The following is a 64,462-nucleotide window of genomic DNA, read 5'->3' on the forward strand; positions in this document are numbered from 1 at the left end:
TTCCTATGGCGGAGATGAGTGGCCAATACCAAGTCACGCGGACAGGCGACAAGTGGAGAATGTCATTAGGCCTACAATACATGTTTAGGTGTTTTGTAACCGATGTCTCTTTCCATTCATCAAATTACAGGTGAACAGTGAGGGGCGGCAGGTAGACCAGTGGTTAGAGCATTTGGCCAGTAACCGAAAGGTCAAATACCCGAGCCGACAAGGTGAAAAATCTGTCAATGTGCCCTTAAGCGAGGCACTTAACCCAAATTTGCTCCAGGTGCACTGTACTAGTACGACTGGCCCTGTAAAACAACACAATTCACCTCCACCGATCCAGTATGTGCCAAAGAAAAGAAATGCTTGAATTATTTTGTGAGTTTTTTTGAAGTGATTGTTTGACAGTCAGATAAAAACATCACTGCTGGTTGTGTTTATGCCACGTGTAATACATGTTAAAAACGACAAATCTTCACTAGGCCTATTTTTTAAACTTTTATTTAACTAGTCAAGTCGGTTAAGAACAAATACTTATTTTCAATGACAGCCTAGGAACTAGTGGGTTAACTGCCTGTTCAGGAGCAGAACGACAGATTTGTACCTTGTCAGCTCAGGGATTGGAACTTGCAACCTTTCGGCTGGTAGTCCAATGCTCTAACCACTGCCGCCCCATAGATATTGTATGAAATTAATAGGGATCCTGTATGTAATTCTATGATTACACCTAGCCAAGTTCCATACCGGTAAGAAATCAAACCTACTTTCACCCCTGGTTCAGCCACCTCAACCCAGGTCACAGGGGGCACGGTAAAGATGCTGATCCTGGGTTAGTTTTGCATCTTGGGTTAGGATTTCTTTCTGATTTACACCAGTGCTAACCGGGTCGGGTCTAGGGGTCGTTTGGGAATCAATTCAGTATTCGTCTCAGTCAGTCCAGGGCTAGGTAGAACGCTTGCTCTGGTTCTGACTGGCTCGTGCAACACAAGGCCAAAGAATACAGTCCCCACCTTTGACACACCTGAAAGAGGTTGAACCAACAAAATGGAGACGACACCTGACACATCGGCGCTGCGCTCGAGGCGGAATGGCTACATTACCAACCGGAGGAAGATCCTTTTACTAGCTAAAGGAGGGCGTGGACAGGTAGTGCACGTGTCGACAGAGGTATTTTTGGAACTATGAATCCTTTGGGATATAAGATGGAGCAGCTCCTCTCCTTGTTTTAACAGTGGAGGCGGTTTTTTATTTTTTTATGCAAGCCTCCCAGGCATTTGTCTTAGTAGTTTACAGTGCCTTGCAAAAGTATTCACACCCCTTGGATTTCTTCGCATTTTGTTGTATTATAAAGTGGGATTAAAATGTCAACAGTCTACCCCAGATACTCTCTATATCATGTTTCAGGTGAGACCCAGATGGAGACCAAGTCGAATGAACAACAGTTTATTAAGCCAACGGGCGGGCAAAAGACTGGTCAAGGGCAGGCAGGGTTCAGTAATCCAGGTAGATGGGGCAAAGGTACAGGACAGCAGGCAGGCTCGGGGTCAGGGTACGCAGACGTCAGTAATCCAGATGGGTGGGGCAAAGGTACAGGACGGCAGGCAGGCTCGGGTTCAGGGTATGCAGACATCAGTAATCCAGATGGGTGGGGCAAAGGTACAGGACGGCAGGCAGGCTCAGGTTCAGGGCAGGCAGAAAAGGTCAAAACCGGGAAAACTAGAAAACAGGAACAATAGACAATCGCAAACACAGGTGAAACAGATCAGGGTGTGACACTCTAATTTTGTGTTTTTAACGGATCCCCATTAGTTCCTGCCAATGCAGCAGCTTCTCTTCCTGGGGTCCCTCAAAAATAATGGCAGTTATATGCAATTCAAAATATTACTTTGATATGACAAAATATTGACATTACATTTCATAACACTTTTCAAAACACATTCAGTGTGTGCCCTCAGGCCACTACTCTCACTGTTCTAGTCATCCTTCCAAACTGAGCTGCAGGACAGGAATCAAACGGATCAGAGACGTCACCATGAGACCATTGGAAAATAAGAACATAAACATACACAATCAAAATATTCTAAAACATGCTCCTTGTATGAGACAAGGTACTAAAGTAATGCTGCAACAAACAGAAAAACGGCAAAGAAATATCCTTTTTGGCCTAAATGCAAAGCCTCATGTTTGGTGAAAACACCGTACATCACTTAGTAACTGCTTTCTTATTTTCAAACATGATGGTGGCTGCATCATGGTATGGGTATGCTTGACATCGGCAAACACTGGGGAGTTTTTCAGGATAAAAATAAATAGGAAGGAGCTAAGCACAGGCAAACTCCTAGAGAAAGACCTGCTTCAGTCTGCTTTACACCAGACACTGGCAGAGGAATTCACCTTTCAGCAGGACAATCACCTACAACACAATCTATTGCAAAACTTGAACATAGCTGTCGAGGAATGATCCCCTACATTTTGACAGCGCTTGAAGAATTATGAAAAGACCAATGGGCTAATATTGCACAATCCAGGTTGTCTAAAGCTCTTAGAGACGTACCCAAGAAGACTCACAGCTGTAATCACTGCCAAAGATGTTTATAACACAATGATTCTCAGGGAGATGAATACTTACGCAACGACTAATTAAATGACTAATTAAATTTTACATTTAATTTCTATTCATTTTCCATTCGAAGAAAAAATCCACTTTGACATTCGAGTATTTCGTGTAGATGGTTGACAAAGTCAATTTACACAGTAGAATGGGAGGTAATCCAAAGGGGTATGATTAATTGGGTTGATGGTAATGGAACATTTTTTAGTATAGCCAAACATCTTCGACAAGGTCAGCCCGTGGACTACCATGTGATTTCTGCTTGTGAAGCAAGCTACAGTACTCCACCACTAACAAAGGGCAAAAGGATCATTAGACACACGCAATAGGAGACACAGCCAGTAAACACAAAAGCAGCACTATGCGCTGAGCAAAATTAAGAATTTAGCCTACAGTAGCAAGCACTTTTGTTATGGTTACAGGTCATTTCTTTGTGTTAGCAAACAAAACCTGGTAGTGCTAATAGCGATCGCCTGACAAATGTGTTGTCGCGCTTCACATTTGTGTATACGGAAAACAAACACTTATTTTCACCTGAGAATCTGAGGTCACCACACCTGACTCCAAACCCCAAAAACCTGAGGTTCTTGTTAAGCGTCAATGGCCTGTCTATAATGCTTCTTCCCATTGGTCTTTGTGTTGTTCTGGTCTAAGTGGGTGGAGAAGTGAAACCTGTTGGCTGAAACCAGCCAGTATCAAGACTGTAGCCAGAAGGCTTAATGCTGGAGATCTAAATGGGTCTGACAGTTATGGGCCTATGTCTGCTTGCACCCTATTCACTTAACAGTACACTACTTTTTACCAGGGCCATAGGGCATGTCAAAAGTAGCGCACTGTATAGGGAACAGGGTGTCACTTGGGACGCAACCTAGGTTAGCTTGTCTCCTGGCCGAAAGCCGATGCTGTTATCTGACAGGCCTGCCATGTTGACTGGGCAATAATGGGGCTGGGTGGGGTGGGACAGAGAGGAGAGAGAGGGGCAGATAGGGTTAGCATGGTCATGGGGGAGAGACTTCTGTCAGGGGCCGGCAAGGTGAAACCTGGTGCGGAATGTGGTAGGGATGAGGTTGTGTGTGTGCATGTGTGTGTGTGTGTGTGTATATGTGTGTGCGTGCATGTGTGTGAGAGAGATAAAATGTGTGTGTGTGTGTGTGTGTGTGTGTGTGTGTGTGAGTGAATGGTTCAAGTCTGAAAGGGGATCCAGCAGTCTGGCCTCTCAGGACCAGATTGTGATGTCTTGGAAACCACCCTCAGGCTTCTGGGTAATGGGAGACAAACTGACCGTAAACATAACAACAGGAGGAATCATGGTTGGTTAACTCGGGCTCACTTTCTAACCTGTAATTCGAGGGTGCCATGAAAGTATGACTTTTGACCTTCTCAATAGAACCACAACAAAATGGATGTGGGCCCTCTACTGGCTCTACTGGTGTAGGATTCTGTTGCGTTGTTGAAATTATATTTACTCAGAGTGTTCACACTTCAGTAACATTTGAATACGAAAGTTCTCCCCCCCCCCCCTCTCCGTCCTCCCTTCTTGAATATCCTCACTTATCTTTACACTTTCATTTCAACCTGCTGTATACACTTATTTAACATATTCCACTAATGGGAGCAACACACACAAACACTATCCGAGTGGAATCCACTTGGCATCGCCGCGCGCTGAATACCCATCAACGTGGAGGAGCTGGAGACTTGAAAGGGGGGCGCAAACAAACGGGATAAACACATTCCTGTGAAGAAGCCGGGTATAGAGAGGTGGGGGGGTGGGGGGGGGGGGTGTTCAAGGAGCATTGTTGCCATTATGCAGGAGGGTTCCGAGTCTCTTCCCAGCGCCTCAGATCTTGCAGGCAGCAACCACTTGACCTTTCCAGCAACTAAAGGAATATGACAGGCGTGAAGCCGCCAAGAAAAAAAGGGAGAAAGCGAGAGCAAGAAACAAAAGCCACACAAAGTGCAGCCCGCCACCATAACAGTTAGTTTGCAATCAACGTCAGTCATCTCTCCCGTGGGGACAGTTTGATTTCCACTTTTCAAATTAGGTGTTTATTTCGGGCCTGATAATTGGGAGGCTAAACTGAGACAAGAAGGAAAAAAGTTGAGAAGGGAACAAAACTGAGGGAAAACAAAAGGGGGGGGGGGGGGAGGAATCAAGGAAAGAATTGAATAATGTACTGGTGATGAAGAGGGAGTAGAGCTTGGGGAGGTGGAGGGGGGGGGGCTGAGGTGAGGGGGCGGAAGGGGGGGTGAGTTTCTTTAATGTTTCTGGCAGCGGACCAGCTGAGGTCTCAAGGTTATCCTGGCTTTGCAAACTCCCACGGGAAAGGTGGAACGAGAGGGGGGGGGGGGGGTGCAGGCCTGGACGGAGGGGTTTGAGGGAGGAAGGGAGGGAGTCGGGGGGGGGGCTTCACATTTCTCCAGGAGGGAGGTTAATGCTCTGGGGGAGTAATCCTGAGGCCCATGCCTGATAAGGATGGTCTTGGCCCAGGTAAAAGAGGACGGGTACTAGAGAGAGAGAGAGACAGGACCCCCGTCCAGGGCCTCCCACCAGGCTTCATTTAGAGGTCTGGTCTCTGGCCTACGATAGACAGGGATGGAAAGGGAACAATGGAGTTAGGTTAGGAAAGTGCCCTGTAGAAAACTGTGTGCTGATGGGCCCTCGCTGGGCCTCAGAACTGAGTTTGATTTCAATAGGCATGCATTAGGACAACTTCTTCATAACAGCGTATAACAGCGTATAGCAGGAAGGTATTCAAACACATTCAAAGTAGTGATCAAAGAGAGATTATCTTGCACGATTTCATTGATCGATCTCATTACAAAATACAGGTCCTTCTTGCACTTTCCCCCACCCCCCACCATCATATAGCGCTGATATGAGGCAATCACTGGGGCTGAATGGAGCTCAATGAGAGATCCTCATCGATACTACAGTGTGTTTGTTTACAAAAACAGGCCCTATTAGCGATAACGATTGGCACAGAATTATGCCTGTCAGTTGAAAGAGGGGCCAGTGTGGCTCACCTCTATCTACCGTCAGCAAAGGGGGCTCCTTGAAGAGGAAATTGAGAGTGTTTATGCACCTGTGGTCCAATGCGCCCAGCTAGCTCGCGCTCCGCTCCCCATAAACAAGCAACACCTCTGCTGCGATACTCGGGTAAACAGTTTCTCACATTGGGTGTCTTTAGGTGAAGCTGGAGATGATTGAAGGGATTTACGGCAGACGAGAGGGGTAAGCATCGTCAAAGGATGAAAGAGAAACTTGTTACCTACATAGTACCCCCAGCACACTGTTACCTACATAGTGGACTACTTTTGACTCCGTCTTGATGTTTATGTGGAGAAAACCTAGTTATCCTACATGGCACCTTGAAAGCTTGAGCCATCTTTCAGGATCCATCTTTTCCATTGGTACCAACGGACCAAGTTGATCGCCTAAAGAAGAATGGATATCTTGATACCAATGGATCAATACCCTTGTAGTAACACCTACCGTATACCTTGATAGCAATGGATGGACTGTATATCTAATCCGACATCCATTTCACAGTTTGATGGTGATGATACACCAGATATCTTGTATCAGGAGAGATAACAGTCATCTTGATTACTTCACATTTGCATTTGGCTTCCTTACTAGTGGTACTCTAGTATTCCCAATCCTCCCCCTAGGCCCTATAAGCAGGCAGGCAGGCAGGCGAGCAGAGCGGAGCAAACCCACAGACCGGCCCAACTCACCAGAGCCTCTCTCCAAACAACCATATCACACACACACACACTGTTTTACTCACCCTGAACCCTGACCCTAGTCGCTGCAGCCTCCCCCTCACATGCAAATACAGGCCCTGCTCCGAGAGGCATCAGAGAGAGAGGGAAGGAGGGATGGAGAGAAGGAAGGATAGACCCCTGAAGGCAAAAAGGCGCTCCCCAGCCTCAGAAGCGAGAGAGTGCAGCAGTCAGGAGAGGCTCCAGTCCACACAGCCCAGCATGCGCATGGGGCTTTTAACGAAAACGCTTCTCTCTCTTAGCCAGCCAAACACACCGTGCTAGCGCCCATGTCTGCTGGGCTGACAGTGACCTGCACTGATCTTGGTGTCTGTGTGTCTGTGTGTGTGTGTGTGTGTGTGTGTGTGTGTGTGTGTGTGTGTGTGTGTGTGTGTGTGTGTGTGTGTGTGTGTGTGTGTGTGTGTGTGTGTGTGTGTGTGTGTGTGTGTGAGTGTGTGAGTGTGTGAGTGTGTGAGTGTGTGAGTGAGTGAGTGAGTGAGTGAGTGAGTGAGCGAGCGAATCACTGCTTACCATTTTCCTTGCTCCCAGGCTCCTTCAGGGCCTCAGCTCTTTCCTCTGCTGGTGTGTGTGTGTGTGTGTTCCTTTGCGCTACTGTGAGAGGGGAGGTGGGTGATGTCTGTATCTGGAGAGGCTCCAAACCCCCTTCTCTTCTCATCCCTCTGTCCTCTCCTCCCTGAATGTTCTCTGTGCTTGAAGGATCTCTCAGTTCTCCCCTCCTTTCAGTCCCTGCTTTGATCCCCCTCTCTCTCTCTCTCTCTCTCTCTCTCTCTCGCTTGCTCTCTCTCGCTCTCAGCCTCGTCTTCCTCGCTCACAGCAGCCAAGCACAGGTCCTACTCCACTCCCACTGATAACAAACAAACACGCACCCAGACTCACACACACGCACACGCACACGCACACGCACACGCACACGCACACACACACACACACACACAGACACAGACACAGACACAGCACTTTTCTCAAAGTTCTCGGAGCATTTTACATGATGATACCCCCCCCCCCCCCTTCCCTCGTTCCTATCACCAGGGCTTGTTAGAAGACGCCACCGCTGCTCACCAATGGCTTACGCATTAAAGCATGAGCTGTCTGTGATATCGGGACAGATTATTTGTGAGCGCAATATCTCCCACTTTCACGCGCACTTTAGCCCCACAATCAACCCCTCTGATTGCATTATTGCCGTGTGGAGGTCCATGGTTGAGAGGCCTCAATAAAGATACAATCGTGGGAGGGAGGGAGGGAGGGAGTAGTGTATGAGAAAAAAGGAAGCGAGAGAAAATGGGAGGGAGAACGGGAAATATAGAGGGGAGAGAGAAGGGGGAGACAGAGGTGTGGAGAGACAGGGAGGAGAGGCTGGATGGGAGATGGAAAGAGAAGAGGGGGAGACAGAGCGAGAGGGAGACAGAGGTGTGGAGAGATAGGGAGGAGAGGCTGGAGGGGAGATGGAAAGAGAAGAGGGGGAGACAGAGGGAGACAGAGGTGTGGAGAGACAGGGAGGAGAGACTGGAGGGGAGATGGAAAGAGAAGAGGGGGAGACAGAGCGAGAGGAGTTAGAGATATTGGGGGAATTCAAGGAGGGATTGGAGAGACTAAAGTGAAGGGGGAGAGAGGGGGGAAAGGTATGATGGAGGGAGAAGGGACGGGTCTAGTGTGGTGGCTGTTTGGGGGACCCACTATGTTAATAAAGTTGTAACAAACAACTTTGTATATTAGAAATAATGTCAAATCAATATAGCCCTTATTTTCCTTTAACTCAATGTTTATATACAAACTCAGTAAAAAAAAAGAAATGTCCTTTTTGATGGACTCTGTCTTTCAAAGATAATTCATAAAAATCCAAACTTCACAGATCTTCATTGTGGAGGGTTTAAACACTGTTTCCCATGCTTGTTCAATGAACCATTAACAATTAATGAACATGCACCTGTGGAATGGTCGTTAATAAGACACTAACAGCTTACAGATGGTAGGCAGGTAGCCTAGTGGTTAGAGTGTTGGGCCAGTAACCGAAAGGTTGGTGGATCGAATCCCTGAGCTGACAAGGTAAAAATCTGTAGTTCTGCCCCTGAACAAGGCAGTTAACAAACTGTTCCTAGGCCGTCATTTTAAATAAGAATTTGTTCTTAACTGACTTGCCTAGTTAAATAAAGGAAATTAAAAAATTAAGGCCACAGTTATGAAAACTTAGGACACTAAAGAGGCCTTTCTACTGACTGACACCAAAAGAAAGATGCCAAGGGTCCCTGCTCATCTGCGTGAACATGCCTTAGGCATGCTGCAAAGACGCATGAGGACTGCAGATGTTGGAAGGGAAAAAATTGCAATGTGAGACGCCTAAGACAGCGCTACAGGGAGACAGGACGGACAGCTGATCATCCTCGCAGTGGCACACAACGTGTAACAACACCTGCACAGGATCGATACATCCGAACATCACACCTGCGGGACAGGTACAGGATGGCAACAACAACTGCCCGAGTTACACCAGGAATGCACAATCCCTCCATCAGTGCTCAGACTGTCCACAATAGGCTGAGAGAGGCTGGACTGAGGGCTTGTAGGCCTGTCGTAAGGCAGGTTCTCACCAGCACAAACCCACTGTCGCTGGACCATACAGGACTGGCAAAAAGTGCTCTTCACTGACGAGTCATGGTTTTGTCTCACCATGGGTGATGGTCGGATTTGTGTTTATCGTCGAAGGAATGAGCGTTACACAGAGGCCTGTACTCTGGAGCGGGATCGATTTGGAGGTGGAGGGTCCGTCATGGTCTGGGACGGTGTGTCACAGCATCATTGGACTGAGCTTGTTGTCACTGCAGACAATCTCAACGCTGTGCGTTACAGGGAAGACATCCTCCTCCCTCATGTGGTACTCCTCCTGCAGGCTCATCCTGACATGACCCTCCAGCATGACAATGCCACTAGCCATACTGCTCGTTCTGTGCGTGATTTCCTGCAAGATAGGAATGTCAGTGTTCTGCCATGGCCAGCGAATAGCTCGGATCTCAATCCCATTGAGCACATCTGGGACCTGTTGGATCGGAGGGTGAGGGCTAGGGCCATTCCCCCCAGAAATGTCTGGGAACTTGCAGGTGCCTTGGTGGAAGAGTGGAGTAACATCGCAGGAACTGGCAAATCTGGTACAGTCAATGAAGAGGAGATGCACTGCAGTACTTAATGCAGCTGGTGGCCACACCAGATACGGACTGTTACTTTTGATTTTGACCCCCCTTTGTTCAGGGACACATTATTCCATTTCTGTTAGTCACATGTCTGTGGAACTTGTTCAGTTTCTGTCTCAGTTGTTGAATCTTGTTATGTTCATACAAATACTCACACATGTTAAGTTTGCTGAAAACAAACGCAGTTGACAGTGAGAGGACTTTTCTTTTTTTGCTGAGTTTAAATATACCATTGATAGCCAAAGACATCCCGTCAATGACTGTGTGTGAACAAAGCAAATAGCATCCATTTAAGGGCTGTGACTCAAACGGTTTTCCCAGAGCTATTTAGTGATAGTGAAGTTGACACATCGCAGCAGGTAACACTCGTGGGATTGGAGGCGGCCAGGTGTAGCCGATGAACTCTGAGAGCCCTGAACTCCCGTGAAAAAGGGAGGGACCGTGAGACCCTGGGCTACCTGAGCTCAATTCAGCATTCAAGACCTCTTGCAGCATGAGCGTGAGAATGTAATTCAGGCAGAGAGGGTTTCAGAACCAACACTTTATTGTGTTCTTAACATCAATACAGTTGTTTTGGAACTCTGTCAGTGCCATTGTACTGGGCGAAATGAATCAGGTGTACGTCCAAGACAAATGGAGAGATGTTACTGTTTTTGACAGTAGCTATAGCCTATGTAGACATGAAGAACTTATGGATATTATAGATAATCATTGTACTGTACTATTGGAGCTAGTAACATAAGCATTTTGCCTGCAAGTATGTGCATTGGCCTGCAAGTCTGTGTATGCCAGTGGTGTAGTGGTGCCAAGAGAACTGTGTACGCTCAAATTGTTTCAAAGAATGTCCAAACGCCCCGCCCGGCGAAACAGTGACATACTCTGAATTACCTAAAAAGATACTTTTTTTTCTCAGTCAGGCCAACCCAAGATGTACTGTGTAAGTACACTAATAGTAGGCCTACCATTGAAATAGATAAATGTAAAAAATGCACAAGTTTGCGATTTTTCCCAAATTCTTCAGATTTTAATTCTCAAAGTCACACCTTTTTTAACAGGAAAACAACCAAAGTGTACATTCTAAGTCCATAACAATGCATAAACCACATCCTGAGTATTTTTTTTTTTGTATTTACCTATTAGCGGTGTTTCTGTACCACATGAGTTGGTGTTTCCTAAAGAAATGGCTACTGGATTGATGCAAATAATCATGATATCATTCTGACAGGTAGGCTACTTTGTAGCTAGTGTGGTTGCGACCCATCATTCATGTTTTGAGCCCCACCTGTTTGTAAACAAATATATACAGTACCAGTCAAAAGTTTGGACACACCTACTCATTCAAGGGTTTTTCTTTTTTTAAACTATTTTCTACATTGTAGAATAATAGTGAAGACATCAAAACTATGAAATAACACACATGGAATCATGTAGTAAGCAAAAAAGTGTTAAACAAATCCAAATATATTTTATATTTGAGATTCTTCAAAGTATCCACCCTTTGCCTTGATGACAGCGTTGCACACTTTCGGCATTCTCTCAACCGGCTTCACCTGGAATGCTTTTCCAACAGTCTTGAAGGAGTTCCCACATATACTGAGCACTTGTTGGCTGCTTTTCCTCCACTTGAACTCATCCCAAACCATCTCAATTGGTTTGAGGTCGGATGATTGTGGAGGCCAGGTCATCTGATGCAGCACTCCATTACTGTCTTTCTTACAGAGCCTGGAGGTGTGTTTTGGGTCATTGTCCTGTTGAAAAACAAATGATAGTCCCACTAAGCACAAATCAGATGGGATGGTGTATCACTGCAGAATGCTGTGGTAGCCATGCTGGATAAGTGTGCTTTGAATTCTAAATAAATCACAGACTGTGTCATCAGTAAAGCACCCCCACACCATCACTCCTCCTCCTCCATGCTTCATGGTGGGAACCACACATGCGGAAATAATCCGTTCACCTACTATGCATCTCACGAAGACACGACGGTTGAATCCAAAAATCTCAAATTTGGACTCATCAGACCAAAGGACAGATTTCCATCGGTCTATTGTCCATTGCTCGTGTTTCTTGGCCCAAGCAAGTCTCTTCTTCTTAGGAAAATACGGAGCATAGGGGTTGGTAATGTTCTCTTGTTGCGCCGTGATTGGCTCAGTGTTCTGTCACTCAAGGGGACACTACTTCAACACAAAATCTACAGGGAGAGCACAAAAATTCAAGCCCCATAGGTGCTGACATAGAGTTACATTAGAAGTGCCCATCCAAGAAGACTCAAGGTCATTGGCCACAGATAAAATTATGTCAAATCACATTACATCTACCGTAGCTTTGACTGGACTGATTATGTTAACATCATACTTTCAAAATCTTAGCTAGCAAGCTAGACGAGCAGACATCTCCACAAATCACGTCAAAAATCTACCTGCAAATCCTTTTCAATCCTTGTCAAATGAAGAGAAATTATAAATAAAATGTATTGGTGCTCATTGGCCATTGGACAAAAACATTGCATAACAAGTTGGAAATTGCAAATTCAACAATGAGTGGTTTGGAAGGAATCAGTGGCTAACTGCAAGCGTTGTAAAGCAATCACTACCCTGCTATTCAGTGGAGTGGGTGAAGGGTCCAAGTCGGGGTTCAAGGGTCTCTTTTCCAAACATTCAACACCATGGGCCAGAAAAGTTTGAACACATTGGCCATGTGTCAGTCCAGCATGACTTCTGCCACATTCAAAACAACGGTAAACTCGGATCTGGGAAATCTCAGACTTCAGTGAGTTCAAGACGTTTTGAACGGTCTTATAACGGATATTTACATCTCTGTCCACGAAACCTCTGGTAAATGCATTTTAGAACAGCGTTGCACTTTTGCAAAATTGCATTTTGGAACATTCGCGCGAATGCCTACCAATGCGCTTAAAATGTGAAGAAATCGTCGTTTTCAACATTTAAACTGAACATTCTGATCTGTTCCATCAGCCTTTTTAATTGAAACGGCGTGAACCTCCACTACGCTACTTCGGTATGTATCAGTGGGGGTTGAGAAGTGAACATAAGCAAAGCCCACGGAAAATGAGTGGGTGTATGTCGTATACCTGCGTATACCCCCTCCTACACCACTGGTGTATGCGACTAATACTCTTTGTTTTGACATGTTTTTATTTTTAATCACTGATTTTACACCATAATATTTAGACCCTTACCAAAAAGGAATGCTTTGCAATTACGCACAAAACCGAATTGGACACACTGTTGCCATATATTCCATTTTCGAAAGTATCGAATTTAATGCGTATATTTTTTTTTAGGTGCTTGTGAAAGTTTACAGCTGGAGTGCTCCTAGGCAACGCTCTCTGCTGAGTCTATCGAATTCTTGATCTTGCGGGCAGCCGCGAGCAACATCCCGCAGCAGCGCCTTCCCCAGTCGCTTGCGCGCCACGTGTCGCGGGGTTCTGCAGCAGCTGGAGATCACGCCCGCACATCATACAACCAGGGGAACCCACTGAGGAGCGCGCACGCCCCGGGCTGACGGAGAGAGCAGAGCATACACAACCCCTGCCTTTCTGTCGTTAACGGCTCTATGCTATTACTATTGCATGGGGCACAGAACATAATTATTGTGTAAAAGTTGAAAATATTGAGTTTATGATTTTTAAACAATTATATAATAAAACATTATGGACTTTTAAACTTTTATTTACAAAACCTCCTGCGGGATTTAGTCGGCGTCGCGCACACTTTTCTTGACTTCCCATGACTGGATTTAAGTGTCGGCTATATTCACTTCAAATAGCCTAACTATGTTTATATAATCGTCAGTCTGTATTTTTTGTTGAATTACTAGTTTTTCAAGTGTAATAACTTGGGAATTACTAAATGTATGTGTTAAAACTATCTGTGTGGGGGAAATTATCCTAACAATTAAATTTACAGCTCTAGCTTGCGTCTGTCTCTCCGATAAGGATAAGGAAATGTAATTATGACCTGAAATTCAATGCGTAGCCTAACTTCTGCCCGACCAAAGGCGATGCAGGCAATGCATCGCTCTAATCGTGTGCTCTCACTCAGAAATATCTCTGCTCTGGCTCGCATTCCGATAAGCCCGATCGAGCTCTCAGTAGGCGTGGTTTTCCCAGGCTTTTAAAACAGCAGCTGCTATTTACCTTCCCTGTAATGTAAACCACCACCGCCACCCCTAGCCCGGCAGCCAAACCTCAACCACTGCGCTCATAAAACATCCTGGCACGTGCTCCACATTCACAATAGCGCTCGCATGCCGACAGATGTCAAAACGCCAAATTTGTACAGCGGTGGGGCGCATTAAAGAAATACTGCTCCAATCTTGACAGGTTAAAGTTGAGATGGTTCTTGATCTCACGCAGTGCAAAACTTGATCGAGGTTGTAGTTCTCAGCCTCACTGCAACACAGGGCAATCTAAGAGGAGACAGCCAGGTTCTTTCCCCAAGATCACATCTAATGATATAAACTGTAACAATACTAGGTTATTACATAATAGCCTAAAAGTAGGCCCGCACTGCTGTTAAGAACTATACATTTGGTTTCTTGAACCATTGCATAAATTACTTAAACTATGCTATTTCCTTAAACACTATTGTTGGAATAGGCTATCTTCTGTGAATGTACCACATTTACCGGCTTGTAGTCCACAGGTATGTGGAAGTATAATACAAGCAGCCTATGTGGAAAAGTGTATTGTTTGTATAGTTCTATTGGGTGCTATAGCCACTATTATCGTGTGTAGAGTGTTCCCCTCCTGTGCGTATCGCCTGAAAGTTGGGGATCAGCATGCCAAGTCAAGTCAGCCCTGCACTCTGTGCTGGTAGTCAGGGGCTCAAGTGTTAATATGTAAACGGAATGATTGAAGGCAGTCCCGGTTGTGCCCTAAACCCGGCTGCGCGCCATTGGCCACCCGCTCAAACGCCAAACAACCAATGGAAGAGCGCTGAACACGAGCCATCCTCCCCTCCGGCCGCGTGTCCCTCACGCTGATTGGTAGAAAGTTACTGTGGGAAAGAAAGTTTGGGAAGTTTCACACGAGCCGTTCGCGTGCAGTCCCAGATATAAATAAGACCAACACGAAGTGCCTTTACATTCTACTCAGACGCAGCGTCCGTTGGCAGACAGTGGTCTTTCGACTCCGTGACATAATTCAGCCCTCTCTTGGGGACAGTTGTCTCTCGCGCATAGGTGCACCACCACACAGAAAGGATTTTGTTCCTCCGGAATTTGGAATTTTATAAGAGGGTACTGCGAAGAAGTGCCGACTGCTTGTCAATAACCACCAACAGTGGACTGTAATACCGAGTTGCCGTGCATGTGTGGAAGGGATATTTCAGACGGACAGAAGATGCCTGCCGATTTAATGGAAAAAAACTCATCCTCTCCGGTTGCTGCTACCCCAGCCAGCATGAACACGACACCTGATAAACCCAAGACGGCTTCCGAGCACAGGAAGGTTAGTACTCGGTCAAAGCATTTTTACAAATGCCGAAATTCTCTCCCCGCCTCTCCAAAATTACACACGAGCTGGTATAGCGAAACATGACCCATTCATCCACCTTGAGCAAGTTCCATCATTCTAACAATTGATTTGATTTGTTTTCTCTAGTCATCCAAACCTATCATGGAGAAAAGGAGAAGAGCCAGAATCAACGAAAGCTTGGGACAGTTGAAAACACTTATCCTGGACGCGCTCAAAAAAGATGTAAGTGTTTTGTCTATTACCCTCATAACAAATTAATTATTACCATCTCAATACTATATGAACTCTATTGGAAACCTTAACGCCTAATACAATTTCCATCGGACAATCTTCAAGCCTAACAATATGACTCTTCTACATTACAGAGCTCTAGACACTCAAAACTTGAAAAGGCAGACATCCTGGAGATGACGGTCAAACATCTCCGGAACCTCCAGAGAGCGCAAATGACTGGTAAGTGACTGTAGCTGCTCGCTGAATACCCGGGGTGATTTCTTCCGGACGTCCTTCTGCGGATTAGATAATGATAAGAAGGCGGTAGTCGGGTTGCAGATCTTGGCCCACATCCTCACTCCCATATTGTCTCGGAATATAGCTATTGAATAGACTACTATATCTCAATTAACATCCCATTTAAGTTAGCCATCGGTGAGCCTTGGAATATAAATTTTTAGTTTGAGCAATGTTCGTGTTCGCAATTCAAATTTGTATCATTTTTCTCGATACTCTCAGTGGTTTATAATTGTCTCTCTTTCTCCCAAAGCTGCGTTGAACACTGATCCCACCGTGCTGGGGAAATACAGAGCTGGATTCAGCGAGTGCACGAATGAAGTCACCCGGTTCCTATCCACCTGCGAGGGGGTTAACACCGAGGTCAGGACGCGGCTTCTCGGTCACTTGGCCAGTTGCATGACGCAGATCAACGCGATGAACTACCCCACACAGCACCAGATTTCAGCCGGGCCTCCCCACCCCTCCTTCGGCCAGTCCATGGTACAGATGCCCAACTCATCTCCGCAAGGCAACGTGATGCCCCTGCCTTGTAAAGGTGGCTCTCCCCAGAGCATGTCACCAGAAGCCACTAAAGTATACGGCGGTTTCCAGCTCGTACCTGCCACAGACGGACAATTCGCCTTCCTCATCCCCAACGCAGCTTTTGCACCCAACGGTCCGGTTATCCCGGTGTATGCGAACCAGGTCAACACGCCTGTTCCAGCGGCAGTGTCCCCCGGTGCACCGACAGGCAACTCGGACTCAGTGTGGCGACCCTGGTAGATAATAAATAAATAAAAAATACATATTGAAAATACTTTTCTAATGACACTCAGTTCGATCGTTGTTCAATGTTACAAAACATTTGTTTTGATTTTGTTTTTGTACTTTCAATGCGTTAAGATGAAAAGATGCACTATATTTGTATAGCTTATGAGGGAGTGAAGTTCATATTGGAATGAGATTTGTATTGTTGAAGTCTTTTCACTGCATTTTATATTCGAGGTGTCTTTTGTACTGTGTGATGCCAAAGATATGTTGAATGCCCTTAACGTAATTCTTCGTTTTGGAAGACAAATAAATTTGTAAAGATATTGAAAAACATCTGCTATGATTTTGTCAACAGAAACCTGACCACCAAATAATGGCCTACATAATTCTTCACTTTTGTTTTGAGCTGTGTAGCGAAGATACACTTGAGAATAATGTGTTATACATTCTATAAGAGAAAATGGCTATCATATTCTACCAATATTTTTTGCGCAAAAGTCATATTTGATATTGAGTTGTGCATAATCGTTTATGTTCTGCTGCGCGCAAAACCCATGCACATTCAACCAATTGTAAACTAAACACAGCCACTTGTTGCTCCAGGAATGGATCACAATTGAGTCTTATGTTGCGTAAAAGTAGATCATTTTTCGCACCAACACTTGCATACAAGTGTCATAGACTATGAAGTGGGGTATTTCATTTTATACACAAACATTTTGCGTAAAATGCCATCGCACAAAGACCGTTGCTTCTGGCTTCTTTCAACAAGAAACGTGCCTGATTTGAACCAGAGTTGCCCAGGTGTATCCGAATCCAGGTGTTGCTCGGTGAGATGAGAGGTGAGGAGAGGAGGGGGAGAGAGGGAAACAACACTGAACATGTGTGAAATAATGTGGCCCTTTAGGCCTGAAGGGGATACCAGTTTGATAAAAATTATATTCCTAAAAATTACTTTCGACAATTATTCTCAAAGATCACATATATCCAAGATATTATTTAAGTTTTTGTCCTTGAATAATTGTATTTGTAGGCTAACTTTGAATTAGTTATATCAACATCTCTCCCGCTGTTCATGTCATAAGTGGCCAATGAACCTTGAATAAAAATGTATTATTTTAATTTGTGTAACACCAACGAATGTTATTTTATCCACATAATCAGATGAGACTATTGTTGACAATATGTCAAGTATATGTGAGTCGAACTTTTGAACAGGAAAGCCTGTTTTGAAGAGGGACGGCTCATTTTTACCTTTTGCAGCGGAGATAGCGAGTGTTCAAGGATTTCAGAAGTCATGTGCGCCACCTAGCAACACAGGAAGGAAGCGCAATCTGATTGCGGTAGTATTGATGAATGGTTACTACCAGATATCAGCCACGTTAGCCCCTGTCATATAAGTAAGTGTATGGTCCTCACGTCTCGTGTAAAATGTTGACCTTGGTTGAAATGCAAGATATCAATACATAGACTATACTTATAATAGGCCTATATTATTATATTCACAGGACAACGTATCATTTACGTTGATGCATGGCAGAGACCTGATGAAAAAGATACCGGAACCGTTCTATGGTAAGTGCCTTACTCAATGACGACACAGAATATAAAAAAAGACTGCACGGTAGATTACATTTCTTCATCTGGGATTTGATGTCACTCGGCTGTACATGAAATGGACAGTAACCTCTCACTCATGTGATCCCTAAACATTCTTACCTTTCCCCCAAATATGCAGATCGAAATATAGGCTACATTTGAAGTACTTCAGGTAGTGTTTTAAAAAGAACCTTCAGCAGAGGCATTGTAACTAGTGACCTGTCCAGGGAGTGCGCTAGTACATCAAGTTGCCTCACGCTACAGAATAAGAAGAAAGTCTATGGGCCGTAATGACTCGGCTTACTTTACAGGCAATGTATTGGAATGCACTCTATGTGTTGCTTTTACTTTGTCAGTGGCTCATACACTATATGACCAAAAGTATGTGGACACCTGCTCGTCGAACATCTCATTCCAAAATCAGGGGACATTAATATGGAGTTGGTCCCCCCCCCCCCCCCTTTGCTGCTATAACAGCCTCCACTCTTCTGGGAAGGCTTTCCACTAGATGTTGGAACATTTCTGCTGGGACCTGCTTCCATTCAGCCACGAGAGCATTAGTGAGATCGGGCACTGATGTTGGGCGAGTAGGCCCTGGATCGCAGTCTGCATCGCAATTCATCCCAAAGGTGTTCAACGAAGTTGAGGTCAGGGCCCTGTGCGGTGTGTAAGTCAAGTTCTTCCACACCCATCCTGACAAACCATTTCTGTATGGACCTCGCTTTGTGCTCGGGGGCATTGTCATGCTGAAACAGGAAAGGGCCTTCCCCACACTGTTGCCACAAAGTTGGAAGCACAGAATCGTCTAGAATGTCATTGTATGCTGTATCGTTAAGATTTCTATTCACTGGAACTAAGGGGTTTATCCCGAACCATGAAAAACATGCATTGGGGCAGGTAGTGTTCTGCTGGCATCATCCATCGGACTGCCAGATGGTGAAGCATCATTCATCACTCCAGAGAACGCGTTTCCACTGTTCCAGAGTCCAATGGCGGTGAGTTTTACACCACTCTAGTCGACGCTTGCATTACACATGGTGATCTTAAGCTTGTGTGCGGCTGCTCAGCCATGGAAACCCATTTCATGATCCCGACGAACAGTGCTTGTGCTGACATTGCTTCCAGAGGCAGTTTGGAACTCGGTAGTGGGTGTTGCAACCGAGGACAAACGATTTTTACTCGCTTCTCGCTTCAGCACTCGGCGGTCCCGTTCTGTGAGCTTGTGTCGCCTACCACTTCGCAGCTGAGCCGTTGTTGCTCCTAGACTTTTCCACTTCACAATAACAGCACTTACAGTTGACCAGGGCAGCCTTCGCAGGGCAGAAGTTTGAACGAACTGAATTGTTGGAAAGGTGTCATTCTATGACGGTGCCACGTTGAAAGTCACTGAGATCTCCGGTACCGGTCATTCTACTGCCAGTGTTTGTCTATGGAGCTTGCATGGCCGTGTGCTCGATTGTGTACACCTGTCAGCAACGGGTATGGCTGAAATAGCCAAATTCACTCATTTGAAGGGGTGTCCAAATACTTTTGTGTATATAGTGTGTCTCTGGGCAGAGAGTGCAGTGAGCAAACCCTGTACTGCCTCATTTGTTTAATGTCTTTGTTCTGAGGAACACCTTGATGCTAAGAAGTGACAGAGGGAAGACATGCTAAACACTGCTGCCACAGCGGCCATGCGGGGAGCGTTCTGCCCAGGTGTGTGCCGCCTCCAGCTATTCAAGTGTGGTCATTTCAAGGGGGGCACCGCAGGTGTTTGCAATTACCAATCTGCTAAGAGGCAGAAAGTGTGGCTAAGTGCCATCATTTTACATTTCCATCACACCTTTAACAGGGCCGGGGCTGCGCTATTAAAGCCATGTGTTTGTTGGACGTTGGAGACAGGACAGGCTACCACTCTGGGTAACACAGTCAGTCCCTGTGAGCCAGAGGTCCCCCCTAACCCCCCCCCCCCCCCCCCACACACACACACACACCTACCCGCCCACCATTACACACAACGTTCCCACAACGTCCCATGTCCACAGCCCATTTCCTGTCCTAGCCCAGGGCCACAGCTGGATGCGGGCTGTCTGGGAGGCACGTGGTGCAACCCGGACGACACCCAGCTGCCTCCCCCCTCCACCTCCCTTCCTCACATCTACCTCCCCCCAATCATCATCATCAGCCCCCCCCCCACTCCAGATAACAGCTTTACGAGGCTCTCCGATTACCAAGCGCAGTGGCTACGCAGCCGAACTGACCGCACACATGTCACAACATGACCGGGGGGGGGGGGGGGGGGGGGGTTAGCTGCCATGCGTGTCCATTAACATTTCCCACACTCCGCGCGCATGCAAAATAAAAAAAAACTCTGCTTCCTCCTTGGCTCCTAAGTGCTACCATATGGTGCGATCTCTCTCTCTCCCTCTCTCTCTCTCTCTCTCTCTCTCTCTCTCTCTCTCGCTCTCTCTCAGCCCGTCACTTGGGCTGTCTTTGATTGCAGCCCAGACAAGCACGAGCTTTATGATTTAAGCCTAGGGCTTGCTGTACCAAGCCCTGGACTCATTTTGAAGCCAAACCCCCCCCCCCCCCCCCCCCCCCCCCATCTCCCCTCCTCACCCTTCCCCTCGCGCCCCTCCTGCAGTTGCAAGAGAAGGCTGTTTTCTGGCAGGAAATGAATAGCTCCCAGATGAGCGCAGGAACCTGAGAGGTCGTGAGAACGAGGCGAACCCCCTTCTGCAGCCGGCCTGTTGCCAGCCGCCGGGGGAATGTGGGAGAGCGTCTCTCTGACACACGCGTCAACCCTCCCTCCCCGCTCTCCCTCCCTGCTGCCTCTCTCCCTGCCTCACTGGCTGCCTGGACTGGCCTGGAAACTGGCCTGACTGACAAGGCAGCAGCCCCGGAGTAGGGCAGAGCGGACAAGGGGAAGGAGGGAGGCAGGGTGAGGGTAGGGTGGAGGGGGTTGGCAGGAAGTGCTGGATCTCTGCTGCACCCAGTCCTAGTTTTCGCACGCACGCATGCACACACACACACACACACACACACACACACACACTTTGACACCCTTCGTGTCTCCAAAGTGGCATTTTGTGGTACAATGCCTCTCAGAATTGTTTTTTTGGTATACATTTCTTGTCATTGTTGTTCGGAACCCATCGTGATGTTGTCAAGTTCGCCTCCCCCCAGCCCGTATGTTGGTTGTGCCTGTTGATCTGCCCTGTACGAAGCTCGCACGCGCGAGTTTGCATGCGCCCGCTTCACAAACACGCATGACTTGAGAGATGCGGTCACCGGTCAAGTGTGTCTAGCTAGCTAGCCGAGTTGAAATATCAACAGGACTGCCACAGCAGCATAACATTTAATTAACACCGGATAGCACTTGATTTAGCCTAAAACATCATAATATTGGGCCTGGTTGGCTGATAGGCGCAGCAGAGAGAGGCAGAGAGACATCGGCGTTGCACATGTACAGTGTGTCAGGTCAACAGCATCACAGGGTAGTCTACACTCTAGTTAACTACCATATTAAAATATCCACGTGAGCCACTAGCCAGCTAGCCATGTATTCAGTCAAAATGATGAATATTATATTAGAGTTTTTTTGATATGCGCGCTGAAGATGAACCCCCCCCCCCCCCCCTCCTCGTGTGCAAAACATTTTAGTGTCTCCCCTCTTGACGGAGACAATCATTCTAAGTTTCTTGCAGTTCTACACGTGTTGGCATGGGGCGTAGAGAAAATGTTGCAGTTTTCTGCCATGACTTATAATAATAATATGATAATATGATGTCTGAGTGAGAGTGACTAACAAAATCCATTTTGGCCCCCTGGAGGTCAGCGCCCCTGGGCACGTGCCCTTATGGTAATTCGGGCCATTGATTATTACAAGTTTAGATAGCTGGCTAGACAAACTTACCAATGAAAAAAAAAAAACATTTGCTGACATGGGCTAATTGAGTGACTGTCAGTGGGGGACATAACAAGAGGAAAAACTGCTGAGGCACAGACAGACAAATGTCTAAATTTCACCTACTATTCTAACTCTCAACAGTAAATTGAGATCCTGACTGACATTTGGGTCTGGGGCCCCTTAGAGGCCGGGGGCCCTAAGAGACCGCTTATGTCGCTTATGGATGGGGCTGGCCCTATACACACACAGATACAAACACACATACATACATCCCGGATCCAGCTCACACAGACTAACACACAGACTAACACACTCAGCCCTAACCAAACACACTTCGACAGGTGCTCCTGTGTTTCTCTCTCTCTCTTTCTCTCTCTCTCTACTCCAGCTGAGTTGAACTGATACGTATCATTCCTCATTCTGTTGATACGATTGAGGATTGATTAGTTGACTGAATGTGTCACAAATCAACATTGCTGTCGAGCTTTGGGGGTATAGGATTTAGGGTTTTCATTTCAACTAAAACACAACACAAGGTTCATCATTATATTATTTTTTAAACATGTCAAAGTTGTATTATGTTGTTTCAGCTGACTGCTGACTGGCTTACATCTATCTAACTCCCAATGGCATCACCTCTCTCTCTCTCCCCCACTCTCTCCCTCACTCTCTAACTCACTCTCTGCACCACCAGGCTCCCACAGCAACCTATGTGGCTCAAGTAAACAGGAATCAGATTTCGACACAACACCAGTGTTGTCTGTCAGCGTACCCACTTCTCCCCTAGCGCCCAGGCAAATAGCGCATCCGGCGGCCACAACAATAGCCCACCAGAGGGCTTTCTCTGCCGGGCCATTCAAACGTCAGCCACCGCGTTTGAAGTCTGAGATGCCTATGCTAATCAGCTAGCGATGGACGACTAGCGAGACAAGCTAGCTGGAGTTTTCTCACCAAACCCTCTGTCACAAAAAAAGGACTCTGGTCTCCCATACTCTTAGCAAAAAAAGGTGTTCTCTTGTACAGATAATGCTCCTTCAGCTGTCCCCATAGAACCCATTGGAGAACCCTTTTTGTTTCCAGGTAGAACCCTTTTGGGTTTCATGTAGGACCTTTCCCACAGAGGGTTCTACATGGAACCAAAAAGGGTTCTACATGGAACTAAAAAGGGTTCTCCCTGGAACCAATGAGGGTTCTCCTATGGCAGGGTTCCCCAACTCGAATTTGGCCCTCGGGTGGTTTCATTTATTCTGAGCAAAAAAATCTATAAAATGTAAGCAAGGTTTGAAATGATCATGTTTTAGTCAAATATGATCAGTTTGGGTTTCTTGCGGTCAATTTGCAGTCTACAAGTTATTTGTAATCATGTTCTGGCCCTCGACCATCCGGTCAAGCAGAAATCGGCCCGTGGCTGAATCTAGCTGATGATCCCTGTCCTATAGGGGACAGCTGAAGAACACTTTTGGAACACATAAAGGTGGTCTGTGTCACCCGTCGCTGCTTGTCCCTTGTTTCCTTCTCTCCTTCTCTAACCCAGAAGCCTTTAGAAGTGGCATTTTCCCTCCTTTTCCCCCCCCCACCCGCAGTCGGTCAACAAGTTGTTGAGGACGTGGAGGGACGGCGAGAGAAGGTGACATTGTAACATGGCAAACATGCCATCCCTCAGTCCGAATGTCGGCACGTCATGTTGCCTTTCAGCGTGACTGGGATGACTGTCACTGACTCATTGTAGGACCTGTCCTACAGCACTTACATGGGGTTCTCATGCTGACTGACGGGGGAGGGATCCATCCAAGGCCGTAACAACAAACACAGAGGCTGAGAGACAACAACTTATTCTTAACGGACGTCTAATCAAACGCCAAAGGACAAAGTTGAAAATGTTACCTGACGCACGCGCATACACACGCACGTACGCACACGCGCGCATCGTTGAATTACGACCCTAAAGACTTGAGGTCTTAAGTAAGTGGGCCTGCATGTCGTTCTATTGTCTTGTGTTCTTATGCATCAGGGCCGGTGTTCACAAAGTGTCCCAGAGAAGGAGTGCTGATCTAGTTTCAGAACCCCGCTCTTATTCGTTTTGATCTCAAGGGCAAAGCTGCTCCTACTTGTTTTATGAATGCGGGCCAGGACCTAGATAATCGGACAAACAGTACAGCACAGTCCCCAGATCAGTCGGTCAGTGTGTCTGGTCATGTTTCCATGTGTAGGATTATATGACAGGACGTTATCATGCTATAGTTCCCCAGTATTCCCTCCTGGTTTCTCAGCACTGCAGCCTACTGTCCCTCTGTTTTGTCTGGCTCCATGTTGCGAGTCTTTGGTTGGCAGCAACGTATGAGCCTCTCCGAGAGATAAAACTCCCAGGGGCGTGTCCCAAATGGAGGACAGGTTGCATGTGGCTCGGACAGAGAAATCCCTTATCAACAGAGGCTAGAAACCCAAATCCACATCACTCTAGGCACTGTAGGACATATCCACCGAGTGAATGCCCATACAGTATGTCAGTAAACACTGTCCCAAATTCAGTCCCAAATTGAGCGTCTTTCGGGGGTGCTTACATTATACCTCAATCCCCCAAAATCACATAGAGACAATTTTCTCCCAAAGCAGAGGCGTCTTTAATTTTTATTTTTTGATTTTCTGTTGGTTCCCATGAATGTCGGTGAGTCACGATAGAGACACATTGTATCATGCCAGAGCTCCGAACTGCTCCGAGCCGCCTGCTCTGAAACAGAGAGACATGAAATGGAATTATCCCACCTTCCTCTCACGCCGCGCACGCTAACCAGTCTAAGCCCGGCACGGCTGCTGTGGACCGCGGGCTAATCCTCTTTCCCCTTGCAGCCAGTGGCAGGAGATGGTGCTGAGCCGGAGCAGAGCTGGCCACCAAGATAGGGCCGCGCTGTGACGAGCCGCTAAAACCACCGTGCATGCAATCTCCTCCCGTGTGTGTGAGTGTGAAGGAGACTGTGAGTGTGTTTGTGTCTGTGTCTGTTTGTGAGAGCGTTCGAGCGTGTGTGTGTGACAGAGGGAGAGAAAATGTGTGTGTCTGTGTCTGTCTGTGAGAGCGTTTGAGCGTGTGTGCGTGACAGAGGGAGAGAAAATGTGTGTGTCTGTGTCTGTCTGTGAGAGCTTTTGAGCGTGTGTGCGTGTGTGCGTGACAGAGGGAGAGAACATGTGTGTGTCTGTGTCTGTCTGTGAGAGCTTTTGAGCGTGTGTGTGTGACAGAGAGAAAATGTGTGCCTATGTCTGTTTGTGAGAGAGTCTGAGCGTGTGTGTGTGACAGAGACAGAGAAAATGTGTGTGTCTTTGTGTGTGTGTGTGTGTGTGTTCTTGTCCATGTGTGTGGGTGTGAGACCATTTGAATGCTCGTGTGTATGTTGTTGTGTGTGTGTGTGTTCCATTCCATCTCACAAAGAGTCTCTCCTACCTAACTTCACCTTTCTGTGAGCGTATTCTGTCCTACACCCACCGTTCGCTGTTATCTTAGCCTCCGTTTCATCTTAAATGTGACGAATGTGGACTAGGGGCGGTGGTTATTGTTGTTGGAACTACACAGCAAACTTGTAACAACCCAGTTGACTTGAATGTGATTAACCAAGGAGCTCAAAAGTAACCACCTAGACTGGGGGTGTGTAGTAGGCTTTCGATTGACTTAGTTGCGTGTGGTCTGATGCAGTCATGTGGTAACAGCAAAGGGCCGTGCTTAGGCCTGTTGCGGTGACCGTGTTGCCACCACACTGGCAGTCATGAGTCCGCAGTAAAAATCCAACGTGACCGTTGGATCACGGTAATCTCTTATGATCTCTGGACATGCATTGATAGTACCCAACTCAGTAAATGTTGATTCTTTCTACACTTTTTACTTAGTTCTCTTTGTACATACAGTATGAGAGTGCCCATATGATATACTTTCACCTTTCACCTTTCACCTTTTGCCATCAGGTCACTAACGGCCAGGTACTCTATTGTCCCCGATACTCCATTGTCCCCACTAACCACTCTGACATCAATGCAAATGCAATCTAAAAAATCACATCAAACACTTCTCATCAAAACAGTATCATGCTTTTAAAACTCGCCTCACGGCGATGGATCAATTTGAAGAAAGAAGTTCAGCGACAGGGTGAGACTGAGTGGGGAAACGTGGACGTTGTCGAAGAACCCCCCAGAAAACGTTTTATGGAAATAATGATTGTGCCGTTTTACATGACATAGCATACTGCATATTACACAAGGCAGAAAAAAATGGGGGGAAAAAATGGATTTAAGATGTCTTTGGTACATAATTGTTCTAGCCCGTACTCCCACATTTAAACAAATTCCAGTAATCACCTTTGAGTGTGGACTGGATTATTGTGCATATTGGATGGGCTGCTTACATTTTGCTATGCTCCAGACTTTCTATCCTTGAGTCTGGGAGAGAATGTTTAGGCCTAGCCGATGCTGTTGGTTCATTTTTTTGTGCATTTTTGTATTTGAATAACCTAGTAATTGTCTTTTTTTAAAAAACATTTTCATAATCAACATTATCTTTAGCTACACTTTACCTCTCCACCGTGCGTTTCCATCTCCTCCTCTCGCTCGCTCCTTTCTCCAGCGCACAGAGAGAGGGGCTGTCAACAGACCTGCCTAAAATAAATCCTGGTTTTATTATGATAGTGTACATTCAATTGATTTGTTATACTTAAAAAAAAAAATGTAGATGCTCCAAAGGTGCGCATCAGCGTCTTGTATGCACAGAGGCCTGGAGATGCTAAATATGTTTAGGAAAAACGTTAATTACGCTCAATTACCCGTGAGACTGGCAGTCTTTTGCATGACATTAACTGGCTGACAAAATGTCATGACCGCCACAGCCCTAACCTCGCTCACAGAAAGAAAAAGATTGTAACGGTCGTCTGATGTGCAAGGATCGGACCAAAGCGCAGCGTGGTAAGTGCTCATGGTATTTATTAAATCAACAAACACTCGATAAAAATAAACCAAGAGAGAAACGACTACGAGCAGTTCTGTCAGGTGCAGAAAACACGAAACAGAAAACAACTACCCACAAAACACAGGTGGGAAAAGGCTACCTAAGTATGGTTCCCAATCAGAGACAACGATAGACAGCTGTCCCTGATTGAGAACCATACCCGGCCAAAACAAAGAAATACAAAACATAGAAAAATGAACATAGATTGCCCAGTCAAATCACACCCTGACCAAACCAAAATAGAGACATAAAAAGCTCTCTAAGGTCAGGGCGTGACAAAGAAAGAAGAGAGGTTAATTGACTTGTAACACATTTGGTAAAAGGTGAAAGGTGAAAGTAAATCATGTGGGCACTCTCATACTGTATGTACAAAGAGAACTAAGTAAAAAGTGTAGAAAGAATCAAAAATGGAATCTACTGTAGTTATCGAAGGTTCAAGTCCACATTGGTGTCTGACGTAGATGTCGGCCACCTTGAGATGTGACCAAACCCTTCTAGTGGCCTTTTGGCTCCCCATGGATCTGTCTGGACCTCAAAAAAGCAAACCAATGACCCTGAAGGAAGAACGGATGAAAACGGAAAAAAAGAACGGATGAGAGAAAATCTTTGTAGAACTTCTGCATATATGCACAGGGTTCTGTGCGTTATCATATTTTTGTTGGAGTATATAGCTATTTCCACCTATGCTGCTGCAGCCTTTAGCTAAGATCCACGACACTCTTAAGCCTTGGCTAGCTTCGTGCCAGCGAAGGAAATGGCACTGGGTTTTCTTCTCCACCAAGTTCTTCCCCAATGGTCAGAGCACTTCTGCTCAGAATAGCCATTGTCCACTGAACTAACCTTCAGATACAAGCCTTGCATTAGACAACTACTATAAACGTTACAAAGATGCGGTGAGCATAGGTGGGCAGGCTTGTCTATTATCTACGGCGTCCACTTTAGGACATTTACCCCAATGTTTAAAATGACAACTAGTTCATATCATGAACCGTGTTAAACAAATCTTGACCAGTGTAAAGGCCAGATGATTCAGTGATGATCATGTGTGGTTATGAATCCGCGTGCAACAAGCGTATTAATTTCCCCCCTGGCCGGTTAGCTCTTTGTGCTAGTGTAAATGGTGGCTAAACGCTAGCACAATTAGCCTGTGGTGAGGGATTGAATTAGCCAACCGATTTTACACTCGATATTGAGCCTGGGATCGAAACCTCTTGTAATGAGTCTGGAGGGTAGAAACTACCCCCCACCCCACCAACATGTGCTGTGCAGAATTAGCGAGTGCTAGTTTCAGTTTGCCGCCTGCTAGCCTCCCTCCACAGACGGCGTCAGAGTAATCGACAGTGACTGGAAATATGCGGCGTCATTGAGCCGCGGCCTGCGAGACTAATGGGGTTAGAGCCTTCCCCTTTTGAGTCGTACCCCACCTCAGAAGCCATCAGTGATATTCAATTTGTGTTAAAGCTCCCTTTGAGGTCCGAGCCCGATTTGATTAACATATTTTAGGTGGGAGCGTTGGGGTGAAGCCTAGGAGTTCCTAGGGCCAGTATTAATAATAGTCTGAGTGTATTTACTTTGCCTGTGTGACGTGAGGGACAGTTTGGTCTGACAGTGCCCAATGAAGGGCATGGTGGTTGGATTCCGATGGGCAGAGAAGTGACTGTTGATGGTATGCAGATTTGTGTTTTGCCCCAGTCTCTTTGTAACCGTGTGGTTCCGTCGACTGAACGTGGCATGGATGAAACTAATCAAAAGGGATTCATGTATGGAATTCATTGTAATAAAATTGACTGGATTTGTCTGGATTCCGTCGCCATGCCTTTTGCTTACCGAGGAGTGACATAGTGTACGGTGGACATAGACAAAGGGGACAAAGGAGACAATTGGGCAAATGTTTTCCCACATTTTTAGCTGTAAGGGAAATGGACACACACAGAGACATGGACAAAGAGACAGACAGACATAGACACAGAGAGACCCAGATGCACAGACAGACGGACAAACGTACAGACACACACACACACACACACACACACACACACACACACACACACACACACACACACACACACACACAGACAGACGGACAAACGTACACACACACACACACACACACACAGACAGACGGACAAACGTACACACACACACACACAAATACACACAGACAGACAGACCGTGAGAGTCCCCGACGTCTATGGCTACTGTAAAGGGATTCCTGCACTCCACACGCCTGAAGCATTGTCTGCAACAACCCAAGTGCAAACAAAGCAAGCGCAGTGACTACCTCCTCCACCAATGCCACCAAGCAGTAAAAATGTAACCGCGCTGGTCCAGAAAAGATACTCCTCTCTCCTATTTTATAGAAGTTCAGGGAAAATCAATGTGTTATGAGGGCCTCCTTCAGTGTGTCCTGTAAAAAAATATATAAAAAAAACCTTCAATAAAGTTTCCATGCCACAGTTTATTTCGATGGGCCTCGCACAAAAGCAGAGCCCTGTAAATCGCAGCTTTTGTTAAAAGTCACCGAAGGCTTCCCTTACGTAGTTCCTCGAGTCTCTCTCAGCGGCCGCCAGTCTTGAGATGCCGTGCAGCCTGAAACCGTATAGAAATCGACAGAGATACCGTTTCCCCAGTGTTTCCCCCCCTTTAACAAGGACAGAGGTTGAAAGGATTGTATAGGAGCCCAAATCACTGAGAGCGGAGAAATGGGTTAAAAGCTGGAGTTTCTCCCCTTCCGTAACAAACGTAAAGAATGTAAAGGGTTGTGACTAAAGGTCTGGGCCAGAATCACAAGGCATCGCAGTAAAGCAGTGCTGATCTAGGATCAGTCCCCCCGTCCCCCTGTCCACATAATTGTATTCATTATGATCTGAAAGGCAAAATGGCTCCTAGATCAGCACTCCTACACTGAGACTCTTTGAGAATATGAGCCCTGGGTTGCACGGGGGGGGGGGGGGGGGGGACAGGTGGTAATCACACCGCAGCAGTCAGTCGCTCAGAGAGGTGAAATCATCCAGGGTATAGATAAATAGATAGATAGATAGATAGATAGATAGATAGGGCCCAAGGGTTGTTTTCTCTTTATGTCTCAGGATGTGTGAAGAGATTCCAGTGCTCTGGTCGTATAGCGAGTGGCCTCGATTCTGGCAACAGGAGGAGGGTGAGGAGGATAATGGCGGGTAAAGGAAAGCGTCAGTCGGCACCCACTAGCGAAGGACAGGTTTGGAGCGTGGGAGGTGTGGACCTTGTTCAGGCCCAAAGCCATGACCCCTGCTGGGGTTGACTGTAGCCAACTGGCTTAGTCAATGCAGGGCAGGAATAAGATGGAAAAGCATCTTTCTTCGTTTTGCAACTTTCTTGTTCATTGCTGATGTAGTCTGCTGGAGAGGTTTAAGTTTATTTGAGCATCTTGGCGCATATGTAGAAACATACATAACGTGGTGTCAGACAACATATAAAACACAAGTAAAAAATATGTCTGCCATGAAAGTGCAATATGCGGGAAATCTCTCCACCATTTGCTGGTTGCTAAAATTGGAATAGTTCACCTAATTTCAGTTTATGTGGCAAAACAGACACTCCGAGTGTAGGGAATCATTGTACCATCTAAGCCGCTGTGAACCTATATTTTCAATAACCAAAAATGTAATGTTTTCAGCTGCTTGAAGCCGCTGTACAAAACTGAAAGTAAAAGACGCAAAAAAACGTAAGCATAATAGAACATGATAGATAATAGAACGCTTCTTAGACTTGCTGCCAATGAGGATGGCAGATCTATCACTCACATTTCTATGTGAATTCGACCCCAAAAGTTCCATATTGTATAAATATATGGATGTAAATGCTGTTTTGGTTTAGTTGTCTGTACTCAACAAGGCTGTCCTCTGTTTCACATATTCTTCCATGCATCAGTACTTTATTTGTTTGGGAGGGGTTGAGGATTTCAAGGGGGAACTACCCGCAAAGAAAGAAGGAGGGATATAGTTTGTGGACACAAAATAAATGCATGAATGAATTCAATTATTTTCCTCTGTCTTTCTTTCCTCCGTTTCTTTCCAGTTGTGATTCTGTTCTCTGGTGTGAGTTGGGTAAGGACGGAGCTGCATGGATAAGACTGAATGGGTAAGGACGGAGCTGCATGGATAAGACTGAATGGGTAAGGACGGAGCTGCATGGATAAGACTGAATGGGAGAGACTAGGTCTTGTTCTAAAGTAGGGGAGAGGAGTGGCACACACACACCCTCTAATAAAACCCTATCCCATACCCCCCTGCAGCACTACTGGGAGAAGCATGTTAGTCTGTGTCAGAAGTGTGTGTGTGTGTGTGTGTGTGTTTCGATTTGTCTGTGTGTGTGCGTGTTTGACCTTCTGTGTCTGTGTGTGTGTGTTTGACCTTCCGTGTCTGTGTGTGTGTTTTTGACTATGTGTGTCTCCCTGTCGGTCTCTGTCTGTTTATGTGTGTGCGGGGGGGTTGTAACCATAGGCACATGATAACAGACAGGCAGTGGGGGGGGGCAGGGTGGTGGGTCGGGTAACCACTAAGCACCGTTCTGCAGCCCTTCAGGTGCGTGATAAAGTCAGGTCTGGGTGGGAGTATTTCTGCATTTTATTGTGGTGGGAGGGTATGGGCCGGGATGTGTGAGTGAGGGGGGTGCAAGGGCGGTGGAGGGGTGCGTGGTTCTGCTCAAGTGAGCCTGAAGAATGCCCGTGGATCCTGCAGGAGAGAATGAGCTCCTTTCATCACATGCAGCCCGGGGTCCCCCCCTCCCCCTTCTCCTCCTTCTTCTCCCCGCCTCCTCCCTTTCTCTCAGGAAACATTAATAAAAAATTGGATGCAGGCGGGCCGCTTCCCTCCCTTCTTCCATCTCTCTCTCTCTCTCTCTATCTTTCTCTCTCTCTCTCCCCCCTCTCTCTCTCTCTCTCTCTCTCTCTCACTCCCCCTCTCTCTGTCTCTATCGCTCTCACACTCTCCCTCTCACTTTCCCTCTCCCTCTGTCTCTCTCTCTCTCCCTCTCTGTCTCTCTCTCTCCCCCTTTCTCTCTCTCCCTCTCCCTCTCTCCCTCTCTCTCTCTCTCTCTCTCTCTCTCTCTCTCTCTCTCTCTCTCTCTCTCTCTCTCTCTCACTCAGTCCCTATCAGAGGCAGCAGGCACTCATGCAACAGGTCCTGTATTTAGAAAGCATCGCAATTAGCCATAATGGCTTCCAGTTTGTCCCTGCCTTGCGTCATGGCTTTGATGGCCTGGCCCCTGATTGAGTGGGCTGGGGGGAATACCAGAGAATTTCCATCTCTGATTGGTCGGAGGAGGCAGGGAAAGGGGAGGGGTGAACATTAAACAACAATGATCTCAGGATCATGAAGCCATGGCTGCGTCCCAAGAGGCACCCTGTTCCCTATGTAGTATACCGTCAAAAACCATGCACTATATAGGGAATAAGGTGCCATTTAGGACACATCACATGGCTTGTTCCTTTTGAGTCATGTTCCTCATATAACTGTCTACTGATTTTGTAGACTTTCGAAGCAACAATTAAGGATTTGATAGCTTTCTCTTCCTGACACTGTTTGATGTGAATGAATGGTGCGAGTTACAGCGTTTGAGGCAGGTATTTGATGGATATTGTGGAGGTGGACAGAGTACAGGGATGTGGATATCAGGGGTTTACAGTGCAGGGCTTTGGGGTTACGTGATGGCGAGCCTCCTAATTTCACTTAAGTCTTTCTCTCTGGTGGTTCTCCAAACTGACCTCCCCTCTCCGCTTGTCCCTCCTCCCTCACCCCTCTACCCCCTTCGCCCTGCTCCTCTCACCCCTCTTCCCTCTCCCTTCTCCCCCGCTCGCCCTGCTCCCCTCACCCCTCTCCGGGCGGAACCCTTTGAACACACACACAGAAAAATACCCCACACCACTTAGGTGCTAATGTTGCTTGAAACCCAGCGCGTAGTCCGAGAGAGAGAGAGAGAGAGGTAGAAAGAGAGAGAGAGAGAGAGAGTCACGAGAGAGAGAGTGCTCCCTCTGTGTGTCTTAAATGGATTCATCTCTGCCAGCGAGGTGTCTCTTTGTGTCTCCAAGCTGAGGACTGAGAGAGGGAGAGAGAGCCATCCCAGCCAGGGTAGAGACGCACAGCAGTGGGCAGAGAGTAGCTGAGGGGTGGGGTGGTGGGGGTTAGGCTGGTGGGATGGGACCACCTGCGTAGCCCTCTTTACTGTGGGATTATGCGGGCACACAAAGCGGCGCAGGGAGGAGGCCAAGGCGAAGGGGGGGAAGAGCGATGGGAGAGTGAGCGGCGTGGAAAGCGAAGCTGGCGTGAGTGCCAGGGGCTTGCCACATACTGTACCCAACACACCCCCACCCCCCTGGCCCACTCCCCAGTCCCAGGACCCCCTCTTCCACCCCCTTACCTCCGCTCCCTGCTCCCTTTCCCCTGCATTGGTTCCATGCTGCACGGCTGCCAGTGCCCCTTTGAGGGGACGGCTGCTGGGGCTGCCTCACAGAGGTGGGTGCCCTTTCACATTTAAAACAGCCCCCTCTGAAACGCCACAACACCACGTCAGTGCGGTCACACATTCACTGCCTGGTCACACGCTCACACAGTGTTCCCACCGGCAGTTGGTGACAGCGCGTCGGTCAGCGTGAGACCCGTGAGGTAAGACCATGATGACACTGTCCTCTTTGCAACCCCCAGACCTTTATAACTACTGGTCCTAAGATCAGGTACTGTCGATGACGGCCAATGTCAGACTCTGTGAGATCAGGGTTGGGGTCAATTCTATTTCGATATAGTCAATTCAGGAAGTGAACTGAAATTCAAAATGTAAATTTGTTCTCACAGAGGACATTGAGGGAAAAAAAATCCTGTGTAAGACACCATATTCAAATTGATCTCATCTGACCCAAAAAGAGAACCTGGTCATTTCATTCAGCGTTGACCAAAAGAAAGGATACTTTTCCTGATTATACCGTTTGTTTAGACAAGCGGAACTTGACAAAGCTACACCGTAGTAGATGCAAATGTGTGGTTTTAACGGAGAGAGAGAGAGAGAGAGAGAGAGAGAGAGAGAGAGAGAGAGAGAAAGAGGCTCCCTCATCCTGGCTGTTCTCTTGATTATCACTTTTTCTTATTCGTTTTTCAGACACCATTATCCAGGACGCTTTGGCCCAAGCTTATTTTTCTACCAATGTATGGTGTCACAATAGATATGACCTCAACATTAGACCCACAGTGTGTTTATCATAGCAGCGTCCTCACCACTCTCCTGGTATCAAACTATAAATATATTTGATGTGGAGAAATAACCAGGTGTTAGAGTTAGTGCTATTTCTCCTTGTACTATTTCGTGGTCAGTCTGCCAGACAAAGGTTAGCTACTTTTATCCATCTTTTGACTATTTTGTTATATTGGACAAATCTTCTGGTTTGGGAAGAACATAGACTACTGTAGTTGAGAAAATGTCTGCCTAACATTCTTCTCCGTCATGGCCAGACTTTTTTGTAGCAGTAGTTCCTCAGTGAGAGGATATCCACACAGCTGTGAGTCGTGGCCATGATGCGACCATTAATGATTGGTTACTTTCCCGCTGTCGTCCTCTTTGTCGCTGGGCAGATTAATAGCTCTTCCTGGTTAATAATTCCAGCCCTGCTCATTTGTGGTCAGCTGAACCACAACTGACCCTCTGGTCCTGAGTCAATGTGTAATGGCTCCATTTGGACTTCCCTTTTCACTACAGCCAGCCTTGAAAACAAACAATTGTTCGAGCTGCTTTGAGTATTTCTGCTGAGGCGGGCTATTAGCCCGAGTGAGACTAGCATGTCTGGGCCACGTCACCTTTTGACGGAGAAGTCCTCCGTGTCCTCCGTGAGTCCACCCCCTGTCCTCTCTCCCCTCTCCCCAAAGGGAGGTATGTGAAACACTCGTAGACCTCAGCACTTTTGGGACCCCGAGGTGGTGACCAAACAGAGAGAGAAGAGAAGGAAGACAGTGGGACAACCTGTGCTTCTCAGGCTCAGAGTTGAATGGGTTGTTTTTTTTTTTTTAGGTATTCATTGTGGCCTCTCTTTTAAGCCGGGGTTTTATATGATGTGAGGCGTGGGGGAGCTGGCAGCTTGGCGTGGGTCTGTGCCTCCGCTGCCTCGCGTCCCATAGCGATCCCCGGGCCACACTGACATTCTAATCATAACCCAGTGGCAGGAGCTTTGTGCGGACCCCTGGAGGCCGCTTGGGACGGGGCTCCCGCCGCTCACACTCCCTTTGTGCTGTAGGGAAGGTGCCACAAGCAACCGGGGGATTAAAAGGAATGGCATAAAGGGAGTTCGAGAAATGTATTTCACTTTCTGCCGCATGGGCCCCTTACGGGCCAAGAAGATGGCTGGGGTGGTGACAGGATGGTGTTTGCCTGCCTGGGATTGTGTGTGTGTGTGTGTGTGTGTGTGTGTGTGCGTGCGTGAATGTGCGTGCGTGTGTTTCTGTGCGTGTGTGCTTCTGCACGTCTGTGTGTGTGTTTATACTTGTGGGTTTTGTATGCATGTGTATGTGTGTACACACACACTTACAATGTATTCTGAAAGTATTCAGACCCCTTCACTTTTTCCACTTTTACTGTTACGTTACAGCCTTATTCTGAAATGGATTAAATAGTTTTTTCCCCTTCACACAATACTCCATAATGACGAAGCAAATACATTCCTCTCTGCAGATCCTCTCAAGCTCTGTCAGGTTTGGATGGGGTACGTCACTGCGCAGCTATTTTCAGGTCTCTCCAGAGATGTTTGATCGGATTCAAGTCTCAAAGTCTCACTCAAAGACATTGAGTGACCAAGGTCCTTCTCCCCCGATTGCTCAGTTTGGCCGGGCGGCCAGCTCTAGGAAGAGCCTTGATGGTTCCTAACTTCTTCCATTTAAGAATGATGGAGGACACTGTGTTCTTGAGGACCTTCAATGCTTCCCCAGATCTGTGTCTCGAAACAATCCTGTCTCGGAGCTCTATGGACAGTTCCTTCGACCTCATGGCTTGGTTTTTGCTTTGACATGCGCTGTCAACTGTGGGACCTTATAAGGACAGGTGTGTGCCTTTAAAATCAAGTTCAATCACTTGATGTTTACCACAGGTGGACTCCAATCAAGTTGTAGAAACATCTCAAAGGATGATCAATGGGAACAGGATACACCTGAGCTCAATTTTGAGTCTTGTGGCAAAGGGTCTGAATTCTTATGTAAACAAGGTATTTCTGTTCTATAAAACGGTTTCGCTTCGTATTATGGGGTGTAGATTGATGTAATATGTTTTTGGGGATGTAATCCATTTTAGAATAAGGCTGTAACGTAACAAAATATGGAAAAGGGAAGGGGTCTGAATACTTTCAGATGCACTATACAGTATATGAATGTGTACATGCGTGTGTGTTTCATGTGTGGGCCCCTGTTTGTGTGTGAAAGTGTCTCAGTGTGTATTACGAGGGAGAGGGAAAGGGGGCCGGGTAAATGACAGCGTTTGGCTAAAGTTCCACTTATGTCAGTTTTCCCCAGCTGACAAACCAGGGACCTACGGGATTATTAGAGTTACATACCTAGACAACAATCGTTTCTTCACAGGGCCCCTATACGTAAACAGCAATACTACTTCATAAGACCACACACAATACCGTCGCTCTCCTTCTGCTCAATCCTATGCACTACTGATAACAATGGCATTTTTAATGGATCAAATGGTAATATTACCATTATCAGAAAGTAAGAGGAAAACAGTTCATTTTGAACGAATACGCAAGTGAGCTAGTCACGTCACTCAAAGGAGTCGTGCGATTCGGGTCGAGAGTCCTACATTGCCGGCAGAGGATCGCCTGAACAGACAGCTGTTGCTCACACTCTCCTCTCCACCGCTCAGACCCCTTGCTGTTGTGTAATAAATGTTATTGTCCGTAATCGATTTGTAATGGCTCACGAGCATCTCCCTGATTCAGCCTGGAAAACGAGAGCAAGAGAGAGAAGAGAGGCAACAGGCTCCTTGAGAATGTGGCGAGAGCGAGGAGAGAAGAGAGAGGGGGAGAAGAGCGAGGGGGAGAAGAGCGAGGGGGAGAAGAGCGAGGGGGAGAAGAGAGAGGGGGAGAAGAGAGAGGGGGAGAAGAGCGAGGGGAGAAGAGCGAGGGGGAGAAGAGCGAGGGGGAGAAGAGCGAGGGGGAGAAGAGAGAGGGGGAGAAGAGCGAGGGGAGAAGAGCGAGGGGAGAAGAGAAGAGGGGTTCGCCAGGGAAAGGCTCCCGCGGCGTAAATCGTATTCATGGTTGACAGAGTGGTCATGGGGGATCAGAAGGATGGTCTTCTTCCCTCTGAAGGGGGAGATAGCGCATTGTGGGGGCCCCGCCATGGGCCCTCTTTGTGCCCTAACAGCAGGTAGCAGTGGACTGTCAGGTCAACTCTGGGCTGGGGCCCAGCTTGCCACTTATATCCCTCCTCTTTTTTTCTGTCTGCGCTCTGTTCCTGGTGTGCGCGCGGGGGGGGGGGGGGGGGGGGAGTGTGAATTGTGAGGTGGAGACTGACTTTTGTGAACCTCTTAGTTACCCCCAAACATAGTCCTCCTGCTACTAAAAATGTCAACGTGCTGACGTTCCTGAGTTGAATTCCGAAGGTCTGTCAAAGGTAACGTTTACCCTATTTCCGATAGCTACATTGCCAAAGAGAAACACCCGCTCTTCTATGCAAACATCACATACAGCGGGGAAATGATTGGAGACTGAATGAGGATTCCGTTATTTCAATGGCAGCTTTAAGCACACCAGGAATGCACTGTATTGCTGTCAGAGATGAAAGCAAACCATCATAACAACGCACTGTGACTGAACTATGCCTACGACCAAGCCTCAGTACCACGCCTAGGCTACGTATTCATATTGGAGGGTCACTCCCTCGACTCACACTCCCATTGATTCCCGCTCTTTTCTCTCCGTCTCTTCCCCATAGTAACTGGAGACTTCTCCCGGCGGGAGGCACGCTGTGCTCTGCGGCCACAGAATGGAGCTGCCCACTTAACGCAGAGGCTAATCAAATAACTGCCCCAGCGTGGTGCCCAGCGTGAGTGTCCTCCCAACGGGAGCTTGACCGGGGGCTGCAGGTACCCTTTCATCCAGCCTGGCAGGCGAGCTCCAGTGTCCTGCTGCTGGAAATTTGTCGTCCCCCTCTGGGTCTCTTTCTGGGAGTGTCAGGCTCGGGACCCCTGATGAGATATTTGTTGATATGATAACTCGATTAGGCCCCAGGATGGATGACACGGTGGCAGACAGCCAGCCAGCGGCGCGCAGGGAGTCCTTGATCCCACTCCTTAACCTCTCCTCAGGAGACCGGCGTTCTCCACCTGCCCTCGGCTAATCACTGACACAGGGCTGCACTTCGGTCAGAGGAAGGGCTGGGGTTAGGGTCCAGGAACCAGTTAGATATGAAGGAAGGGCTGGATGGCAAGGCACCGACTTGAATTGAAACATCCAAAGTGCATTCATTGTTATTTGTCTTTTACAACTTTTTTTTTGTGTGTGTGAGTGAAGCAGTTCCTAATTTGATGGTATATCCCTGTCATCTTCCCTGGATAAAGCTTCACAAGTGGCAGCATCGTTTTGGGAATTCCACAACCTACATTTCAAGGTGATTTCAAAATAAGGGGTGACATCCCTGGCATGTGACTGATGCCTCCAATTTCCTCATTACTGCACTGCTATACGGGCAGTTAGACTAACTCCTGTATTGTGTATTTATATAAAAATACATTCTTTTATTTATCCAGGCAAGTCAGTTCAGAACGACGGCCTATGGGAAGTCAGACATCCATACGACTGGTTTATATCAATCATATATAAAAGTAATCCTTTCTAGACCAGGATTGGAACCATATTAAAGAATCCCCTTTGCCACTGTGTCACTGTCCTGATATTTTCACCCTCTCTTTTGTATTGAGCTTGGTTCTTCAGTGTGGCTCAATAGAGGTTCCCGAGATGAACTGAGATGAACGGAGATACCGTTCAACCCTCCAGGGCCTCATTAGCTAGCCCAGAGGTGCCCTCAGTGGGCCTCAGCATCCTCTTCCTCCCAGGTTTTCACCACCACAAGGAAAGCACCAAACAACTTTGGACACAATACTTACTCTGTCTCTCCTCTAGTTATTTGTGGCTTGGCGTACTGGGGCCACTCAGTCAATTAAGTTCACATCTCTGCTTGGGCCAAACAACGGATTGTGGCGATACGTGAGCACTAAAGACCAAACAGGAGCCTCCCCTTTCCAGCCCCGGTCATTGAGGAGCTCGGAGCTTCAGAAAGGACACCAAACAAAGGCCGGCCTCTCTGTGTCTCAATGACTCCTCTCTTTGTTGCCTCCTCGGCCCCCATAAAGGAAGAGGGACGCTCTTGTTTGCCCAGGAGGTGGTTTAATGGCCCCGGGTGGAACAATGGCGCCACATTCAAGCCCGCCAGAAGGGCTCATTATATGGGGCCGTCCCAAAGCGCAGGGTCCCGGGACGTTCCCACTGGGGCAGGGGGTGAATGGCGGCGATGGGCGGGGAGGGTCGCCGAGAGGGAGAAAGGGGGCCATTGAGGTGACAAGCAGGTTCCATCTGCCCCCAGTGCCTCCTCACCTTGCATCTCGACAGGCAGGGGCCTCTCAGCTCACAATGGGCAAATTTAGTGTGTCGGGGTGGCTTAAAATGCTCACTTTAGAAGTGGCCATTGAGGGAAATATCAATACCGCGAACCACGGAATGGAGCATTCATCCACTCCGGCCCCCTTCCCATTGACCGAGTTCCTTTTCCTTTCAGTCACTCTCTCCTTTTCCCTCCATTCAAGGAGCTTCTCTCATCCCCAAAACTTCAGGCCACGCTATTTTTTCCCATACCTTGCAAAGGGGCGGATGACAAGAATTAAGTTAGTTCTGCCCCGGCCCTCGGTTTTGTCCCCTCTCAGCCATGGCAGGTACCACAGGCGGGGATGAATGGATCATCAATCAAAAGCAGCTCTCTATGATGGTTTGACACCAGAGCCAAGTGCCTGATAGGAGGCAGTAGTAGACCGTAGTGTTGAAAGGCCAAAGTCTAACTTCAAGTGTGTGTCTTAGACTTTTGTTTAAATCGTACACCGATAAGAGTCCCAGTAAAGGTTGAGTAACAAACCCGGATCTCTGCAAGCCTATGGTCATGAAGTGACTGGACCGGGACCGTGTAGGCCTACAGTAGATACTAAACATGTCACGTGTGCATGTGTGCGACCTGCTACTGAAAGCGCGACATCCCATAATTGACCATTTGATCAGCTTTTAATGGTGCCATGCCACAGTACACATGATGTATGCCTACGGTATCCCCCATCCCACCATGTAACATATTCATCTAATTTGACTCTCTTGTGTAGCTACAGTGCGTGAAAATGGTGGTGTTTGTCTATTGTCTTGTCCTTATTAGAAGACTAAACTACTAGGAGGGAATCCGCTTAGACAAGGAGGCCTATCATTTCATAGGCTACACCAAAAGACAAGTGAATTTTGCAAGGAACGCAATACATACAGTGGGGAGAACAAGTTTTTTTTTTTTATCATAGGTACACGTCAACTGTGAGAGACAGAATCTAAAACAAAAATCCAGAAAATCACATTGTATGATTTTTAAGTAATTAATTTGCATTGTATTGCATGACATACTGTAAGTATTTGATACATCAGAAAAGCAGAACTTAATATTTGGTACAGAAACCTTTGTTTGCAATTACAGAGATCATACGTTTCCTGTAGTTCTTGACCAGGTTTGCACACACTGCAGCAGGGATTTTGGCCCACTCCTCAATACAGACCTTCTCCAGATCCTTCAGGTTTCAGGGATGTCGCTGGGCAAAACAGACTTTCAGCTCCCTCCAAAGATTTTATATTGGGTTCAGGTCTGGAGACTGGTTAGGACACTCCCAGGACCTTGAGATGCTTCTTACGGAGCCACTCCTTAGTTGCCCTGACTGTGTGTTTCGGGTCGTTGTCATGCTGGAAGACCCAGCCACGACCCATCTTCAATGCTCTTACTGAGGGAAGGAGGTTGTTGGCCAAGATCTCGCGATACATGGCCCCATCCATCCTCCCCTCAATACGGTGCAGTCGTCCTGTCCCCTTTGCAGAAAAGCATCCCCAAAGAATGATGTTTCTACCTCCATGCTTCATGGTTGGGATGGTGTTCTTAGGGTTGTACTCATCCTTCTTCTTCCTCCAAACACAGCGAGTGGAGTTTAGACCAAAAAGCTCTATTTTTGTCTCATCAGACCACATGACCTTCTCCCATTCCTCCTCTGGATCATCCAGATGGTCATTGGCAAACTTCAGACGGGCCTGGACATGCGCTGGCTTGAGCAGGGGGACCTTGCGTGCGCTGCAGGATTTTAATCCATGACGGCTTAGTGTGTTACTAATGGTTTTTTTTGAGACTGTGGTCCCAGCTTTCTTCAGGTCATTGACCAGGTCCTGCCATGTAGTTCTGGGCTGATCCCTCACCTTCCTCATGATCATTGATGCCCCAAGAGGTGAGATCTTGCATGGAACCCCAGACCGAGGGTGATTGACCGTCATCTTGAACTTCTTCCATTTTCTAATAATTGCGCCAACAGTTGTTGCCTTCTCACCAAGCTGCTTGCCTATTGTCCTGTAGCCCATCCCAGCCTTGTGCAGGTCTACAATTTTATCCCTGATGTCCTTACACAGCTCTCTGGTCTTGGCCATTGCGGAGAGGTTGGAGTCTGTTTGATTGAGTGTGTGGACAGGTGTCTTTTATACAGTACAAACAGGTGCAGTTAATACAGGTAATGAGTGGAGAACAGGAGGGCTTCTTAAAGAAAAACTAACAGGTCTGTGAGAGCCGGAATTCTTACTGGTTGGTAGGTGATCAAATACTTATGTCATGCAATAAAATGCAAATGAATTCTACATGCTCTACATGCTTTGTAAGTAGGAAAACCTGCAAAATCGGCAGAACAAATACTTGTTCTCCCCACTGTAAAACAGTTCTCTACTTGAAGTCTTGACAAAGGTTTTGTGTTTCATGGTTGCCATGGCGCTGTGAGGAAGCCTTGGCAGAGAGCTCCTGTACATCTGTAAATACTTTCATTTTTTAAGTATTTTTATATTTTTTTAACCAACTTTTTTTCAATGACTTCTTGAGGGTTTCTGAGCTACGGTAACTGGTGGTTTTGACCCATTGAGTTGCTGCACTAATGGCAAATTAGTTTGTTTTTGGTTTGGCTACATACATATACATATACAGTCATTTTAATGATGCATCAATACACCACTATATTTTTGTCCACCTGCGTTGATTGTATCAACGATGTGGACTGTGGTGTGAGGGATTGAGAAAGGCCCGCCTTGTAGGGGACTGTTTCCTGACTACTGCCGAGGTGTGGTCGTCTTTCTGGCACTTATAGCTGCCCGAAGCATCACCCAGGTGGGTGATACACTTCAGTAGTGGACAATCTAGCCTACCTACAGAGGAGGAGGAGGAGCAAGAGACAACGACGAGGTGCCTGATGAAGAGCTCCGGACCTGTCTATGTAACGTTAACTGACTGATGCTGCTCCCTCTCTCTCCCTCCGCTTAAGCTACCGCCCAGCCTTTCGGAACTGCCTGTCTGAACAACACCCTATCATCTGAAACTGTGGCAAAACATGGCCCAAGACCTGCCAGATCTCTACGTTTGTTTTGTTCGTTTCTACAGCATCCTCTTTGTGATGAAAAGCCCTAAAAATACATCTATTATTATTATTATTATTATTATTATTATCATTATTAACTATTTTGAAATCTGTTCTCAATGTTGTTTGAGTTCCTGAGTTCTGGAATGATGTCCATAGTGACATCATAATCAAAATTCACAAGTGAATTTCACTATGAGAATGTCAAAAATAATGTAATAGAAAATGATTATGATGTCACTATTGCAGTGGTGTAAAGTAACTAAGTAAAAATACTTTTTGGCGTATCTATACCTTACATTACTATTTATATTTATGACAAATTTTACTTTTACTCCACTAAATTCCTAAAGAATATGTGTACTTTTTACTCCCATACATTTCCCCAGACACCCAAAAGTACTCATTATTGCATTTTCCAATTCACGCACATATTGATATAACATGTTGTCATCGCTACTGCCTCTGATCTGGCAGACTCACTAAACACAAGTACTGAATTTGTAAATGATGTCTGAGTTTTGGAGTGTGCCCCTGGCTGTCCGTAAATGTTTTACATAAACAAGAAAACCGTGCCGTCTGCTTTGCTTAATATAAGGAATTTGATATATAGCACTCGCTTTTACTCAAGTATGACAGTTGAGTACTTTGTCCACCACTGTACTGTACTTAAGTACATTTAAAACCAGATACTTTTAGACTTCTACTCAAGTAGTATTTTACTGAATAACTTTCACTTTCACTTGAGTCATTTTCTACCAAAGTACTGTATCTTTACTTTAACTCAAGTATGACAGTTGAGCTCTTTTTCCAACACTGCACTATCGACACCCTTCTAACCTAACCTATGTTCTATCGACACCCTTCTAACCTAACCTATGTTCTGCTGATCGTGGTCTATGCTACTGCAGTTAGATTCATGTCTTAATCAAGCCATCGTGCCCGAGAGGTCACGCTATATCACTAACGTAGTCACGGGTGAATGCCGTTGTTCGCCAGTCAACCAATAAACCTGTGACTATATTTGTGTGATTCACGTGCCTTATTGCTTTTATAAAACGGTTACCAGCATATTAACATGAATGACATTAAAAACGTGATTCTGATCAACTTTCCCTTGACTCCAGGTAGGGCTACTGTAAGGGCACGGGATCTGACATGTTTACAGTTTTTTCCAATTGCTAACACTAAAATGACATGCACAGCACAATTATTTAAACTGACACACAGAGAGCAAAACCTCTTCTCAAGTCTCCAAAAGTCGAAACACATTTTCTGCTTTACACACATTTTTGCAATTCAAAATGGCACTTTTTAAATGCACTGCACACGGTTCTCTCTGCATAAGACACAACAATCTGACATAAAGTCACATGTTTGCCATTTCAAAACACGGCCGTTCAAAATGACACTACCTGAGCTCATTGGCCAATACATGTGCCACCTGGCCAAACACTTCAATGGTTAATTGTTACCACTTCAATCAGGAAGTAAGCACTATGAAAAGACCACAGGTGAGCACCTTTTGTTTTACAACAACAATGGAAGCCGTTGCAGAGAGAGGAAGGGGAAGAGGGAGGTTGAGAATGAGAGGGGGAGGAAGAGTGAGAGGTAGGGGTAGAGCTGGTAGGGGAGTTCATGGCCAAAGAAGACAACAGCTTTCAAATGAAATCAGAGCAACCTTAGTTGATCATGTCATCAACCATGGGCTGACAATGCGAGAGGCTGGACAGAGAGTGCAGCCCAACTTGAGCCGTTTTACTGTCGCCTGTGTCATCCGGACATTTAAACTGGAGTACAGGTATGTAGCCAAAATTTCTTTCACACAATGTAGTACACCCCATGTCATAGTGTGTCAGTTGGGTGACACCTGTTTACTTCATGAATGGCTGATGTCATACACTAACTGCACAAATTTCCTGTAGAATTTACTCTACTGTGGGGGAAATATCTTTAGGCCTCATTGTCCAAGCCCTATATTTTAGTTTTTTCGTTTTTCTAAAGGACTGAGAGACGCAACCATGGTGGAGGAAGGGGCCAAATGTTCACCGGGGTACAGGAAGCTGCCATTGTAAACTTGGTTTTGGAAAATAATGAAATCAGATTACGAGAAGTTCAAAGCCACATCATCCAAGACAACACCATATTCAACAACATTCAACGAGTCAGTCTGTCCACATTGGCTCGTATTCTCAAGCTGAACCAAATCAGAATGAAACAACTTTATAAGGTGCCGTTTGAGGGAAACTCTCAAAGAAACAGAGGTCAGACGAGCATATGTGGATGTAAGTACAATATTGACTGCAGTACACTACACGCAACCTTGTTTCCCAGTGTACTGGATAACACCATATTGACTGCAGTACACTACACGCAACCTTGTTTCTCAGTGTACTGGATAACACCATATTGACTGCAGTACACTACACGCAACCTTGTTTCCCAGTGTACTGGATAACACCATATTGACTGCAGTACACTACACGCAACCTTGTTTCCCAGTGTACTGGATAACACCATATTGACTGCAGTACACTACACGCAACCTTGTTTCCCAGTGTACTGGATAACACCATATTGACTGCTTTTGTTCTATGTTTTCAGGGAGTACTGGAAATGGATGCTCATGCAATCCCACATGAGTTCATCTTTATAGACGAGGCTGGGTTCAACCTAGCAAAGACCAGAAGAAGTGGGAGAAACGTCATTGGCCACAGAGCCATTATAGATGTTCCTGGCCAACGTGGTGGGAACATCACAATGTGCGCTGCCATCTCCAATACGCATGGTGTCCTCCACCGGAATGCCAACCTTGGACCATACAACACAGCCCATATTCTCACATTTCTGGACAGACTCCACAACATTCTCATACCACCAGAGCGTATGAATGATGCAGACCATCAAAGAACCCGGTACGTTGTAGTATGGGACAACGTGAGCTTTCATCGTGCAGCCCCAGTCCAAAACTGGTTTGCTGACCACCCACCATTTCTTGTGCAATACCTCCCACCATACTCACCATTTCTGAACCCCGGAGAAGAGTTATTTTCGGCACGGCGGTGGAAGGTATACGACCGGCAGCCCTTTGTGCTCATGCCTCTTGTGCAGGCTATGGAAGAGGCATGTGATGAGATTGATGTGGGTGCGATTCAGGGATGGATAAGGCACTCAAGGCACTTCTTCCCTCGATGTCTGGCAAGGGAAGATATCGCCTGTGATGTGGCCGAGGCGTTGTGGCCAGAACCAGCTGTGGCGGCAAGATGCTGCCTTGTTATTTTTCTTGCCTTTTCTTTTTCAGTTTACTGTTTTTTTTTGTGATCATATTTTGGTTCAGTCCAATGTAAATATATCTGCTGTGCATATGTTGCACTGACTTGTTTGGTGAAAAATACAAAAATAAAATGTTTCAACCGCATGTGTGTGTATCTGCAAATATTTCTGTGCATCTGAAGAATTTTCTACAATTTGAGCTATTTTAGTATTATGGCAAAGCTTACTGAAGATGAGTGCTTTTCATTATGCCCAACAGTGTGTAGTTGGTTAGACAAAAATCTGGTTATATGAATGAAAAACACTGGTTATATGAATGAAGTGTATTTTGCAGTTTGGGTGTGGTTTTGTGAATTGTGTTAAGTATTTTGATAAAACCAGCCTAGTTTGCAAAATTGTGTTTTAGCAATTGGGAAAAACGGTAAGAATACATCGTCTGACTCAGTAAGGACTTTCTGAAGGACATGTCCACCACAGCCGCCACAAGACTCAGTCTCTCAGTCTGCCGTGCAGTTAACCATGAGCGATGGGGCTTCCCATGGGGAAAACCCAGCAGGGGCCGCGGGCGGCAGGCTTGCAGGCAGACCCCCAGAGGCCGTATTGCACCCGTGTTGCACCAGGCTGTGTGTGTCTTTGTGTGCACTTCTATGTCTGTGTGTGTTTCTGTGTGTGTGTGTACGTTTGTCCGTGTGTCTGTGTGTGTGTGTGTGTGTGTGTGTTTGTATATCGATGTGCCTGTGGGAGTTTGCAGGGCTCACCAGATGCCTCAGCTCCCAGAACTCTTAGCGGGGTGCCGGTGAACTGGTGAAGTCCCGCTGTGCCACTATAGAGACGACATACATCTCACTAAGGGGAGCAGAGGGGAGCCCCTAAGTCCTCTCATTACCCCACACATTAGTCTTTCCTGTTGGACCCAGCCTGTGGGGCAGTGATGTAAAGTAACTAAGTAAAAATACTTGGAAGTACTACTTAAGTACCTTTTGGGGGTATTTGTACTTTACTTTACTATTTATATTTTTTAACAGCTTTTACTTTTACTCCACTACATTCCTAAAGACAATATGTACTTTTTACTCCATACATTTCCCCTGACACGGGAAAGCACTCGTTACATTTCGATTGCTCAGGCAGGGCAGCAATATGGTCCAATTCATGCACCTATCGATTTAACTTGTCATCCCTACTGCCTCTGATTTGGCAGACTCACTTAACATAAATACTGTGTTTGTAAATGATGTCTGAGTGTTGGAGTGTGTCCCTGGGGCTGTCTTCACATTTTTTTTAAAGAGAAAATTGTGCCATCTGCTTTGCTTAATATAAGTAATTTGATATATAGCACTTGCTTTTACTCAAGTATGACAGTTGAGTAATTTTTCCACCACTGTACTGTACTTAAGTACATGTAAAACCCAGATACTTTTAGATTTCTACTCCTATGCTGAACAAAAATATAAACACACATGCAACAATTTCAAAATTGTACTTAGTCACAGTTCTTGTAAGTCAATTGAAATAAATAAATTAGGCCCTATGCCCTCTGAGGAGTGGGCCTGGGAGGGCATAGGCCCATCCACTTGGGAGCTAGGCCCAGCCAATCAGAATGAGTTTTTCCCCACAAAAGGGCTTTATTACAGACAGAAATACTCCTCAGTTTCATCAGCTGTCCGTGTGACTGGTCCTGGGCTGGCGTGGTTACACGTGGTCTGCGGCTATGAGGCCGGTTGGACGTACTACCAAATTCTCTAAAAGGACATTACAGTAGAGAAATAAACATTAAATTCTCTGGCAACAGCTCTGGTGGACATTCCTACAGTCAGCATGCTAATTGCATACTCCCTAAACATTTTAGAGTGTCCTTTTATTGTCCCGAGTGCAAGGTGCACCTGTGTGATGATCATGCTATCATGCTGTTTAATCAGTTTCTAGATATGTCACAACTGTCAGATGGATGAATTGTCTTGGCAAAGGAGAAATGCTCACTAACAGGGATGTAAACATGTGTGCACAACATTTTATAGAAATACGCTTTTTGTGCGTATGGAAACATGGGACCAACACTTTACGTGCAGCGTTCATATTTGTATTCTGTATAGTTTTTTACTGGTTGACTTTCACTTTTACTTGAGTCATTTTCTATTAAAGTATCTTTCGTTTTAATCAAGTATGACAATTGAGTACTTTTTCCACCAGTGCTAGGCGGTGACATGGTGAAGTGTCCCATGGTGAAGTGTCCCATGGTGAAGTGTCCCATGGTGAAGTGTTCATGGTGAAGTGTTCATGGTGGGATATCCACAGTGGAAGAATGTGTAGAGGTTGGGGTGCTTTATCTGGCTCTGTGGGAACCTATGTTCTCTCTTCAAGCACTGGAGTGGTCCACATTCAAAGGCTTCTGAGACACTACTGTGTTTGATTGTTTTGATAGTTGTCCCAAAGTAGGTTCCCCTAAATCAAAGACACTTAACATAGCAATAAATAATATATCATAGGTTCTAGGTGATTTTGTATGTTAATGCCATTAACTATTACTCTGATATTAGTGTTAGTAGTCCAGCCACAATTGGTCCTACCCAAATGTTTAAAAAAAAAATTACATTAATGTTTATTGGTTGCATACACCAATAAACATGAGTTTAGCAGATGTTATAGTGGGTGCAGGGGAACGCTTGTGTTACTTGCTCCTGCCACTGCAGTAAAATGTCAAACAAGTACACAAATAATATAAAAACTAAAATCAGGAAATGTTCGAACTAATCCAATTGTCAACCCAAATAATATTATATCAGTAATCAAAATGCAGTCTATGCGCATTTACACCGAAAATATATACTAAGAATGACATGTAGAGCAGTAGACACAGTTGAAGTGGGAAGTTTACTTACACCATAGCCAAATATATACAGTGCCTTGCGAAAGTATTCGGCCCCCTTGAACTTTGCGACCTTTTGCCACATTTCAGGCTTCAAACATAAAGATATAAAACTGTATTTTTTTGTGAAGAATCAACAACAAGTGGGACACAATCATGAAGTGGAACGACATTTATTGGATATTTCAAACTTTTTTAACAAATCAAAAACTGAAAAATTGGGCGTGCAAAATTATTCAGCCCCCTTAAATTAATACTTTGTAGCGCCACCTTTTGCTGCGATTACAGCTGTAAGTCGCTTGGGGTATGTCTCTATCAGTTTTGCACATCGAGAGACTGAATTTTTTTCCCATTCCTCCTTGCAAAACAGCTCGAGCTCAGTGAGGTTGGATGGAGAGCATTTGTGAACAGCAGTTTTCAGTTCTTTCCACAGATTCTCGATTGGATTCAGGTCTGGACTTTGACTTGGCCATTCTAACACCTGGATATGTTTATTTTTGAACCATTCCATTGTAGATTTTGCTTTATGTTTTGGATCATTGTCTTGTTGGAAGACAAATCTCCGTCCCAGTCTCAGGTCTTTTGCAGACTCCATCAGGTTTTCTTCCAGAATGGTCCTGTATTTGGCTCCATCCATCTTCCCATCAATTTTAACCATCTTCCCTGTCCCTGCTGAAGAAAAGCAGGCCCAAACCATGATGCTGCCACCACCATGTTTGACAGTGGGGATGGTGTGTTCAGCTGTGTTGCTTTTACGCCAAACATAACGTTTTGCATTGTTGCCAAAAGTTCAATTTTGGTTTCATCTGACCAGAGCACCTTCTTCCACATGTTTGGTGTGTCTCCCAGGTGGCTTGAGGCAAACTTTAAACAACACTTTTTATGGATATCTTTAAGAAATTGCTTTCTTCTTGCCACTCTTCCATAAAGGCCAGATTTGTGCAATATACGACTGATTGTTGTCCTATGGACAGAGTCTCCCACCTCAGCTGTAGATCTCTGCAGTTCATCCAGAGTGATCATGGGCCTCTTGGCTGCATCTCTGATCAGTCTTCTCCTTGTATGAGCTGAAAGTTTAGAGGGACGGGCAGGTCTTGGTAGATTTGCAGTGGTCTGATACTCCTTCCATTTCAATATTATCGCTTGCACAGTGCTCCTTGGGATGTTGAAAGCTTGGGAAATCTTTTTGTATCCAAATCCGGCTTTAAACTTCTTCACAACAGTATCTCGGACCTGCCTGGTGTGTTCCTTGTTCTTCATGATGCTCTCTGCGCTTTTAACGGACCTCTGAGACTATCACAGTGCAGGTGCATTTATACGGAGACTTGATTACACACAGGTGGTTTGTATTTATCATCATTAGTCATTTAGGTCAACATTGGATCATTCAGAGATCCTCACTGAACTTCTGGAGAGAGTTTGCTGCACTGAAAGTAAAGGGGCTGAATAATTTTGCACGCCCAATTTTTCAGTTTTTGATTTGTTAAAAAAGTTTGAAATATCCAATAAATGTCGTTCCACTTCATGATTGTGTCCCACTTGTTGTTGATTCTTCACACAAAAATACAGTTTTATATCTTTATGTTTGAAGCCTGAAATGTGGCAAAAGGTCGCAAAGTTCAAGGGGGCCGAATACTTTCGCAAGGCACTGTATATCAACTCAGTTTTTCACAATTCCTGACATTCAATCCGAATAAAAATTCCTTGTCTTAGGTCAGTTAGTATCACCTTTATTTTAAGAATGTGAAATGTCAGAATAATTAGTATAGAGAATTATTTATTTCAGCTTTTATTTCTGTCATCACATTCCCAGTGGGTCATAAATTTACATACACTCAATTAGATTTGGTAGCATTGCCTTTAAATTGTTTAACTTGGGTCAAACATTTCGGGTAGCCTTCCACAAGCTTCCCACAATAAGTTTCTCCCGACAGAGCTGGTGTAACTGAGTCAGGTATGTAGGCCTCCTTGCTCGCACACGCTTTTTCAGTTCTGCCCACACATTTTCTATAGGATTGAGGTCAGGGCTTTGTGATGGCCATTCCAATACCTTCACTTTGTTGTCCTTAAGCCATTTTGCCACAAAATTATGCTTGGGGTCATTGTCCATTTGGAAGACCCATTTTGCGACCAAGTTTTAAGATTTAACTTCCTGATTGATGTCTCAAGATGTTGCTTCAATATATCCACATAATTCTCCTCCCTCATGATGCCATCTATTTTGTGAAGTGCACCAGTCCCTCCTGCAGCAAAGCACCCCCACAACATGATGCTGCCACCCCCGTGCTTCACATTTGGGATGGTGTTCTTCGGCTTGCAAGCCTCCCCCTTTTTCCTCCAAACATAACAATGGTCATTATGGCCAAACAGTTCTATTTTTGTTTCATCAGACCAGAGGAAAAAGTATGATCTTTGTCCCCATATGCAGTTGCAAACCGTAGTCTGGATTTTTTATGGCGGATTTGGAGCAGTGGCTTCTTCCTTACTGAGCGGCCCTTCAGGTTATGTCGTTGTAGGACTCGTTTTACTGTGGATATAGATACTTTTGTACTTGTTTCCTCCAGCATCTTCACAAGGTCCTTTGTTGTTGTTCTGGGATTGATTTGCACTTTTCGCACAAAAGTACGTTCATCTCTAGGAGACAGAACACTAATTTAAACGCAACATGTAAAGTGTTGGTCCCCTGTTTCATGAGCTGACATAAAAGATCCCAGAAATGTTCCATATGCACAATAAGCTTATTTCTCTCCAATTTTGTGCACAAATTTGTTACATCCCTGTTTGTGAGCATTTCTCCTTTGCCAAGATAATCCATCCACCTGACAGGTGTGGCATATCAAGAAGCTGATTACACTGCATTATAATTAAATATATGCGCCTTGTGCTGGGGACATTAAAGGCCATTCTATAATGTGCAGTTTTGTCACACAACACAATGCAAAAGATGTTTCAAGTTTTGAGGGAGTGTGCAATTGGCATGCTGATTGCAAGAATGTCCACCAGAGCTGTTGCCAGTGAATTGAATGTTAATTTCTCTACCATAAGCCACCTCCAACGTCATTTTAGAGAATTTGGCAGTGAGTCCAACCGGTCTCACAAGCGCAGACCACGTGCAACCATGCCAGCCCAGAACCTCCACATCTGGTTTCTTCACCTGTGGGATCGTCTGACACTAGCCACCCGGACAGCTGATTGGTTGGGCCTGACTCCCCAGTGGGTGGGCCTGGCTCCCAAGTACTGTAGGTGGACCTATTCCAGGCCCAACCATGGCTGTGCCCATGTGAAATCCATAGATTAGTGCCTAATTTATGATTATTGACTGATTTCCTTTTATAAACTGAAACTCAGTAAAATCATTGAAATTGTTGCATGTTGCTTTCATATTTTTGTTCGGTATAGAGTGAGCTACACTATATATACAAATCAAATCAAGTTTATTTATATAGCCCTTCGTACATCAGCTGATATCTCAAAGTGCTGTACAGAAACCCAGCCTAAAACCCCAAACAGCAAGCAATGTAGGTGTTGAAGCACGATGGGTAGGAAAAACTCCCTGGAATGGCCAAAACCAGGAAGAAACCTAGAGAGGAACCAGGCTATGTGGGGTGGCCAGTCCTCTTCTGGCTGTGCCGGGTGGAGATTATAACAGAACATGGCCAAGATGTTAAAATGTTCATAAATGACCACAGTAGTTGTCGAGGGTGCAGCAAGTCAGCACCTCAGGAGTAAATGTCAGTTGGCTTTTCATAACCGATCATTAAGAGTATCTCTTCCACTCCTGCTGTCTCTAGAGAGTTGAAAACAGCAGGTCTGGGACAGGTAGCACGTCCGGTGAACAGGTCAGGATTCCATAGCCGCAGGCAGAAAAGTTGAAACTGGAGCAGCAGCACGGCCAGGTGGACTGGGGAGAGCAAGGAGTCATCATGCCAGGCAGTCCTGAGGCATGGTCCTAGAGCTCAGGTCCTCCGAGAGAGAGAAAGAAAGAGAGAATGAGAGAATTAGAGAGAGCATACTTAAATTCACACAAGACACCGGATAAGACAGGAGAAGTACTCCAGATATAACAAACTGATCCTAGCCCCCCCGACACATAAACTACTGCAGCATAAATACTGGAGGCTGAGACAGGAGGGGTCAGGAGACACTGTGGCCCCATCCGATGATACAGGGCCAAACAGGAAGGATATAACCCCACCCACTTTGCCAAAGCACAGCCCCCACACCACTGTGGACACAGCCCCCACACCAAATGTATGTGGACACGTCAGCACAAGCAACGTCAGCACAAGAACTGTTTGTCTGGAGTGTCATGAAATAGGTTTCCATGGCCGGGCAGCAGTACACAAGCCTAAGATCACCATGCGCAATTCCAAGCGTTGGCTGGAGTAGTGTAAAGCTTGCCGCCATTGGACTCTGGAGCAGTGGAAACGCATTCTCTGGAGTGATGAATCATACTTCACCATCTGGCAGTCCAACGGACGGACCTGGGTTTTACCAATGCCAGGAGTACGCTACCTGCCCCAATGCATAGTGCCTACTGTAATGTTTGGTGGAGGAGTAATAATGGTCTGGGGCTGTTTTTCATGGTTCGGGCTAAACCCCTTAGTTCCAGTGAATAGAAATCTTAACGATACAGCATACAATGACATTCTAGACGATTCTGTGCTTCCAACTTTGTGGCAACAGTTTGGGGAAGGTCCGTTCCTGTTTTAACATGACAATGTCCCTGTGCACAAAGCGAGGTCCATACAGAAATGGTTTGTCGAGATTGGTGTGGAAGAACTTGACTGGCCTGCACAGAGCCCTGACCTCAACCCCATCAAACACCTTTGGGATGAATTGGAACACTGACTGCGAGCCAGGCCTAACTGCCCAACATCAGTGCCCAACCTCACCAATGCTCTTATGGCTGAATGGAAGCAAGACCCCGCAGCAATGTTCCAACATCTAGTGGAAAGCCTTCCCAGAAAAGTAGAGGCTGTTATAGCAGCAAAGGGGGGACCAACTCCATATTAATGCCCAGTATTTTGGAACGAGATGTTCGACGAGCAGGTTTCCACATACTTTTTGTCATATAATGTATGTCAAGAATACAGTACATAAATACGAGGTGTGTATATAAACAGTGTAACAAAAAATACAACGTAAAGTGGAAGATATATTAGGATGAGCTAGAGACTACAGTGTGAAAAACTGTACAAAAGAAACAGGAAGTGTCACGTGTTTAATGTCTCTCCACACACGGGACTGCAGCGTTGGCTGTTTGTGTGTGCGCGTATGTTTGTGAGTAATGGCGTATGCATGTGTGAGTGTACATGTGAGTCCAGGAGTCTGCGCGTGCATGAGCTGTGTGTGTGAGCTTGCGTGTGTGTGTTTTGTGTGAGTGAGTGAGTGAGTGAGTGAGTGAGTGAGTGAGTGAGTGAGTGAGTGAGTGAGTGAGTGAGTGTGGGAGTGTGGGAGTGTGTGTGTGCAAAAAAGTCTCTTAGGTGCAGGACTGGGCCCACTAGACCGCTGTTTTAACAGTGTGATGGCCTGGTGATAGAAGCTGTTTCCAAACCTCTTGGTCACGGCTCTGGAGCACCTGAACCGTCTGCCAGACGGTAGCAGAGGGAACAGTCCGTGGCCCGGGTGGCTGAGATCCTTAATGATCTATTTGACTTCCTTCAACACCCCCCGCAGCCGATGTGAGAAAGACCTTTAAACAAGTCAACATTCACAAGGCCGCAGGGCGTGACGGATTGGCGCTGACCAACTGGCAAGTGTCTTCACTGACATTTTCAACCACTCCCTTTTTGAGTCTGTAATACCAACATGTTTTAAGCAGACCACCATAGTCCCTGTGCCCAAGAACACTAAGGTAACCTGCCTAAATGACTACTGACCCGTGGCACTCACGTCTCTAGACATGAAGTGCTTTGAAAGGCTGGTCATGGCTCACATCAATGCCGTTGTCCCAGAAACCCTAGACCCACTCCAATTTGCATACCGCCCTAACAGATCCACAGATGACGCAATCTCTATTGCTCTCCACACTGCCATTTCCCACCCAGACAAAAGGTACACCTATGTGAGAATGTTATTCATTGACTACAGCTCAGCGTTCAAGACCATAGTTCCCTCAGAGCTCATCAATAAGTTAAGGACACTAAAGGGACTAAACTCCCTCTGCAACTGGATCCTGGACTTCCTGACAGGCCGTCCCCAGGTGGTAAGGGTAGGTAACAACACATCTGCCACGCTGATCCTCAACACAGGGGCCCCTCAGGGGTGCGTGCCCAGTCCCCTCTCATGTAGCCTCTCAGTCCCCTCTTTGTAGCCTCACTACTTTTATAGCCTTGCTACTGTATATAGCCTGACCTTTTACTGTTGTTTTATTTCTTTACTTAACTATTGTTCACCTAACACCTTTTTTTGCACTATTGGTTAGAGCCTGTAAGTAAGCATTTCAATGTAAGGTACCTGTTGTATTCGACGCATGTGACAAATAAACTTTGATTTGATTTGATACACTCATGACTGCACGGCCAGGCACGACTCCAACACCATCATTAGGTTCGCCGATGACACAATAGTGTCACCGACAACGACGAGACAGCCTATAGGGAGGAAGTCAGAGAACTGGCCATGTGGTGCCAGGACAACATTCTCTCCCTCAACGTGATCAAGATAAATGAGATGATTGTGGACTACAGGTAAAGGAGGATCGAGCACGCCCCTATTCTCATCGACGGGGCTGCAGTGGAGCAGGTTGAGAGCTTCAAGTTCCTTGGTGTCCACATCACCAACAAACCAGCATGGTCCAAGCACACCAAGACAGTCGTGAAGAGGGCACTACAAAACCTATTCCCCTTCAGGAGACTGAAAAGATTTAGCATGGGTCCTCGGAGCCTCAAAAAGTTCTTCAGCTGCACCATCATGAGCATCCTGACTGGTTGCATCACTGCCTGGTATGGCAACTGCTCGGCCTCCAACTGCAAGGCACTACAGAGGGTAGTGCGTGTGGCCCAGTACGTGCGGCCCATCATTGGGGCCAAGCTTCCTGCCATCCAGGACCTCTATACCAGGCGGTGTCAGAGGAAGGCCCTAAAAATGGTCAAAGACTCCAGACACCCTAGTCATAGACTCTTCTCTCTGCCACCGCACATCAAGTGGTACCGGAGCGCCAAGTCTTGGTCCAAGAGCCTTCTAAACAGCTTCTACCCCCAAGCCATAAGACTCCTGAACATCTAATCAAATGGCTACCCAGACTATTTGCATTCCCCCCCCCCCCTTTTACACCGCTGCTACTCTCTGTTATTATCTATGCATAGTCACTTTAATAACTCTACCTACGTGTACATATTACCTTAATTACCTCGACTTACCGGTACCCCATGTATTTAGTCTCGCTATTGTTATTTTACTGCTGCTCTTTCAATACTTGTTACTTTTATTTCTTATTCATATTTGTTAAACTGCATTGTTGGTTAGGGGCTTCTAAATAAGCATTTCACTGTTGTATTCAGCGCATGTGACTAACACAATTTGATTTGATTTGAGTGTTGTAAATGTCCTCGAGGGCAGGCAGTGTGCCCTCGATGGTGTGCTGGACTGACCACACCACCCTCTGACTTTAATTCCAGGACCCAGTTGCACTTAGTGACAAGCTTGGCGGGTGCTATGGTGTTCGAACCTGAGCTGTAGTCAATGAACAGCGTTCTCACACACATTCCTCTTGTTCAGGTGTGATAGAGCCGTGTGTCGTGCAATGGCTATTGCGTCATCCATGGATCTGTTGGGGTGGTATGCAAATTGTAATGGGGTCTAGGGTGTCGGGTAAGGTGGAGGTGATATGGTCCTTGACTAACCTCTCAAAGCACTTCCTGACAGAAGTGAGTGCTACAGGGCGATAGTAATTTAGTTCAGTTAGCTTGCTTGGGTACAGGAACAAGGGTATACAACTTAGAAGAGTGTGAGGACAACAGACTGGGATAGGGAGAGAATGAATATGTCCGTTAACACTCCAGCCAGCCGGTCTGCGTATGCACTGAGTACGCAGCTGGGGATGCCGTCTGGGCCGGCAGCCTTGTGAGAGTTAGCACACTTTAACGTCTTACTCACATTGGCCACAGAGATCGAGAGCCCACAATCCTCCTGAGAGGCGGTGGCCTTCCTCGGCGGCGTAATGTTATTTTTCCCAAAGCGTTTTTTTTTTCCCCCCCTCAAAAGGTGTTTAGCTTGTCTGGGACTGAGGCGTTGGTGTTCGCGACCCAGCTGGTCTTCGCTTTATAATCCGTGATTGTCTGAGATCCTGCCACATGCGTCTCGTGTCTGCGACTCCACTTTATCCCTGTGCTGTCCTTTTGCCTCTTTGGTTGCCTTACAGAGGTCGCAGCTGGACTGTTTGTACCATATTCCCGGTCACCTTATTGTGGTTAAATGAGATGGTTCGTGCTTTCAGTTTAGCACGAGCACTGCCATCTATCCATTGTTTGTTGGTGGGGGTATGTTTCGAATTGTCACTGTTGGAACAACATCCTTTATGCACTTCCTGATAAACCCAGTGACAGAGTCAGTGTACGAGTCAATTATATTCTCAGAAGTGACCAGGGACATTTCCCAGTGCATGGAAGCAGAACAGTCCTGAAGCATATATTCTGATTGGTCAAACCAGCAAGGAACAGTTCTAAGTCACAGTATTTCCTGCTTCAGCTTCCGCCTGTAGGTGGGTAGGAGCAGGACGGAGGAGTGATCTGAATTGCTAAACTCGGGGGAGGGCTTTGTATCCATCCCAGAAGGGAGAGTAGCAGTGATCCAAAGTCTGGTCTGAGCGCGTGTAGAATTTGATGTGCTGGTGAGGTTTTGTTAATAAAAATTGTGCTCTGTTAAAATCCCTAGGCACAATGAACGCAACTTCTGGGTGTGCCAACAGAAGAAAATGACCTTGGAAGATAATGGGGTCAGCATTTTATTGTCAGGAACCCCTGAATGGGTGGACAGAGTGATGAGAGCTTTTCGACAAAGCTGTCAAAAGAGTTGCCGATTCAAGGTTCTAGGGGCGGTGATTCAACCGTGACGGATTGCGTTTCATAACTGAACTGAAATATCAAAGCATATAGTAGTGATGGTATATGTTTGTGAGAGGTATGCACATAAAACAGGGGTTTTGTTTAAGGATATTCAAAAACCAAGAAAAGAGGGTGGCAGGTGTACTTTGAAATCGCCTCCAAAGGAAAAGCAGAGCTTTTTAAAATGATGAAAGGCTTTTGTTTTTGGAAAGGGCACATTTCAGTGATGGTACCGCCAAGATTCTGTTCCTCCAAGAGAGGAAAAATAGACATCAAAGGTCACTGTTTTCTGCCTCTCTCTTTTTCCTTCCCTCGCTTTCAACATCATCACCATCATTTGGAGCCATCCATCGCTGGAGATTATATAACTACAAATATTATTCTTATGTAGGCCTAGCTAGCTACTGGATCTGAAAATGAAGGAGAAGAAGAAGAAGAAGGAGAAGAAGAAGAAGAAGAAGAAGGAGAGAGAGAGAGAGAGAGAGAGAATAAACCACAAGGCCTGGCTGTGGATGACTCCATAGGTTTCTGCTTGCTTTTGCATGAAAGAAGCGGGTGTCTCTCTGAGGAGAGTGAGTGGTGCTTCAGTTGCCTACTGCCAGTGGGTATGGAGAGCAGAGCAGCAGAAGCACCAAAATGCCAAATGATGAAAGAGCAGCGCCTGGCAACCGAAGAGGTTTAAGCCGAAACCAAAAAGCTGAGCAGAGAGGGAAAAAAGAAAAAAAAACTGCTCGCTTTTAAACTTAAAACTCTTTTTCCTACTACTTTTTATAATGTGTCGGTTTTTTCCAGCGTTGGTGCGAGCAGGGTTGGTTTACGAGCACTCGCTTCACAGCCTTGGAGCGAGAGGAGCTTCTCGTGGGGGAAGGAGGAAGGAGGAGGAGGGGGAGTTGGATGGGCATGGAGAAGGTGAGAAGTAGGGGGGGGGGGGGATGTGGTCTGGCCGTGGGTGTGCAGCAGCCCCTCCAGCCCCCCTGGCTTGTGGATCACCCCTGGAGCAGAACACACTGATCCAGAGGAGACTGAGTCTTACTGGATGGGCTGGGGGTGTGGAGGAGTTACATGCTTAGGATTGACCCGTGCTCTCTAGCAGGGAGTATGGTGTGATCAACACTTTTAATAAGGATATTTAGTCTGTCCCTCATCTGTTCAGTTTGTGTAAGGATATAATGTACTTCCAGAATGTCTATGTTTATAAAATATAGATAAAAAATATCCAGCGAGGGCAGTATCATTTCGGTAAAGGGTCAAATACATTACAGATGGCTCAGGTTTGGCATCAACTAACCAGAGTAGTATTGCAGGGGAATGGGATAAGACGATGTGTATGAGAGGAGCTCAGACATACAGTGTTACTCCTGAAGTCGTCCACAAACATGCTAGAACCCCTCTCAGGTCAGGTCAGGCCGTGTCTTCGTCCCAAATGGCACCCTATCCCCTATACAGTGCCTTGCGAAAGTATTCTGCCCCCTTGAACTTTGCGACCTTTTGCCACATTTCAGGCTTCAAACATAAAGATATAAAACTGCATTTTTTTGTGAAGAATCAACAACAAGTGGGACACAATCATGAAGTGGAACGACATTTATTGGATATTTCAAACTTTTTTAACAAATCAAAAACTGAAAAATTGGGCGTGCAAAATTATTCAGCCCCCTTAAGTTAATACTTTGTAGCGCCACCTTTTGCTGCGATTACAGCTGTAAGTCGCTTGGGGTATGTCTCTATCAGTTTTGCACATCGAGAGACTGAAATTTTTTCCCATTCCTCCTTGCAAAACAGCTCGAGCTCAGTGAGGTTGGATGGAGAGCATTTGTGAACCTTCTAACACCTGGATATGTTTATTTTTGAACCATTCCATTGTAGATTTTGCTTTATGTTTTTATTATTTATGTTTATCATTGTCTTGTTGGAAGACAAATCTCCGTCCCAGTCTCAGGTCTTTTGCAGACTCCATCAGGTTTTCTTCCAGAATGGTCCTGTATTTGGCTCCATCCATCTTCCCATCAATTTTAACCATCTTCCCTGTCCCTGCTGAAGAAAAGCAGGCCCAAACCATGATGCTGCCACCACCATGTTTGACAGTGGGGATGGTGTGTGCAGGGTGATGAGCTGTGTTGCTTTGACGGCAAACATAACGTTTTGCATTGTTGCCAAAAAGTTCAATTTTGGTTTCATCTGACCAGAGCACCTTCTTCCACATGTTTGGTGTGTCTCCCAGGTGGCTTGTGGCAAACTTTAAACAACACTTTTTATGGATATCTTTAAGAAATTGCTTTCTTCTTGCCACTCTTCCATAAAGGCCAGATTTGTGCAATATACGACTGATTGTTGTCCTATGGACAGAGTCTCCCACCTCAGCTGTAGATCTCTGCAGTTCATCCAGAGTGATCATGGGCCTCTTGGCTGCATCTCTGATCAGTCTTCTCCTTGTATGAGCTGAAAGTTTAGAGGGACGGGCAGGTCTTGGTAGATTTGCAGTGGTCTGATACTCCTTCCATTTCAATATTATCGCTTGCACAGTGCTCCTTGGGATGTTTAAAGCTTGGGAAATATTTTTGTATCCAAATCCGGCTTTAAACTTCTTCACAACAGTATCTCGGACCTGCCTGGTGTGTTCCTTGTTCTTCATGATGCTCTCTGCGCTTTTAACGGACCTCTGAGACTATCACAGTGCAGGTGCATTTATACGGAGACTTGATTACACACAGGTGGATTGTATTTATCATCATTAGTCATTTAGGTAAACATTGGATCATTCAGAGATCCTCACTGAACTTCTGGAGAGAGTTTGCTGCACTGAAAGGGGCTGAATAATTTTGCACGCCCAATTTTTCAGTTTTTGATTTGTTAAAAAAGTTTGAAATATCCAATAAATGTCGTTCCACTTCATGATTGTGTCCCACTTGTTGTTGATTCTTCACAAAAAAAATACAGTTTTATATCTTTATGTTTGAAGCCTGAAATGTGGCAAAAGGTCGCAAAGTTCAAGGGGGCCGAATACTTTCGCAAGGCACTGTAGTTGTCCCTGCAATCCTAGATTCAGATCATTCAGGTGAGAAAAAAACATCACCCAGATAGGCCAGTCGTGTGAGAAACTCGTCATCATGCAAGCGGTCAGACAAGTGAAAATGATGGTCAGTAAAGAACTAGTCTCTCAATTTAAAAAAAACGTGTCAATACTTTGCCCCTTGATAATCAGCACACTTCTGTATGTTGTAAAAGTGTTACATGGTCACTGCCCATGACATTGCATAGTGCAGAAAATACACAAGAGTTCAGGGGCCTTGATTTAACAAAGTTAACCATTTTCACTGTAGTGTCCAAAACGTCTTTCAAGCTGTCAGGCATTCCCTTGGCTCCAAGAGCCTCTTGGTGGATGCTGCAGTGTACCCAAGTACCCAACTGCTTGCATGCACGTTACCACTCCACTCTGTCTCCCTGTTATGGCTTTTGTGCCATCAGAACAGATACCAACATGAGCAGCAGCTACATTTGGCGACATACGGACAGTTAGTGGAATTCCCGCGAGAGAGTAACGGATAATGTGATTGGATGTTCATTATTTGACTAGGCTACCTATATTCGACATTGCGTTGTTGTTTCGCTGAACACTATATGGTTTCATTTGATTTTTGGCAGTGGAACGAGGCTACTTGGGCGAGAAAAAAAACTCACCCAAATGTATAGCCCTGTTGGGAAATATAAATGGACTGTTTGAAAATGTGAAGAAATGTTTTATTTTATTTTTATTCTTAAATGTAAATCACATTTTTATTTGACGTACCCCCGACCGCATTGCGCGTACCCTGTACCCCAGTTTGGGAATACCTGCTTTAAACATTGATGAGGAGGTTAATGACTTGGTTCGTTGATGATTAATCATGTTCAACACGTGCTGCATAACTCTGACTGAGACAGTCTTTAGTGTTCCCAAAGACAACCCTGTTCAACTCCAGGACTTTTCACACAGCTATGAGTGAAACAGTTTTGGTGTGTGTGTGTGTGTGTGTGTGTGTGTGTGTGTGTGTGTGTGTGTGTGTGTGTGTGTGTTTGTAAGGGGGGCAGAGTTATTTCCTCTTCTCCACGCTTCACTCCAAGTTCTCTCCATCACTCACGTCATCTTATCATATCATACTGCTCTCTCACTCTTGATATTCACTAGAATCACAGTAGCCTTGCAAATACATACACACACACACTTTATTTTCTCTAGAATCCCAGTAGCCTCCCAAACACACGCACACGGACACGCACACACACACACGGCCAGGCACGCAGTCAGCCTCTCCCTCAGGCGGTCTGGCTGTAAAGTGATACCACGTCTCGGAGCATTTCGCACATGCCTTCCCGGACAGTTCCCACACTCCCGGGCCGTCTCAGCCTGTCTGACCTTTGCCAAGCCCGCCGTCTCCCCTCTCCTCCCCTCCCTCTCTCCTCCCTTCTCCCAGGGCCTGCGGTTTGGACAGTTGCGGCCAAGCTGGCTGCTCCGCTCGTGGAAAACATCCGCCACACATGGAGGGCCCCGGCACGGATCCTCTTGGCCGGGGCTGCTGCCCGCGCGGCAGTGGGGGCCTGTTTCCCAGCCCTGCGGACACATGTCTGACCCCCTCCACCAGCTCCAGTCTCCCCCAGCCCCTCCACCCCCACCACCCCGACTCCCAGGGTTCGCAGGCCCTAATCCCCTGCAGCATGGCTCCAATTTAGGGCCTCCCCACCAGCAGAATGTGGTACATAAACAGGCCTGGGTTACACGTTGCCTGCTGCAGCCTGCCTCTCCTCCTTTCCCCACCTCGGGCCGACCGGGCCCACAGCCAGCCTGCGCATATGAGACTGATTCACTTCTGGACTTGGACCTTTTTTTTTTTACGCATATATATATACACACACACACACAACAAAAAAACACGCATTCACACACTAATGGGGTGAACTACACACACACACACACACACACACATATACCAGAACTCCTTCACATTTTCTCGTTTAACTCCCTCTCCCCTTGACCTGTCTGTCTCTCTCTCTCTCTCTCTCTCTCCCTCTCTCTCTCTCTCAGTGCGGTGCTAGTGACGTTCACACACATTCTTGCCTCCAGTTTCCTCACCTTCCCCTCTTCATACAGGATGAGAAATGAGGTGTGATGAACAGAGGGAAGGAGCGCTGTAAAATAGAGGATTACCACTGGATTGGGATTCTCAACGGCTAGCTTTACTGTAAAGAAAATACAGTCTGTGTCGTGTTGCTGGTGCCTTGCATCATATTTCCCCACTGTTTTAGATTGGATTATGGTGTGAGTGTGTGAGTCTGGGCTCAGTCTTGGCAGGGTAGACATAGGTTGCATTATCGTGCACTATACAGTGCCTTGCGAAAGTATTCGGCCCCCTTGAACTTTGCGACCTTTTGCCACATTTCAGGCTTCAAACATAAAGATATAAAACTGTATTTTTTTGTGAAGAATCAACAACAAGTGGGACACAATCATGAAGTGGAACGACATTTATTGGATATTTCAAACTTTTTTAACAAATCAAAAACTGAAAAATTGGGCGTGCAAAATTATTCAGCCCCTTTACTTTCAGTGCAGCAAACTCTCTCCAGAAGTTCAGTGAGGATCTCTGAATGATCCAATGTTGACCTAAATGACTAATGATGATAAATACAATCCACCTGTGTGTAATCAAGTCTCCGTATAAATGCCCCTGCACTGTGATAGTCTCAGAGGTCTGTTAAAAGCGCAGAGAGCATCATGAAGAACAAGGAACACACCAGGCAGGTCCGAGATACAGGTGTGAAGAAGTTTAAAGCCGGATTTGGATACAAAAATATTTCCCAAGCTTTAAACATCCCAAGGAGCACTGTGCAAGCGATAATATTGAAATGGAAGGAGTATCAGACCACTGCAAATCTACCAAGACCTGCCCGTCCCTCTAAACTTTCAGCTCATACAAGGAGAAGACTGATCAGAGATGCAGCCAAGAGGCCCATGATCACTCTGGATGAACTGCAGAGATCTACAGCTGAGGTGGGAGACTCTGTCCATAGGACAACAATCAGTCGTATATTGCACAAATCTGGCCTTTATGGAAGAGTGGCAAGAAGAAAGCAATTTCTTAAAGATATCCATAAAAAGTGTTGTTTAAAGTTTGCCACAAGCCACCTGGGAGACACACCAAACATGTGGAAGAAGGTGCTCTGGTCAGATGAAACCAAAATTGAACTTTTTGGCAACAATGCAAAACGTTATGTTTGCCGTCAAAGCAACACAGCTCATCACCCTGCACACACCATCCCCATTGTCAAACATGGTGGTGGCAGCATCATGGTTTGGGCCTGCTTTTCTTCAGCAGGGACAGGGAAGATGGTTAAAATTGATGGGAAGATGGATGGAGCCAAATACAGGACCATTCTGGAAGAAAACCTGATGGAGTCTGCAAAAGACCTGAGACTGGGACGGAGATTTGTCTTCCAACAAGACAATGATCCAAAACATAAAGCAAAATCTACAATGGAATGGTTCAAAAATAAACATATCCAGGTGTTAGAAGGTTCACAAATGCTCTCCATCCAACCTCACTGAGCTCGAGCTGTTTTGCAAGGAGGAATGGGAAAAAATTTCAGTCTCTCGATGTGCAAAACTGATAGAGACATACCCCAAGCGACTTACAGCTGTAATCGCAGCAAAAGGTGGCGCTACAAAGTATTAACTTAAGGGGGCTGAATAATTTTGCACGCCCAATTTTTCAGTTTTTGATTTGTTAAAAAAGTTTGAAATATCCAATAAATG

At 46.0% G+C, this 64,462-nt stretch overlaps 1 protein-coding gene and 1 long non-coding RNA gene across 2 annotated transcripts; both read left to right on the plus strand.

Annotated features, from left to right (window-relative positions):
- Nucleotides 1-14,249: 14,249 nt before the first annotated feature.
- Nucleotides 14,250-16,664, plus strand: LOC110524030 (transcription factor HES-1). The gene is made up of 4 exons (XM_021603322.3): nt 14,250-15,043; nt 15,197-15,292; nt 15,436-15,523; nt 15,834-16,664. Exons 1-4 carry the CDS (start codon nt 14,903-14,905, stop codon nt 16,343-16,345), a joined length of 837 nt encoding a protein of 278 aa, XP_021458997.2. The 5' UTR covers nt 14,250-14,902; the 3' UTR covers nt 16,346-16,664.
- A 20,644-nt stretch (nt 16,665-37,308) lies between these two features.
- Nucleotides 37,309-45,905, plus strand: LOC149983517 (uncharacterized). Its single transcript, XR_016496147.1, has 2 exons — nt 37,309-44,774; nt 45,094-45,905. It is a non-coding gene; the product is annotated as an uncharacterized LOC149983517 (long non-coding RNA).
- The last annotated feature ends 18,557 nt before the right edge of the window (nt 45,906-64,462 follow it).

Source organism: Oncorhynchus mykiss, chromosome 5 (genome assembly GCF_057628025.1).
Source record: "Oncorhynchus mykiss isolate SJ-2025 chromosome 5, ASM5762802v1, whole genome shotgun sequence".
NCBI lineage: Eukaryota > Metazoa > Chordata > Actinopteri > Salmoniformes > Salmonidae > Oncorhynchus > Oncorhynchus mykiss.

What these genes read in the sequence shown, in the direction of transcription:
- LOC110524030 (XM_021603322.3), top strand. Translation starts at nt 14,903, where the DNA reads ATGTGTGGAAGGGATATTTCAGACGGACAGAAGATGCCTGCCGATTTA. An exon ending in TGGACGCGCTCAAAAAAGAT is followed by an intron (nt 15,293 to 15,435) that starts GTAAGTGTTTTG and finishes TCTACATTACAG; the next exon opens with AGCTCTAGACACTCAAAACT. An exon ending in CCAGAGAGCGCAAATGACTG is followed by an intron (nt 15,524 to 15,833) that starts GTAAGTGACTGT and finishes TTTCTCCCAAAG; the next exon opens with CTGCGTTGAACACTGATCCC.